Source organism: Hibiscus syriacus, unplaced genomic scaffold, assembly GCF_006381635.1.
Source record: "Hibiscus syriacus cultivar Baekdansim isolate YM2019G1 unplaced genomic scaffold, ASM638163v2 tig00110610_pilon, whole genome shotgun sequence".
NCBI classification, from domain to species: Eukaryota; Viridiplantae; Streptophyta; class Magnoliopsida; order Malvales; family Malvaceae; genus Hibiscus; species Hibiscus syriacus.
Genome location: NW_024062800.1, coordinates 485049 through 556644, shown reverse-complemented (window position 1 = coordinate 556644; position 71596 = coordinate 485049). Strand labels below are relative to the sequence as shown.

The following is a 71596-nucleotide window of genomic DNA, read 5'->3' as shown; positions in this document are numbered from 1 at the left end:
TTAAAGGTGAAGCCGAAGAAGGTCCTGTTGTTGCGGACCTTTGGCTTAATGATGTAAAAATTATGTTAGATGGTCTCCACTGTTCTAATGTAGAGAAGTTAGATGGAGTGATCTCCTTGCTTCTTGGGCAAGCGAGAATCTGGTGGACAAACGTCACTCTGAGAATGACAAGTGACCAAGTTACCTGATCGTTATTCTTAGAAGAGTTTAAACAAAAGTATATAGGAGACCAGTTTATTAGGAAAATGAAGCAAGAATTCTTGAACCTGAAGCAATTGGACCGCACTGTATATGAATATGAGTGTGAATTCAACAAGTTAAGTTGTTTTGCAGTCGAGTTAATTCCGACAGAAAAAGATTCGTATGAGTGGTTTGTTGAGGGTTTGCATCCAAGGTTAAAGGAGATGCTGATAGTATTGAACTTGTCATCGTTTTAAGAGGTAGTAAATCGTGCTAAAGCCTTAGAGAGAGATCAGAATGAAAGGCTTTGGAATCAAAGAACCCAACCATCTAAAAGAACTGGGGCTTCATCAAGTTTTGCACCACCTAAGAGAAGCAGAGTTGTTAGGTTCCGACCTCAAGCACAAACAGAGTCGATGGCATCCGTTGCAAGAGATTCAAATCAGATGAGAGCTAGACAGACTCAATCTGTAGGGTCTGGTGATGGGCGCGCACAGTAGAGTCAAATTAGACAATGTGATTTGTGGAAGAAGTCATAGCGGAATGTATAGGGTAATTACTGGAGCTTGTTTTCGATGTGGTGAAGTGGGACATTTCATGAGAGATTGTCCATTGGGAACAGGAGAACCAGAACAGTTGGAGCGATCTGCTTCGATGTCTCAAAGAGGAAGAGGTAGAAGAAGAAGTAGAAGTCAACCTGAATCCTCTACTCAACAGGAAATATACTCCACTGCTCGAGTGTATAATATTAATACTAATGAAGATTTTGATGATCCAGAGATGATAACAGGTACCTTTTTATTATGTAATAGATACGTTATGATCTGGATTGATCTGGACTTGCATATTCTTATATTAGTAGTAAATTGATGTGAGAATTGAGAACTCAATTAGAAGTTATTTATTGTGATGTGGAAGTGGCAAATTTATTAGGGTACAGTGTTTGGATAAAAATGTGTTGAGAATGTTCCATTAGAATTTGGAGAATTGAATTCTCTGTTAATTTGATGGAATTTCTATTAAAATGATTTGAAGTAAGATTGGAAACTATAGAGTTAGAGGATCTCTATCGTTCTGAAATAAAGTAGTTTCTTTACTTCAGTGACAAGATAAAGTAGAAGGAATTGGTGTTATTAGGGGAATATTAAAAGAACAAGTGATGGATACCATTATTTTGGAGGAATGGGAAAATATGTACATCAGTAATTAGTTTATAAGACAAAGGTAAATGGAATGTTTGAATGCAAACCAAGGAAATTGTATTATGGATAAGTGAGAATGAAGGTTTTATAAGTTAAGGAAATGGAGAACGAACTATTCTTGATTGGGGAGAACGAACTATTCTTGATTGGGAAGAATGTATAATATATGAATACTTTGATGGTGGGGTATGTTTTTATTGAAAGAAATGAGTTGAATAATAAAGTAGTATGATAGAGAGTGTAATATAGATAAAGGATTGATATGTTTGGAGGAAGTAAGAATTGACAAAAAAGTTTAAAATAATTAGAAGGGATAAGTATAAGGGATATGAAAGGAATGTGATAGCATCAAGGAAAAAGGTAATGGAAGAATTAAAGTAATGAAGTAAATCTATTAATAGCACCAAAGATCTATTGAAGAGGAGAGATGTGAAAATGAATAGTAGATGTGTAGACAATATCTTATCTCCTTGTGCAATGAAAATTCGAGGACGAATTTTCTTAAAGGGGGGATTTGTAACATCCCAAAATATGGGTTAGTGATTAAATTGTAATACTTCAGAATTTGGTGACTAAAGCAAAATTATTGAATAGTATTGTAATTGGTATATGGTTAAATTGCAAGGAAGAAGTAATAGAAGGATAAAATGGTTATTTGCATGGGAAATAATTAAAGAATAGATATATATATTAGTTCTACGTGGAAGAGAAGAAAGAAAAACAAGGTTCCAGAGTTCTCTTCTTCTCTTCTTTTCTATCAAACGTGAAGACTCATAGCAAATGTGAGATTTTTCATAAGCTGATTGTTAGTTAAAATTTAAGTTAGGGTTTGATCATTAAATGATAACTAAGTTTAAGGAAAACTTAGATTATCTTAAAACAATAAGATGAGGGGTACATAAAGAATTAAAGAAAGGAAGTGGAAAAGTGAAATCTTTGATTAGAGTTCATAATAAGAATTAGAAGTGGGATTTGACTTGTCATTAAGCTAATTAAGGAATATGAAGTGTTAGAATCAAATTTAGAACATGTGGGAATTTGAGTGAGATTCCTAAAGTCTAGGTGGAAGAATGAATTTTGAAGTTTAAGAGATATTGAATATGTATTAATTAGTTTAAATAGGTGTATAAGAGTTAAGGATATAAAAAGAGGGGAAATATAAAGTGTTGAGAAGATTATGAAGAGATTTTCGTGCTAAAATAACATTTCTGGGCTATGTCAATGTGTATCGATGCACATAGCCCAGAAATGTTATTTTAGCACGAAAATCTCTTCATAATCTTCTCAACACTTTATATTTCCCATATCCCAGGGTACTGTCAATTTCTCATATCTTCTCAACACTTGTCATTCGGCTGGACCTGGTTCATCAGGGATGACTGGTGTCCCTCATATCTTAGGGTACTATCAATTTCCCATATCTTCTTGACAGACAGTATTCGCTCTTACAGCGTTCAACTCTTCTATTTCTGCTAATTCAGTTCGTTCATCAGTACCTTCTGAGACTGACTGGTATCCTGATACAGGTGCTACGCATCACGTCTCGAATGATCTACAAGTTTTTGACTCAGGTATAGTTTACACTGGTGTAAATGCCTTACTCATGGGCAACGGTGAGGGGGGTCAAAATTGATCATATTGGTCGAGGTTTTTTGCCTACGAAACAGAAGTCTTTAATTTTACGAAACATGTTGCATGTTCCTAATATTAAGAAGAAGCTATTATCTGTCTCACAATTTACACATGATAATAACGTTTTCCTTGAGTTTCATGCTTCTGAGTGCTTTGTGAAGGATGCCCAGACCATAATGTTTCTTCTTTGAGGGAAGCTCACGGATGAGGGACTATATCAGTTGTTGCCATGTGATGATCAGTAGTCATATGATAAGCAAAAGGCAGGTTTTCAAGCTTACAATGTTTCTGGTTCACAAGATGTTTTGGAGCTGTGGCATAGGAGGCTAGGTCACCCTTCTATGGATGTGGTCTTGTCAGTTATGAAAACTTGTAATATCTCTTCAAATAAATCTAAAGTCAATCATGTTTGCACTGCGTGCATGCAAGGCAAAGCACACAAATTGTCTTTTTGTAAGTCTTTGACTGAATACAATGAGCCTTTTAAATTGATTGTGTCTGATGTTTGGAGACCTGCACCAGTTGTTTATGCAGATAGTTTTGCTTATTATGTCTCGTTCATTGATGTTTTTAGTCGACACACGTGGGTTTATTTGCTCAAACGTAAATATGAAGTTATGCAGTGTTTTCTTGACTTTGTTAAAATGGTTGAAGTTCAATTTGGTCGTAAAATCAAGATGTTGCAATCTGATGGAGGTGGAGAGTATCAGGCTTTGCGATCTTGGTTTAAAACGAATAGGGTGATGCACTGCATATCTTGTCCTGGAACTTCTGAACATAATGGTAAGGCTGAGAAGAAGCATAGGCATATTTTTGAGATAGGTTTTGCCATATTGTCTCAAGCCTCATTGCCACTTAAATTCTGGAACTATGCATTTGTTTCAGTAGTATACATGATAAACTGACTTCCTACCAGTGTTCTAAATGATCGATCTCCATTTGAAGTCCTTTATGGACAATCTCCAGATTATTCTTCTGTTCGTGTGTTTGGCAATGCGTGCTTTCCTTGTTTACGCGTCTTTAATCATCACAAATTACAAGCACGCTCTCAAAAATGTGTGTTTCTCGATTACAGTCCTTCTTATAAAGGTTATAGATGCTTGAATGAGTCGGGCAAGGTCATACTCTCTCGCCATGTTGTTTTTGACGAGGAGGATTTCCCTTATAAGAAAATAAGTTGTGTGGATTGTTCATATAGTCAAGATAAGACTGTTGTAACTGATGGTGTGCTTCCAATTGTTGTTCCCAGTATTACTAATAACTCTACCCCCGATACTGGTCACATTCAGCAAGCAGTTGCTCCATCAAATAATAACTCTTCCTCCGATACTGGTCACAGTCAGCAAGTTGTTGCTTCATCAAATAATACAAGAGTGCTACCTTGTAATGGCGATAGTTCACCTACTACAAGGTCTCCTACACTCTCTGTGATTCCAGAATGTGTGGAACCTGCTACTGAAATTCCTCTTGCAGGTACTATAGTTTCTGATCATGTGGAACATTCGTCTGCTGTGCAGGAGCCTATTCTTTCAACTGCTCATCCAGCCATTGAGCCGGTTCATCCAGCTGTGGAGTCTGTTTCAAGATCAGTACCTGCTTCAGAGGATAACTTATATGTCTTAGGTAATTCTCATCCCATGCTTACAAGAGCGAAAAATGGCATTAGAAAACCGAAGGAACTCCAAGTCGCCTGCATAGAGAAGAAACATTACTCCATCAAGTAAGCCATGTGTAGTCCTCACTGGGCTAAAGCCGTGCAAGAGGAATATGAGGCTTTAATGAAGAATGGGACTTGGTGGTTAGTTCCTCTTCCCAAGGGTCGACAGGCTGTTCACTGCAAATGGATCTTCAAGGTAAAAAGAAATCCTGATGGGACTGTGTCTCGCTACAAGGCTCGTCTCATAGCCAAAGGGTTTTTTCACCAGGCTGGAGTTTATTTCCATGAGGTATTCAGCCCAGTGGTAAAGCCAACCACTTTTCGTGTTACTATCTCACTTGCCTTGTCCAAAGAATGGCAGCTCCGCCAAGTTGACATCAATAATGCTTTTCTGAATTGTGTGTTGACTGAGGAAGTTTACATGAAGTAGCCGCCTGGATACAAACAAGGAAATGAAAGGTTAGTGTGAAAACTCAACAAAGCTATCTATGGCCTGAAACAAACTCCTCGTGCATGGTTTGATAGTCTTCGAATGTACTTGATTTCGGTGGGATTTGTTTTGGCATGATCAGACTCCTCACTATTTGTTCAAAAATCAGCTATTAGTATAGTGTATGTGTTAGTTTATATCGATGACATAATTCTAACAGGAAGTAGTGCAGATGAAGTTCAAGAGGTGATTAATGACTTGAACAAGCAGTTTTCCTTGAAAGACTTTGGCTCTCTTAATTATTTTTTGGGGATTGAAGTATGCTATGATGTTGATGGGTTAGTTTTAAGTCAGAAGAAATACATCTGTGAGTTGTTAGAATGGTATGGCTTCAGTGATGCTAAAGAACTTCCTACTCCTATGGTTTATACAAACAAACTTTTTGCAAATTGTGATGAGCTCATTACGAATGGCGCTGATTATCGAAGCATAGTAGGTGCCCTTCAATATGTCGTAGTAACTCGTCCTGATATCGCTTACTCAGTAAACCGGTTATGTCAATTCATGCAGGCACCATGTAATATACACTTTCAAATAGTCAAGAGGATCATGCGGTATCTTCGAGGTACTGTTGACTATGGGCTACGGTTCACTTCATCACGACGATTATCTTTAACCAGGTTTTCTGATGCTACGTGGGCCTCTGATATTGATGATAGGAGGTCCATCTCAGGGCTTTGTATCTATTTTGGAGGGAATCTCGTTGCATGGAGCTCTCGTAAGAATCAAGTCGTTGCACGATCTACTGCTGAGGCTGAATATAGGAGCGTTGCCTCTGCTGCTGCTGATCTAGTGTGGATTAGGGCTTTACTCGAGGAACTTCACGTTGATGTGCATGGTCGAGCAACCTTGTGGTGTGATAATAGGAGTGTCGTGGCTGTTTGTGCTAATCATGTTTTTCATTCAAAATTCAAGCATGTTGAGTTTGATTTGTTTTTTGTGCGTGAAATGGTAGCCGCTGGAAAATTGTAGGTGCATGAGGTTCCGGGTTATGAACAAGTTGATGATGTACTGACAAATCCCTTCTCAGCACCTATGTTTGTAAAGCATCGACAAAAACTCTTGATCACTCGATTGTTTAGAAGATTGGAAGAGCATGGGAAATGTTAAATCGCAGTTTGTTGTCTCGAATGTTGGCAAGCATGAGGAATATTGATCATTGATCCCCACTTTACTGTTTAGGAGGTTAGAGAGCATTGGGAATGATTGGCGTTATAGAAGTGCAGAAGATGGGTGAATGTAATAGGTTCCTATGAGCTTACAAGTTGTTATTAGTTAGTTAGTGTTAGGCAGTTGAGCTTTCTGTTATAAGCTGTTATGCTTCTATTTCAGTTTAGTTGAGTAAGCTCATAAAGCTATAAATAAGTTGTTTTGTAACGTGAGATGTATCTTCTTGATTTTCCTTCTTTAACAAGGTTTTGAGAGCCTCTTCTCTCTTTTCTCATTTTCTGTTCATTAAGCTGTGTTATTGAACCTTGACAATCTCTTCTTACGTGATTTCTGGCACTTTTACCTCATGTGATTCATGGCTGGAAGCTCTCTTGGCATTGTTAGATTCTCATTTATTTAAGGCTCTTCTGGTGCTTTTTGTAAATCTGGTACCGTCAATATTCATGTGCATGAAGATCGTCTTCTGTCGGGGTGACAGTTGGTCTCGTCTTGCAAAGCTCTGCAAGTCCCTTATGATCGAGCCCTCGATGCCACTAGGGTTGTACCGTCAATTTCTACTATAGTTGACCATTCAGTACACTAGTGTAAGCCTTCATCAGATTTTGTCAAATTAAATGTTGATGGTGCTTGTTCATTGGAGGATAGTGCTAAAGTCGTTGGGGTGGTTCTACATGATTATGATGGATTTGTATTGACTGATCGAGCTATTTGTCTTGACTGTCCTCGCGACGCTAGGTATGTTGAAGCTTGAGCTATTTCTTTTGGTCTTCGCATTATGGTCGAGTTGGGTTATTCCCATGTTCTGATCGAAAGCGACGTTTTCACTGTAGTCTAGCAAATTCGTCAACCTCATACAGATCCGTCAACTCTACGGTTCATATTGGATGAAGCCTGACAAATTTTACTCTCTAGTCCTTGTTACAACATTCGCTAAGTTTATCGCACTACAAATGGGGTGGCTCATACGTTATCTCATCTCGTCTCTTCGACCACATCAATAGTGTCTACTTATGAATATCATTTGTGTTTATCTGCCCTTGTTGTAAATGACACTATTCTTGGTTAATGCAGATTGTGTACTTTTTCTCATTTTAAGTTTAGAAGGAATTTTTAACGATGCCCGTTTTCATTTAAAAAAAAAATTTCCCGATTGGATATGATATCTTCTCTCTGTAGACTTATTTTTAGAGTGATTTGGTTTGTATCTTTGTTGTTTTAGGGTATGAGTTTCTTACACGTTCGAATTTTTATTTGATTTGAATCACGTAGAGATTTTGAGTTAATTCGAGATTCATTCTAATATTTTTTATACGAATAAAAATTATTAGTTTTATTGGAAAAACTCAAAATTATAATGAAGGTTTATAATAATAAGCGTAAACTAAACATATAATTAGGATATTTCCTATAACTATTGACATAAGAAACTAGTCATATAAACTATACAATGGCCACATAAACAAAAGGATAAAAATTCATCTAGAAAAACTTGAACAAAATATAGATACAAAGAGATGATTGTATCGAAAACGAACTACAATGGAGATCAAATTATTGAAAGATCACCGATAATTGTAAATAAGAGTCGAGTATCGTGGAAAACTATCTCCTAACGTAAACAAAAATCTAAATTCAATCTGAGAGACCAAAGTAGGACAGATCAACAAGATAAAAAATAAACGTCGTTTAGATCGGTCGAGACGACATCAAATCCAACTCTAAGAAAATTAAATGATGAGAATAGTCAAACGACCGATAAAAAAAGATTAAAGGCACGTCAAAAGATAGACTGATACGTATCATAAAATATAAATGAAAACCTATCTTTATAGAGTTATCAGAAATTAAAAAAAATGAGATATAAAAAAATAAAGGAAAACAATAAATATTAGTTGTGGACGACCAAACACCAAGATATACAATGTGTTATGTTATCCTATCATAAACTTCGTTTCTAATAAAAATAACATGATTAAATCCGCACATACAATGACAACCATGTTCATAAACGATGATACACACTTTGGGATAACAACACATAAAAGGGTTCTTCAAGTCTTGTCATGAAGAAAGCGGTGCAAGAACAAAGTTATTTTTAACTAAATGACCCCAATAAGTTGTGAGCATATATACCCTCTGCCGGATGAAGTTGATTTTCTTCCCTCCCTGCCATACGATCGTCCAACTTTATAATTAATTAATTAAACATTAATAAACCCCATCAAGTACATTTGTAATTAAAATGAATGTTATTCTTTCTAAAAGTCTAAAATCAAACAATTACACCTGTGTACGAACTAAATTACCCTAGTGAAGCAGAGACTCCAGCTGAAGAGTAGTCCATACAAAGGTGTGGCGGATTGTATGCGGAGGGTCGTGACAGAAGAGGGGATTGGAGCCTTCTACGCTTCGTATAGAACTACTGCCATTATGAACGCACCGTTCACTGCGGTTCACTTTGCCACGTACGAGGCAGCAAAGAGGGAGTTGATGGACATGCCGCCCAATACGGTCAACAATGAGAGGTTGATAGTTCATGCCACTGCCGGTGCTGGTGCCGGAGCCCTAGCTACTGCCGTTACAACCCCACTTGATGTTGTTAAAACCCAATTGCAGTGTCAGGCAAACACTTGTTTAATGATAATTATTACTTTTTCCACACTGTTTTCCTAGCCTGGAAATATTGATATACTGATTTTGTCTCTGGGTTGATGTTGAACAAACAGAGAGTTTGCGGTTGCGATAAATTTTCGAGCGGTTCGATCAGGAATGTTATCGAAACGATAATGAAGAAAGACGGATACAGGGGGCTAATGAGGGGAGGGATTCCGAGGACGCTCTTTCATGCTCCAGCTGCTGCAATCTGTTGGCCTACTTACGAAACATCGAAGTCCTTTTTCCAAAGGGTAAACATCGGCTAATAATACTAAGTTGGCTAAAGAAACCAAGTGTAGAGATTCCTCACAAATCAAACCAATAGCATTTCACGAGTGGAAAATTCAGTGGATTTGTCTCTAAGAATATGCACAATTTGAACACTTTCCCTAAATAAATCTTTCAGTTTCTCAAGCTGTGAATTCATTTATACTAACCATATGAAAGATCTTCATACGCCAGGTTCACGGCATTGCCGACAGAATAAAGCCTTACACCAATAACAATCATAAAGACAACCAGTCTTTGCACTTGAATACTAGAGCTTATTATAGATACAAGCGTATGAAGATTCTAATCACTTTAAAACTTATCTACACTTACTCCATCCCTTGAAACGTCGTACGCCTCTCTACTCCGGCTTTTCTTCATTCCAGCTGTGACATAGAGCTTTGATCCTTCACATGTGATGCTGGTTACTTTTACCCATACAATCACTTTAGTCTTCATTCCCTCTATATCAGCCAGTTTTCCTTTCTCCAGATACCCGGTCACAGTGGTGAAGAAGCGTAGAACAGATGAGTCCTTATATCCCACTTCGCATATAGCTGGAATAAAAACAGTAAGCTTCCCAGTCTCTTCATTGAATTCATAGTTTGTGGCATCACGAGGGAAGATTCCTATCGGCAGGTTATACTCTTTTAACAGCTCAGGCAACGGCTTTTGCATTTTTCCTGTAAAAAGCCAAATATCGATACCAATGATGAATTTTTTTTTGGGTGGGGGTGGGGGAATCACTAGGAACTACAGTATAGTATCAAATAAAGTGTCAAGAAGAAGTCCACATACACCAAGTTAACACCATTAATACCCCAACCAACATACATAAGTCTTCATAGGAATGTTTGAAATCGAATGGTAGGTAGTGCTGTTAAAAGTTAATATAAGGACCAATGTGTGCATTTTATACAATCAATATCAATTGAAAATAGTTAGCCATAGAAAAATGCTATAAGCTTTGATTTTTGCTTTGTAATGGACGGAAAATTTGTTAATCAAAAGGTTAAGATTCATAACCACTTTCATAATTTGTAACATAACCATTAGATTAAAAAAATTTCCATCCTCGTTCATTTCCATCCATCGTCTCAAGCAGGGCTTAGGTATTATCAGAATGGTATGATGTCAAAAATAAAACTCATAACATTCGACTAAATAGTTATTTTGGCTCTTTTATTGGAGCATTTTGTAACTAAGGTTTCATCTTAGGACAAAAATGCCACAGTTTTTGGAGAATTAATCATTTGTTAACCAACGGTTTCCGTCCACAGAGGGCCTTTTTGCCATCAAAATGTAACGTTGGGAACCAAAATGCTCCAGAAAAAAGAATATAAACCAAAATGATTATTTAATCAAACGTTAAAGGGACTTTTTTTTGGCATTATGCCTATCATAATTTAAGTGGCCACTTTGTATCACAAAACAGCTTACTTTAGAGACTCATGGTTACCATATTTTTCTTACAGGTTTACGTACAGTAGCCAATAATATATATCAGTTATACAAAGCAGAAGCAATGAACTGCAAACACATTTTCTCTTTCTGAATAGCATATCTAATTTATACCGCGTATAACACTAAAAAAAAGGAAAATAGAAGAAAACGGCTTTGCAATAGAATACCAAACCTTTGATTTTATTAACCAACCATTTGGCTCCTCCTTCAATACTGGTGGATAATGACTGATTAAAACAGAGGGAACTGATGTTAGATTGAAGAATGTGAATAGGTAAAGATAGACATGCAGAAGTCAAGGGAATTCATCAACATAAACATAAAAAGAGTCTATAACATTCTTCTTCATAATGACCTAAGAATTCTCAGATGAACAATATTGTTTTTAACATTACAAAAGACTGCGTTTCTCCCAATATTCTAATAAATCGCGTTAAATATATGAAAATTTAGCACAGAGTTGGATGCCAAACAGACAAAAAAAAATGGTTTCCAATCAGTCGTATGTTAAAATTTCAGGTAATAAAGCGGAAGAAACTGTGTAATAATCAAGTAATCCGCATAGATCAAAATTGAAACAGATCCTAAAGAAATACATGACGAACTAACAAATTCACAAAATTCTAGAGCATACAAGATTCAAAATCGAATTTCAACCGAGAAATTGAAGAGGAAGTGAAGGAAAAGAATACGTTGAGGTCATCGCCGACAGAATCGATCTCCTTGTTGGCCTTCTGGCCCAGCCAATAGGAGCCCACCTTGTTCAAAATCTGATCCATTTCTGAAAGATTTTGGCTGTGGAATCTCAAATCTCGATTATCCCTATTTTTGGTTTTGTGAATTTATCCCCTCCTCTGTTTCTCTCTGCTACTTATTCTACATTTCTACTTGCGTTTTCAATTATTTTTTAGGGTAAATTATGCACATAGTACCTAAATGATTAGGTTTAGTCTGTTGTAAACTTACACTTTCAATATTTTCAAAACTATACTTAATGTTTAATTTTTAGTTCATTTTAGTACCCGTTAAAAACTTAATGTTAAGTTTTGAAAAAATTGAAACTTTAGGTACTAAAAAGGACCAAAACTTATAGTTTAGTCACTAAGCACGTTAAGTTTTTAACAACGAGATACTAAACGAAACAAAAACTAAATCAGCTTATATTTTATTTCTTGAAATCAAAAGTATATCTTCTTAAATAAATATAAAAGTCCTAAATTTCATTTCATTTATATTTTTATATTTTTTCTTTGATCTCTGGATAATCTTCTCTCCACATATTTTTATATAAAATTGAAATATTGATAGATTAAATTATTGGGTTATCATGAAATCTGGTATACATACATACATACATGCATATATAACAAATGCCTCTAAATTTTAAGCAATGGTCTGTACCTATTCTTTCACATGTTTAAGACTCAATTCTTAAAAGAAACTCAGCTGAATGATGTGCATTATTTACATGAACCATATTATGAGTTTAGTCAAACACAAGTACATTGAGCACAAAGAATTACTGAAACAAGTTCAAGTTCCAATTACCAATTAGATATAATCTTAATACTTGACCTAGTTCCGAGCACAAGCAAGCATTACTCCAACTAGATCTATTCAACATGTGTAAATACAAGCATAACCAGGGAACACATAAAATGATTAATCATTTAATGTTTATTTTTATCTATGATAGGAACACGTAAAATGGTTTAGTTGTTAGTGTGGCACTGGGCAAGTGAGCTCAACATTCGAAATTTGTTTATGTGCGCAAGTATCTAGGAGGAGCGTTCAAGGACCGTATAGCATAGCAGACATTCTAGACCGATCGAGCAACTGAGTATGTCTCGAGCCATATTTCTTAGAGGGTATGTATTATTTATAGACCTTCATGTATTCGAGTTGTAACTTTATTTTGTATACTCAGATGTATTATTATTATTATTTTGATATATTTATTTTGGGAGCCCCGATGTAAAGTTTATATATATTTATGTTTTAATTACTTTATTTTAAATGATTCTATGACCTAATATTTGAATAGTTCGGTATTCTTTTTGAATAGGAAGAAATTTTCCTTTTGTTTTATAATGTAATTACAGAAAGCATTTAGGCTCTCAAAAGTAGTTTTCTTATAAATTTGATTTATAGGGACAATAGGAATGTTTCAATTGTCGAATGTTTTGGGACTATTTCCGTAATGTTCTTCTTGTTCGTTAACAATTTGAGAGGTTTGGTCAGATTCTTGGGATTGATTGGAAACAAGGGTTGCAAAAGAATTGGTTCTCCTAAGAAATGGAAACATTTTTCAATCTTTTATTAAATCTTTTTAAAAATTATAACTAACGTTTAGTTTTTGTTTTATTTTATTACCCTGCTAAAAACTTAATTTTAATTTTTTAAAAAAAATTGGAAGTTTAGGAATTAAAACGGACAAAACCTAATAATTTAGGTAATAAACACGTTAAGCTTTTAACGACATGATACTAAAATAAAATAAAAAGTAAAATTTAGGTATGATTTTAAAAAAAAATTTGAAAATCTGAGTACTAAAATATACCAAACTGATAGTTTAAATATTAAACGCATAATTTACTTTTTTTTTGTTCCAAGGGGTTCTATAATGGGAACTATAAAAGGGAGATAATTTTTTAAATTGAGTTGATCCAAGTTCAATTTAGAGTTTTATGGTTTTAGCCTCCTTCTTATGCTTTTTTTCCCTACGAATATCAATTTTATCTGATTTTGATAAGTCGTGTTTTGGCCAGAGTTGAGCTTTTTAAATCGCAGGTTAGGACATTGTCGGGTGAGTATTTTATTAAAATTTTCGAGTTCGAATTGAAATTTTTAAGTTTCGAGTTAGGACGACCAAAAACTTGTCTTATTGTCATTCCTATATAGAAATGACAATTTAACTCGAATTTGATAGCTTTTGACATGATCTGATTTGATAGGGTCGGATTTTTTTAAAAGAAAATCAAGTTTGGGTCGGGTCAAGTTGAAATTTTTTAAAGGGTGAGGTCGGGTCGTATAACACTCTTAACCTATATACGTGTACTGATACGAGTTAAAGATGTCACACTAATTATTCGAAATATTTCATAAACCAAAATAGGTAAAATTTTGTTTCTTTCAAATATTGCCAATTCATAACCTTTATTATAAAATAAGTCAAGAAAATCAAGATAAAATTTTGATTTCTATTTCAAATCCGATTGCATGCAATAACAAACGGTTATGCTATATTTTATATAATGAATAAAAATATCTATAATTGTCTGATTAAAATCCAATCAATTAATATTTAAAACATAGTTTAATATCAAAATATTTATTCATACTATTAATTATATTAATTACTAACTATATTTATAAATTTTCAAATATTTCTTACTCGCATACATGTCAGCTAGAAAATTTGGAACACAATAAGATGTCAACAGTGTTACCTGTAAATATCCCTTGGTGATTGATATCAAGCTCAACTCCTTACTCCTTTCACTTTCTTTTTACCTATGCGTGAAAATCATCACACGCTAAGTATATACTTAGTGAGGCAATCATAGAAATATTCAAAGTAATGCAATACATAAATGTAACAATAATAATATTCAATACATCATGATCACTTTACATGTATTTTCAATCATGCTACTAATATTAACATGATATGAATATCATATAAATTTCTTACCAATGTACTTGTCATTCATTCCATAAGCTCATCGGCTTATTCATCAGTTAATCATTTATTAATCAATAAACCATAGCCCAAACGTAAACCTATGAAGACCCTGGGTATTCGAGTCATATATGCACCAAAGTGCTTGCATATAAGGTCATGCACGCCACTGTACTAAGTGTCCTTGCACATTGTAGTATTGAATTAAACCTGTGTTGCACTAAGTGTTCTTGCACACTATAGTATTGAATTAAACCTGCAACTATTGGACTCTATAGCATGTCAACTACACCCTGTCCTTCAATGACTTATTTGGGCATACAGTGTATTTTGTTTCATCCATGGCAATGTATATTCATATAATTTGGCATTGGGCAGTTCATACCCAAAATAACATCATGTAAATTAGTGATCAATGCATCATATTTTTCAACCTTCACATATTATGGACTTGTTAATAATATGATAAATGACATAAATATCTTGCCAACATAAATAAGGTAGACTTATCGCAAGTATTCCTAATAATGTATAAAATATCCATCTATAATGTCATGCATGTGTTGCACTCACTTTGACATTATAAACAAGTCAAAATATAAGTTTCACTAAGCTTCAAATTAATCATTTACTTTTGATTTGGTTAAATTCCAAAATTTATCACAATTTCATATCCTGGCAGTTTGTACTACCTTCAAATAAATATTATTATGTATTAATATACAAACTTAAAATGATTACAATTATGCCACTGGAAATTAGACTCAAATACAAATCTAACCATATAAATCACTTCTTCTAGTTTAATTTGGGCAATTTATAATGAATTTTCAAAGTTGAGTTACAGTTTTGAACATAATTTGTTGCCCCATTTTCTTACTTATCCTCGATTAAAAATTCATATATTTCTGTATACACCTTGAAATCAGAAATCGTTTGTTTTAAACAAAACTAGACTGATATAAAAATCTAAATATATAAATATTATTATATACTCGTTTCTGTAGAATATATGGTGATTTTCTAAATGTATTGTTTAGAACACAACTCTAGGCATATTTCACCAAATTACAATTTCAGTTTATTCACTAATTCTATTACCTCGCCAAATGAACATATATGCATGAACCATAAAACACATAACATTTAGAAGTCACTCCTTTCCATAGTAACTATGTCACTGGCTCATCACAAACCAATGCTCGTTCGATAACACAAGTACAAATTAAATTTGCACTCACCTGGTGTCCTTAGCTTGTAAACCTTCCTTGGATATTCAAATTCCATCCTTAAGCTTCTCCTTATATTAAATCATGTTTGATCTTGATTTCAAGCAAACAATATAAATGAGCATCATTTACAAAACATATGCAATTCAAACCACATATTAGAATCGTATTAACATAGACACACATTAGAAAATAAATTCCTAAAAATCTTCCGATGCTCATTCGATACACTTTTCATGTCACAACATACTTGTTGACCTTAACAATTCTAATTGACCATTCAAGTTCCTTTTAATACAAATTTCATATAATATTTTCACTTAAGTTCTCAAATTTTCCATATTTGTGATTTGAACCTCAACTTTTACCAACTTTCCAAAATAATCCGATTTCACATTCTAACATCAATTACAACCCTCTAACATTAATTTCCAACATAGTACATCAACTATTGAACAATTATACATTTTCCCATAATTTTCCATAATTAATGAATAGGTCCCCACACTCTTTCAAGATTACATAAGGGTCCCTATAACTTTCTAAGGTTTGTAGAATCCTTCCCTCATCATTTCCAACCCTTACATAATTTTTCCACAATTTATTTCACTAATTCAAGCCATAGTCAAATACTTTAGTGATAGGGTTCCATGATTTTCACTTGATTTTGATTCATTCGAGTATGAAATCAACCTCGATAGTCAAACCCCTAACTCAATTTCACAAAATCACAATCTTTCCTTAGTTTTAGGGTTAGGCCTAAAATATCATTTGCATTTCTAGGAGGTTTGATCATGATTTGATCATCAAATAAGATTGTAAATGATTTTATAACCTCAATAACCTCAAAATCCATCATTAATTCATGAAACCCTAACATGAACAAAAACCCTAGAATTTGGGATCTTTGAACTCAAGCAAGATTAACATGCAATGTTGGTACCAAATGATAGAGCTTATCGAATATAATAATTTTCTATTTCACGTCTTAATCCAGAAACCTAATAAATTAGCTTAAAATGAAAAATAAAAATTATCTTACCTAGGGTATAAAGGACACGAAATGGAGGAGGAAGATAAGTTTTCATGAAATTTTAGTTAATTTCATGTTAATTTGTCATTTATTTAAGCTTAAATGAATTTTAAATTCATTTAATGGGAAGTAATTTTACCATTAATGAAACTTGATAATTACATCCATATTAAGCCACATGTTGGTTATCATCTTCCAAAGTCAAAGATAAACAAAATATTATACCATTGACAACTTTATCCATGCGACTTTCCAAAAAAATTCAAACTTGTCATTTTCATCCAACGGTCCAAATTAAATAAATCTTCAAATCCAATGATCAATATTATTTTTCATCATTTTAAAATTTGAAAGTAATATTTATAAGCTTAATTTAATATCCTTAAAAGTTTCTCAAATTTCTATTTGATCCGATTTACCAAATTTTTACCGGACTTTAACACTTTCTAGTTTTTAACACAAATTTCGGATCAAAAATTTGTTTCCCACCAAAACATCATTCTTGGGGTGAACTATTCATTTGTGGGGTCAAAACACCTATGTTCTGAAAATTACATTTTTAGTCCCTAAACTTTCAAATTTTATATTTTGGTCACTAAACAAAATTTTGGGGTGTTACAGGTCGGGTTCTGGTGTTGGGTGAAAAAAACTCCGATCCGACATGAGAATAATAATGTAATTTCCTTTTTAAAAAATATTATTTTTTAATAAGTCCTTATTTTATACCAGGTCGAATCAAACTTATACTCTAAAAATTTGGGTCGGATTGGAGTTGGGTGGAGGATATATCTTTTTTTAGGTTGGGTCGAGTCAAGCCGGATTTGCGTGGATGATACATATTTTTGGATCGGGTCGAATTCCTAACCCGACCCATTACCATCCCTATCCCTATCCCTATCCTTAGGGATATCAACCGGTTAGGTTAGGTCATGTTTTTAGTTAACTCAACCTTATTCGAAATAAGTATCCTCCACCCGAACTCGATCTGATATAAAAATTATGTATCCTCTACCCGATTCAATATGATCCAAAAAATATATATCCTTCAACTGGCTCCGACTCGACCCTGATTTTTATAGTATAAATCTGATCTGATATAAAATAATGACATAATTAAAATAATAATAAATTTTTAATGAAATATATTATTATCCCCGGATCAGATCGGGTCGACGTTTTTTCATTCTCCACTAGAACCTGACCCGATCCGATCTCACTCCCTTAAAAAATCTAACCCCATTTACACCTAAACCCGATTTTTTATATTAAAAAAAATCGAGCCTATCAGATTATTCTGTCGAAGCTCGTCCATTTCATGTGAAATTATCATCCCTACCTATCCTTCCCTTTTATTGCTTGTAGTCGATGCACTCTGTTTTTATTTGATTATGAGTAGATTTGATTTTTTAATGTCATTAATCTCTAATTCGTATGATTAAAATTTAAAAACTCTCAATTAACACACTTTTCTTTTAAGTTAAGGATTTAATATCTATGAGAAGTAAAATTGTCGTTACATCACCTCCTAAATAAAAATTGTTAAAAAGAACTACTTTCTCATCGTTTTGAACTTTTAAGTCACAAGAATAAGATTTTTTTACTAAGACGTTTACAATCGAAGAATATGGAGTTTAAGAGTTGTTTTTAGCGATCTAATGTCATAATTATAAGTTTCTAATAATTTTAGAATTTATTTATTTTCTTAATATCATATGAATATCATGTGTAATTTAGAAGTTATTACTATAAAAATTTCAAGTCAACTTGTTAACATTCAAGGTGTGTTTGGTTCGCGGAATCTTACATTATCAAGGGAAATGTTTTTTTTTCCAAAATTGTATTCCAACGTTTGGTTCACGGAATCTTACATTACTGTAAATACTATTTTCCTAATAGTAGCATTTTTTGGTTAAAATGGTGGTAATGTCATTACCTCTAAATTCTTAGGTAATCTTACATTCCTACCACTTTGGACAAAAATACCCTTGGACTAATTAATTATTTTTATAATGATCCTTCTAAATTCTTATTTTTTATACTTTACTCAAATTTATAAAAATAATAATAATATACAAAGAGTTTGATTTACTAAAATATTAATAATTCTGAGAATTTAAAATATTTTATATTTTTAATATTCAATATTTTACTATTTATAATTTTATGGGATGTAAAAAATAGTATTATTGTAAAAATGTAATTATTTAAAATAATATTTTATTGTCATAATATTATTTTTATATTATATTATATTTTATATAAATAAATATGATACTTATGAATATTATTTAAAAATATAAATATAATATACTAATTATATTAATTATATATTAAATGTAATTTCTCCTCAAAAGTTAGATAATATAGCGATTAAAATATTTTTTATGAATTTTCATTCAAATATTTATAAATTAATATTAAAGTTTAACTTTAAAAAAATATATCACAAGGATAATTTGGTAAAATATGCATCCAAGTAATCTTATATTCCTCCAACCAAACACTGTAATCTTATATTCCTACTAAACAAATCAAACAAGATAATACAATATTCTCATAGTAATATTACATTCTAGTAATGTTACTCCTAAGGTAATCTTACATTCCGTGAACCAAACGCCCCCTCCAGACACATTTCTATTACTAAGGAATCATTTTATGACCTTGGATTAGTCGATGATTATTTCATATTATTTTATGATCAAGTGATTAATCATTAATATATTATAATTGAGAGATTATCTGAACAATTTATGCTTATATTTTTCAGATAAATGAATTATTATTATTATATTTTTATTTGCAGTTATTTTTTTGGGTAAATTACACAGGTGAACACTGAACTATGGTAATAAACCATTTTGACCACTAACTTTTGAAAACGATCAATCAAACTATTCAGGTTCAATCAAGTTGGAGATGGTGACATGACAGTTAATAAAATTGGCATAATTCTATATTTGGTCCTTAATATTTACACATTTGTATCAATTTAGTCACTATTTGCACATTGGAAAGTGAATTTAATTAATTTTAATATTTTAATTAAATAATTGTTACACCAATCTGGTGGTTAAAAGTAAATCATTTTAGAACCATAAGAGGGGGATTTGAACAAGAGGTTCCATGGTGTCCATTGGCAAGCCATTACCACCAAGTCAAACTGTTTGATTGGATAAAAATTGCACAACTTTTATATATTATGTTTGAAGTTATTTCACACAAATCTAATAAATTATATATATATATATATATATATATTAAATTATAGTTAATTTAAGACTTAAAAATGAAAATGAGTTTAATATTTTTTTAAAATAAATTATTTTTATTTTTGATTTGGATTTTCTAAATAATTTTATTTTTAATATAATTTATATATTATTATTTTAAAAAATTGTAGGAAATAATTTAAACAAAAATATTAAAATCATTTTTATATTTTTATTTGAATTCTCCAAATAATTTTAAAATAATTTTATTTTTAATATAATTTATATATTATTATTTAAAAATAATTATGGAACTCATTTTTTTAAGTCTTATAATTTAATGTGTGTGTATATATATATATATATATATATATGAAATATAATTTACTTATTAGATTTGTTTTAATAATTATATATATATATATATATGCGCGCGCGCGTGTATGTGAAATAACTTCAAACATAATATATAATTTGTTGTGTGATTTTGGACCAATCAAACAGAATGGCTTGGTGGCAAAGGCTTGCCCATGGATACCATGGGATCTCTCGTTCTAATCCCTCTAGGTCTTCTTATAGTTTTAAAATGTTTTCCAAAAGTGGTGATGTGGGAAAAGTTATTTAATTAAAATATTAGAATTAATTAAATTCACCTTTCACTAATATAGTGACACGTAGCACCTCCGGATTGGATAACTAAATTTATTTAATTAAATTAAAATAGTGATTAAATAATATAATGTGTAAATATTAAGGACTAAATATAAAATTATGTTAATTTATTAACTTTCACCACCTAGTTAAAAATTAATTGTCAGTGACTTAATTAAATCATTTAAATAATTGAGTAGTCTAATTAATCGTTTCCAAACGTTGGTGGTCAAAATGGTTTACGACCACAGTTAGATGGTCATACGTGTAGTTTACCCTTTTTTATGAAATATACAACCCTCCAGCAACTTGATCGTCTATTTGACCACTCTCTAGTCTCTTTCTATTTTTTTCCTTGTTTTTGAAATGACATAATAGCTTTGACCCTCTCTCCCCTACACATTTACGAAATTTGACACCCCTGGAATTGACATTCATGCCCTTCTGCCGTTGAACCACCTTTTTCTTGTAGTTCACTCAAAATATTTTGGGATATACGGATCAAGGTTTCAGAATCAATTGGTTCAGCTGTCCATTTTCGATTCAGTTTATCTAGTTTTTACTTCCATCCATTCATAATACTTTAGTGTTATAATAATATGAGAATATAATTTATATTAATTTATTTGATTTTATTTAGTGATTAATTCATGAACTTACTTTTATTTAATACAAATTTGGTGTACTTTGGCGGCTGGCACGCTTATTGGCCATCAACAAAGCTTACATTCAAATCTATATATATATATACACGAACCAACTTATCTTAGTGGTTAAAGAAATCGTTGTTATTCTTAGAATTCACGAGTTTTAACACCAGCGACTGTAGCAGAACAATTGAGCTTTCATTGTTAAATAGTTGAGAGTATTTAAAATAGATATATATTACTTTATAATCATCTTAGCTTAATCAAATATATATATATTTTTCTAAGAGCGTAATATACAATATTAACATTATAAAGAAATTTTCACTCTAGTTTGTTTTATATGTATATAAAGGTGCATGGATGGCTTAGGACCACTTATCAATTTGCATGATGCCATGTTATGGCTGAGGAAGCTTGAGACAGCTTCCCATCTTTTTAGCCTACCTTGGACATTCATTGTCTATGAGAAATGGATTAATTTCATCTTTATTATCTTTATTTACCTAATTAACGGGTTAAATTAAAATCACGTTCATTTTTTAAACGACAATTCTAGCAGTAATTAAGCAGTAGGAGGTAAACAAACACTTAGATATATTTTTACAAAATGTTAAGTGTATATTATAGGGTGCTTATTGAGCGAGTCAATCGTGAGTTGAGCAATGCTCGACTTGTGCTCGTTAAAAATTTTTGTTGCTCGTTAAGCTTATTAAAATTTTGCTCGATTTGTGCTCATTAAGAAAATTTGTTGCTCAACCCATCGCTCGTTAAAATCATTAAGTTTGTTGTTCGCCTCGTTGCTCGCTAAGCTCACCAAAAATTTTATTTTGTTTTTTAACTATAAGTAAAATATATTAATAGTATATATAACTTAATATAAACATAAATTAATAAATTTAACTAAAAATTTATCAAGCGTGTATAAAATAAATTTAAAGTCTAAACACTAAAATAAAAAATCATAAATACATTAAAATAATAATTAGGGTTTAATATTTGTGTATAGTAAAATAATAATTATTAATTAATAATTTAATATTTTTAATTATTTATAGAAAATTAATAAATTAATAAATTAATAATTTATCATTTTTATTATTATTAATTAGTAAATTAATAATTTGTTGAATGAAATAATTTTTTAAGATAACTACTAAAGAGTTATAAAAACATTAACGAGTTGCTCGCAAACTTATTGAGTCGAGTTAGACTTTGCTCGACTCAATTTGTTAAGATTTCAAGTCGAACTCGAGTTCGAGTCAACCCGAGTCGAATTTTTATCGAGTTTTGACCGAGTTAAGTTATATTTATTGAAGACAAAAGAAAAAAAAAAGAAAATACAGGGTGATTTTGGTAATTTGGAAACATTGAAAGACCGGGAGAAGTTGGTAAATTGGAAAGATAGAACAAGTAGGCATAGTTTATTAATTCTGAGTGGCTGACCGCATGAACTTTTTCTCTATATTAAAACCCTAAACTCCTTGTAGTATCGGTTAAACAAAAACAAATCTAATTACCCACCACCCATCCACCTCTCTCTCCCTCATTTAACATCGTCATCCTCTGCAAAAACCACCTCTTCCCAGTTGGAAAGCGACTAACCCATCACCTTCCCCATTTCTCCATATATATCTTTCTTCTCCTTGTGCCAGCCAAATAGAAGAATTAAAATGCCTGCGGATCCTTCAAATTCATCTCTCTTGCTCCACAGAATCACTAGTAACACGGCGGCGGCGACATATAACTCCACCGCCCCGGCAATACCTTCTGCCAATGATCATTCCTTCATGCTTTGCCAAAAACGGTATCCTTTAGCCTGCACTATGCCCGTCCCCGACATCGTCGCTCGCCACCACACCCATCTCATCGGTCCCAATCAGTGCTGCTCCGCCGTCGTTCAGCAGATCGCCGCTCCGGTCTCCACCGTATGGTCTGTTGTCCGCCGCTTCGATAATCCCCAGGCTTACAAGCACTTCGTCAAGAGCTGTCACGTCATCGACGGGGACGGTGAAGTTGGTACCCTTCGTGAAGTCAACGTCATCTCGGGACTCCCCGCGGCGAGAAGTACCGAGCGCCTCGAGATCCTCGACGACGAGCGTCACGTTCTCAGCTTCAGCGTCGTGGGTGGAGACCATAGGCTGGCTAACTACAGGTCGGTGACGACCCTCCACGCTTCGGCTACGGAGAACGGAACGGTGGTCGTGGAATCGTACGTGGTGGACGTACCGCCGGGGAACACCAAAGAGGACACGTGTGGGTTCGTCGACACTATCGTTCGGTGCAACCTGCAGTCACTGGCTCAGATCGCCGAGAATCTAGCCAGGCGCAAATAGCAAATCAACGTAGAACAATTCATTTTCGTGAGTAGATTCACAAGCCTCCATCAAGATAGATTAAATCTCTACCTCTTTCTCTAATGCATGTTCTTTTTTTCCCCCAAAACGGATAATCTTTAGTGATACGCCGTCGATTTTGTGAGTATCCGATTGGGTTGCCGATGGAACATCTCATCACTGCCAAAGTTCACGTTTATCGTTTCACCTGTGTATGTGTACAACTTTTGTCTTTTTACTATCTCTTTTGTTTAGTCTGTGAAATACACACTCCATTGTTGAAGTATATATCTTTTAGCCTCCACTATTGTCTTTCGTCGTCATTGCTGCCAATTGTTAATATATATATATATATATATATATATATATATAATAAAATAAGATAGAGATGTATTATTGAAAGTGATGAATGGAGTCATGGATCAACTTTGGAGAGAGCAGTATCATAAAATAGCAACTAGTTAACTCGACTCGAAAGCAGCCGGGTTTCAACTTTCAAGTGCTTCATAAGTTTCCATGTTATTGAGGTAGTCATTAATTCCATCATCTTCATGGCGAATCACCCAGTTTTGATACAATAAAAGTAAATAAATTTTGGGTAAAGTACACATGTTTTCTCAAATATAAGATGGTATTTTGTTTATCAATGAGAAAACATAAGATGGTATTTTGTTTATCAATGATCGTGTTGTTTTGATGAGTCTTTTGACGAACTTATAAAAATGATCATTTCGTTATTTATATATTTTTGAATTTATCATTTTTGTTAAAAAATTGATAGTTGTTTGAGTTTACATTAACATGTTAATTGAAATATAAATATAATAAAATATACTTTCAAAACAATTTGAGATATATATTGTGAATTGACTCTATGTTTATATTATATCATCAAATCAATGTTTATATTATATCATCGAGTCACTAATTAAAATATTACGTCTTCGAATTAGTGTTTGAAAATAATAGTGGTGTCGATAGATATCATTAAAATATAATTTTATCTTATTTTAATCATTTGATGAATATTTAACTCAGATGACCATCAATTTTCAACATAAAAAGAATAGTTTAAAATATATGAATGGTCGAATAATTATTTTATAATTTTTAATTGTAAAAAAAATTAACACCTTAACATCCTACCTTAGAAGACTATTTTTATACTTTACACATAAATTTTCTAGGTTTCAACTTCAACTATTTTTATACTTTACCCATAAATTTTCTAGGTTTCAACTCGTAGAAGTGTATCTGAAATGCAAATTGAGGAAAGATTATTACATGCACAAGGCTGTGAGATTGAGAAGAAAAGGAAAGGAAGAAGGGGATAAAAGGAGAAAAGGGTTGGGTGTGGAGTAACCTAGAAGTTGCCGGTTGGGGAAATGCAAGTTGAACTCAAATAAGTAAACACGTGAAAAGGAATCCTTTTATTTCTGCCGCAACTATCAACACGAGGGAATGCAACTTGCGAATTGTTTATCTGTCTTTCCCTTCTTTTTTTTTATGTAAAAAGGGAGTGCAAGTTGAGAGATGTTGAATGGCAAGTTGGGCAAGTGGGAATACTTTGTAATATATTTTGCATTATCTTGGTGTACTATTGTCTGCTTTTGAATGCTTTCACGCCCCTCTGCATCACCCATCCATCACATTACAACATGAGGAATCGTTAACATGTGACAATTTTAATATACGATAAAAAAATTATTATCGGTTTTATTATTTTTTAAATAATAAAATCGATAAAAATGATCGAAAACATTGTTATTTTAAATTTTTTTGTTATTATTGGACGCTTTACTGGTTTTAGTAACATATCTGGTAAAATGCTTCTTAAAATATTATTTTTTTACCGGGTTTTTCTACCACGTTTACCTACATAGGTAATTAATAATAATAACAAAACCGGTAGAAATAATAATATTTTCGATCATTTTTACCGGTTTTGTTATTTAAAATAATAACAAAACCGGTAACACTTTTTTTTAGCCTTATATTAAGGCTACTGTACCGTAGAACTTCCTCATTACATGACTTCCCATTTCTCTGCGATTTTTCATTCACTCCCATCTAGGGATGAGCATGGGTCGAGCTTGGGTTTGGGTTGGGTTAATTCAATCTGATCCAAAAATTTTATATTATTCACTCGATCCGAAAAATATAAATCTTTCACATGACCTGAACATGACTCGACTTTTTGAGATAAAATCCAAATTCGATCAGACCGAAAATAATAAAAAAATATTATTTTTATTCAATAAAAACAATAATTTAATTGAAAAAATAATATATAGAGAGATATTATTGTAATTATTCGTAAATATATAACGTAAAATTATATTTTTTTCGAGTCGGGTCAAGTCGGATATTTTTTACCCAAAACCCGAATCTGAACTGACCCAAACATCACATTTAAAAAAAACCTAATCTGAATCCTAAATTAAAAAAAAATCGACCCAATCGAGTAGGGTTCGTATCCCATGCCCATCTCTACTCCCATCACCCCTTACCTTCCATAATTTCCATGCCCATTCTTCTTTTATTTTCTTCGATGTATCCACGTTTATGTAACTAGTTATAAAAGTGTAAATTTCACGGATATATATATATATAACTATAGACGTTAGTTGAAGGGTAAACATTAAATCTCAAACATAAATTGTAAAATATATGAAATATGCATCGCAAAATTTAATCAATCACATGAACAACTTAATTTGATGAGTGGAAAAAAAATGGACAATAGCCCTAAGGGTGTGTTTGGTTCACGGAATGTAAGATTACCAGTGGGAATAAAAGATTATCAGGGAATAGGATTACTGAAAATGTTGTATTTTGTGTTTGGTTGGTTTAGCAGGAATGTAAGATTACATTATTTGGTTAAAGGAATAAAAGATTATTGGAATATATATTTGACCAAATTGTCCTTATTATATATTTGTTTTTTAACAAGTTGGAAAATATTTATATATTTTCTTTAAAAAAAATTTAAATTCATAAAATTTATATAATTTTTTTACAAAATTGAAAATATAAAAAGGTTTAATGAAAGGGTAAAATTTTATATTTTAACCCCTGAACTTTATATAAAATTTTAATTATAGATTTTTTTATATAAATCTAAAATAGTTTAAGGATACATTTATAATTTAACGTTCGTAGAATTTTTATTATTCAATGACAGAATAAGTATATTTTTTAAAGAAAAAATTTTTTAAGGGCATTTTAGTCCAAAATGCCGGTAATCCAACAATACCTAAGGAAGGGGAGGTAATGACATTCCCGGTAATGACATTCCCGGTATTATACCCTAAAAAAATTCACCATTGATAATATAAGATTACTGGGAATGACATTCCCAATCAACCAAAAGGGGGAATATGGATTCCATTCCCATGCGAATCTCACATTCTCTCAACCAAACACACCTACAAGTTTTGATAATAGTTTTAGTTTTTTTGACGCATCACAACCGAACTATTCATGTGCGGCATCCATATCTTTTTAGTATAAACGTTGGCATTCAATGCATTGATTAATTAATTTTGATCGGTTATTGTATTGTCTTTTTTATTAGTTTAGGTTGATTATAAAATAATATGTGTTTAGAATATTTTTAGTTGATTGAAAATGAACATATATTCTATAAACATGATTGTTTGAATCTAAGTACTCGGAAGAATAACATATTTTTATCGGGTAACATTATAGAGGTTATACTCATCGGTTTGCGATTATCACGATTATGGTAATAACAGATGCTACTGCGATCATTGCAGGTATTGCGATTGTGAAGTAATAGTTTCAAATAATACCTTTACCATTATATAACAACAATTATTCCGATACGGGACTGCTATTTAAATCCCTGCTCATAATTTAACTTACTCCATTCACAATGTTAATATTCAGATTATGAACGTAATTTAAGAGATTTAATACTTTATCCCACTAAAATAATTGATAATTAGTAAGAAACATATACATTTTTTAAAAAAATTTAATTTACGTGTTTAAAATATACTTAATGTTAGATATAGGTTGACATTTATTATCTAAGATGATGTTTGGTTGAAGGAAAGACTTAATTGATATTTGATATATATATTTTTATGCGGTGATTATTAAGTAGTATTTGTTTATAATATTTTTAACTAGTTGATAACAAATGTATACCTACAAACGTAGCTGTTCGAACTCAGAACTTTAGGGATAAAAACATTCCCTCTTATCATTGAGATCACTTGACATATTCAATAGATATTTAAAGCTATAATTCAATTACAATAACATAAAATAGTTTTGATTTTAATTAAAAGTTCAATTAATATTTTGCAAACATATTATGCTATTATCCCAATCACAAATATATTTCAATCAGAGACAGATGCAGAATTAATGTTAGGATGAAGAATTTATAAAATTTTAAGAGTAAATATAGTTATAAAATTTTAGGAGGGTTGAAAAATAATGATAGAGTGATCAAAAGAGTAAAAGTTGAATGATTAAATTAAAAACTTTTAAATTTCAATATCCAACATAAAATAAGAAATTAGTTAACTCATGATTAATATAATTTATCCTATTTTTTAAAGACATAAATTTCAAATTTGAAACCCTTCGAAAAGCAACTGAGAACTGTTTTTCCTGCAAATTGTTCTCCCCCCCCCCCCAAACAATCCAAGTTAAGGCACTAAAAGATCCCATATGGGGTCAATGATGAATGCATTAAGTTCGAACCAATCTTTGGTAATGATTTTTGACTTATCTGATAATCCATCAATACACTACTATGGTTGGTTAGATTAAAGTGTATAAATTTACTAGGTGATTTGATGAACATCAACAAAATACATATGTGAGTCAAACGGTTGATCTATGTGGCTGTCATGCATGACCAAACCACATCACATTAATTGATTTAACGTGCCACTTTAATATTCCGTTATCATATTAACGATTATTAAGACCGAGCTATTGATATGTTATAAATTGATAACATTAATGACCAACTCGATACTTTTAAAATTTTATTGAGTAAAAGATAAACTTATTCAAACATCAGTGACTATTTATGTAGTTTATCGTATAATTTAATTTAATTTTGTTTGTGGAGATAAACTACCTATTTGATCACCCATCTATTACTTATTTTATGTTTTTGTCATATAACTATTTTTTTAAAATCATACCTACAGTTTGGTTACTGATTGTTAAAAATTAACGGTGATACTAACATGATATTTTTCAAAATTATTTTTAATACTAATATATCATTATCTTATGGTGACACATTTGCATCACTATTAATTTGTAACGATGTGTTATCAAAACAAAACAAAAACGTAAAGTTAGTTATGTTTTGAAAAAAAAATAGTTGAGTGGAAAACAGAAACTATTTTTTAAAAGTGAAAAAAGAAATTAAGTATAGGTGGATGACCAAATTAGTAGTTTACCCTTTCTTTATGTTGAAAGATCTAAACACGATGTCGTTTCTTTCTAGGGTTTCAGAATTGGGAAAGTATGTCTGAACTCTGAAATGAATTGAACTTTCTTTTCCTCCTTATTTCCCATATTCTTCTTCTCTGTGTTTTCTTTTTCTAGGGTTCTAATCGGCGGCACACCAAGAAGCTAGGTTGGTTTCTTCTGTTGGAATACAAGTGTTTCTCTTTGGTATAGAGCATAGTTTCTCTTCACAGCAGGTGACTCCATCCTCTCATTCACTATTCTCACTATAATTTTCATTTTCCCCATGTTGAGTTTCCTCTCTAAAAGAATCCTCCATGGTAGGAGACCCATCAAGGTCAAACCTTTCAAATGCCACAATCTTCTATACATTCTTCAAAACAACCCATCACTTCCATTCTCAACCTCTTCAAATCAACAATTATTTACAGTCTCTTACCTCGTGAAAACCTGTGGGTTGTCCCCAGAATCTGCTTCATCAGTCTCCAAACGTGTCAGCTTTGAAACCCCAAATCAACCCGACTCTGTCATCGCCTTCTTAAAGAACAATGGATTCTCGAAAACCCAAATCGCAACCATCATCGGGAAGATGCCAGGTATACTTTCGTCTAGTGTTGAGAAAACCCTTTTTCCCAAAATCACCTTTTTTAAGTCTAAAGGCATTTCAAGCTCTGGTCTGACCAACCTCTTTGTTAAAAATCCACATATTCTTAGAATCAGCTTAGATAAGAAAATTGTCCCTTCTTTTAACTTCCTTAGCAATCTGTTTCAATCGGATAATGCTGTCTTTGGTGCTCTAAATCTACATCCCCGTATGTTTTTATATGATTTTGATTCTTACGTTTTGCCTAATCACAATATTCTGAGGCGAAATGGCGTGCCTGAAGTTAACATAGTTAAGGGACTTCGTCGGGTCCCTAAGACATTCTTCTCTGCTCCAGCTGAGTTTAAAGATGATGTTGAGAAAATAAAGAAAATGGGGTTCAATCCTGCGAGGTTTACTTTTGTTATAGCTCTATTTGTATTGGGTTCAATGAGCAAATCCACCTGGGAGAGAAAGTTTGATGTTTATAAGAAGTGTGGTTGGTCCGAGAAAGAGATTTTAGAAGCTTTTAAGGGTTTTCCCTTGTTAATGGCATTTTCTGAGGATAAAATTAAAGCGGTGATGAATTTCCTTGTGAATGTCATGGGGTTCCAGGCTTTACTTATTGTTAAACGTCCCAATTTGATAGGAATGAGCATGGAGAAGAGAATTGTTCCAAGGGGTTTTTTCCTTAAAGATCTTATGTCGAGGGGTTTACTAGAAAAGAAATTGGGGTTGAGGATGTTTCTGATTTCAGAAGAGTTGTTCCTTGAGAGCTTCGTGTATTGTTATGAAGAAGAAAAAGCTTCTGAGCTGCTAAAACTCTATAATGAAAAACTGAACCTTGCTGCAGGGGGAAAGCTTATGACAGACAAATCATAGAAGATATGTCGAAATATTTTCTTTATCAGTATTCTTTTCTTTCATAATTAACATTCTTGTTTATTGACAAGAGAGGTTGATCAAATTCAGAGCTTAGATTAGTTGGTTTGTCCGAAGGAATAATTACAGACTCCAGATTGTCTTTACGCCTTTGATTGATGATAATCTCATATCGACAGGAGGAGATGGGTGTTTTTCAGTGAAATATTGCCTTAAAAATTTTTTTGGTAGCGTTGTCGATTGTTTTCCGTGGGAAAGAAACGTGTGGGCTGGTGTGGCTCCTCCTTGAGTTGAATCTTTTGTTTGGTAGGTAGTGCACAAGAAGATTGCTATTAAAGCAGAGTTAATAAAACGTGGGGTGCAAGTTATAGAAGATCTATTGTATCCGTTTTGTGGGTTGGTTCAAGAAACGGTTTCCCACCTTTTCTTTTCTTGCAATGTGTCTTGGGGGTTATGGGTTACCTTTTTGCGTCGTTTAGAGGCTTCCTTTGCAATTCCGGAGTGTCCTTTAGCTTTATTTTCAGTTTGGGCAGATCTTGTACCTAGATCAAGTGTTTGGGGTTTATTCCAGGAGTCGTTTTGTGGTAGATTTGGAAAATGAGAAACGATATTGTTTTTAATAATGGAAAATTGTATTGTGTTCTATTATCTTTTCTCTCGAAGTATAGAGTGGCAGTTTGGTTTTCTTCGAAATTTCCAAAACTGATGGTCTCTTTTGATTGCCTTGTGGGGATCTTGCGTTAGCTGATCGTGTGATGTGCTCTGTAAAGTAGCCTTCAAAGGTAGCTAGTTGGTCTCCTTCTCCTTCCAGTTTTGTTAAAGCGAATGTAGATGGTGCTATGCACAAGTGGTGGTCGAAGGGTGGCATTGTTGGGATGATTCGAGATGAGAAAGGAGTGTTGCTGGGTTCGTTCTCTGAAAGTATTGGATTTGGACCTCCTATTATGGAAGAATCGATGGCTATTAAGAGATGATTGAATTTGTTTGTGGATTTGGGGATGTCAGCAAACCGAAGGCTTATTTTGGAATCCGATAGTGCGGTGACAGTAGATTAGATAAAAAATCCAACTAGTTCCACCCCGATGTTCCTATCCTTAGTCATAGATATTGCAAAGATTGTGGTTGATAAATGTGTCATTGTACGTCATGTGGTGAGAGCAGCTAATTGGGAAGAGGATAAATTCACCAAACTAGGGATTGGTTAAGTGGAGGGGATTTATTCTTGTTGTTGTTTTGTTTTTAGGGAATAGTTGATAGCTTAGGTCATTGTATAAGTTTGTTCCTGGCTGAGTCATTTAGGAGGTAGTTTTATGTAGGGTAATTACATATGCTTAATTGTAGTGCATCTTTGCACAGTGTTGAGTGCTGTCAAGGGTTCTTGGCGATAGTGTGTTCTTATTGTACCTGGGTCTTATGCAATAAAATTTCTAAGTCACTTTTTTCCTCCTTCCAATGTTCGTTAAGTCTTTGTTGCTTGACGGATATGAAGGGAGTTTTTAATGAGGCCTTCCTTATTATAAAAAAAGAAGAAAGATTGTCTTTACTATTTGGCACTCGATAGAAGCTGTTGCTTAAGAGGTCTGTTTACCATTAAGCGTAGGTGCTGAAGTTTTCGAAAGAATAATTGAATCTTACATGTTAGTCTTGCTATATTTTAAGTGCAACAATGAAATGTGTGTTCACTTGAACACCTTATTTTCCTTATGTTTTATGCTATTCTGATGAGCAATATAGATCCCTCTTATATTCTAATCATCTCCTGCTAGTTCATGGTCATATTTAAGATCTGGCATAACCATTTTCTACGTCTTTTGTTGGTTTGGTTTCTCTGTCACTTAAAAAGTGTACAATTTTCCCCGAATTTGCTTTGATCTAATTCGATTTTTTCAGAATCAGGGGTTGGCTTTGTTGGTGAAAATGGACATGTGAGAGAAGCACAAATAGAATACTCCCCTTCCCACTCTTCAATCACCAATCAAACTCATAAACACGGCTATAAGCAGCTGGCTCAATCTGCTCATTAAATATTTAATGACCTTTGCTCCTACTTTCATTAATTCAAGTACAAGGCATTCATTAGTCAACCAACGTTCTATCATTAAAAATCTTTTCATTGTTAGCAATGCTAGATGCCTTTTACAATTAGCATCCATTTCAGAAAGTTCAAGGTTCCTGCTTTCTGCAAAACCCTTTGGCTTCTCTGAACACCACATTATTCACCATTTCCCTGACGCCTAGATGGAGCATAAAGAAACCCCGTTTCCCTTTGATCATGGTTCTTCTCATCGTTTCCATAACTTGTTTGATTCTCTACAATGAATTCAACTTTCAGCAAAATCGTCACAATGGAGCTTACAAAGAATTCTACTTTCAAAAAAATCGTCCCAATGCAGCTTCAGGTGTGGTTATCCATCTTCAATCTGCACTGTTTTTCTTTGAATTTCAGCCCAAAAGTTCTTTTCCCTTTTCAGAAAGATTTTTGCTATGTTTGAATAACTGAGGATTTGGATATCTCTTATTGTGTGGGGTTTTATAGGTTTTGGATAGATTCAATATCTGCAACTCCACGAAGAGCTACAGTGAGAAGAAAATCCGGTGGGCGGATCTGGATGCAGAATCGGGTTGGTGGCGGAGTACAAGGCAAGAGAGCTGTGATATGTTCTCCGGCAAGTGGGTATTTGATAACCAATCACACCTGCTTTACCAAGAGTCGGACCAGTTGGCTTGCCATAAGCATGGACAGTCTGATCTGCAATATCAGTATTTGAGATGGCAGCCTCCAAACTGCAGTTTGAAGGGGTAAATTTACCATTTCATTTAACCGTTTTCTCACAAGTTAAGAACCATGTCTCGGATTTGCTTATATGTAGCATAGTAGATAGATTTGAATACGAGATGTAGCTAATTCAAGAGTACTATGGTATGAATTAGATGCACTGGCATTGCAACTATTACTGTGTGATCAATGGAATGTGATTCTTCCGAGTAGTGAAACTGTGGGTTTATGTTTTGACTTAGATAATGGAACTTTCTGTCGATCTTTTTCTCAGATTTGCTTACTATATAGGCTTCAAGCTTTTATTCGCATAGTATATAGATTCGAATACATGGAGCTGTAGTAATTCAAGAACACTAATTGATGTGATATGAATCCGATGTATTAGCATCGCAACTAACCATGTGAAGCATGGAATGTGATTCTTACGAGTAGTGAAACCGTGTGTTAATGTTTTGGCCTTAGATAATGGAACTTCCCGTCAGTTTTCCTCTATTTTTTCCGGTGTGTAGGCGGAATGTGTATGAAATGTGGGAGAAGTTGAGAGGTAAGAATTACTAATATTTGCTAACATATTGCCATTAACCAAGAGGAGTGAGAACCCGGAAGCGAAGGAAATTGCTATAACCAAATGCGGGCTATCACTACAGAGGGCTACTAGGGAAGTGGTTCCGACTTGCCGACCATGACATGGTGGATAAAGTGTTTTCCGGTTTGGGTTCAAAGGTATCTGTTATCAATATTACTCATCTCTCGGAATATCGAAAAGACGAACACCTTTCTATTTATAGAAAATTTTTGGAGACACTGAGCCCCCAGCGATTGGCCAACCCTGCAGGCTACTCGGATTGCATACATTGGTGCTTACCTGATGTGCGGAATGAATTGATATTCCATTTTCTGTAAAAGTGAGTGAACAATTGAAATTCTTTGTGTCCTTGCATATAGCAACCCCCGCGGGGGGGGGGGGATAGTCGAGAAAAATGATTGCTTATAACAATCAACTTCTTCCTTGTTTGTGTAGAATTTGAGGACTATAGAGGAGACTAGTAATAATGATCAGCCCTAAAAAAAAAACCTGTTGTACCCATTCTAACCATCTTCCTGAGGAAGATCTCAAGAGTTGACACTCTTCAAAAGTCGTGATTTATTGATATGATATTTGATAGGTTCACGTGAATCGTTAAATTTACTATCAACTAATCATATTCACTTAATTTATTAACCTACGAGTAGAGTAGTCATAATGAATCTCTCGACTAAGACTGAGAGAAATGATGGAACCCCTCTTCAACTCTCCTTATTCTACCTTATGGAGACAAAAAACCTTGACATCGGCCAACGATAGCTTCACCACTGTTTGCTGTTCTCTATTCAAATAAGAAGGGATAATCAACACATCCAAATTGTCCCATCAACGGGCCCAAAACTAACAGCCAAAAAGATTCGGCAAAAGCATGCTGGATCTGCTTCATTTCGTACAGTAACAATTTATCAAAAAAATGATATTGTGTCCAGCAAACACCAAACTATTAGGTAATAGTCTTTTTAGTGATAAAAATGGAAAGTGGAGTAGACATATGCCCGCACCATAATATTGCATTACAGTAACAATTATTTTTCTCTAATATTATAAATAGTATATATAACTATGGACCGAAAACCAAACATAAAAATATCAAGAAAAAATATAGAAATTATGGCAAAAATGGGGTCCATTTATTTGTGAGAGGCAAGAATCATGGTTTACGATTTCCACTAGGGAGCATAAGAAGAATAGATAGCAACAAAAACAAATTACATATTTACATGAATACATTATCAAATCCGTGAAGATTTAAGTCGGTGAAGCTGTGCTCTCCTCAGCTGCTATAAATACATTAGCTTCTCTTCTTTTAAATCATGCCAACATTCTCAGAGGGTTTTCCTTTTCCTTTCCAGTTGGTTTATTTAGCAGCCCTGCTTAGTGGTGCTCGTTTCGTTTCAGAAATTTAAGTATAGAAGAATCTGTTAAGCTCAGGAGGGATAGCGCCACACGTGATCTTCAAGTTTTTCTTATATTTAAATCCGATCACGTTGGTGCTATCCATCCTGAGCTCCATGGGTTCTTCTTGCTCTCGCGTTTCATGCAAGTACGTGGTGCTGCATTGTCCTCTGTTCTACAGGCTTGACCAATCTTTAGGAGGAAAAAAATTACCAAGTTTTTGTTGCTTTCCATGTTTAAACATGTATGCGAATCCATGGAACTGATTCCTGTTATCGATCTCATTTGATTTCCAGGTGATTAGATCATTCAAGCCGAACTGAAGACATCAGCAGCAGCGTAGGGCTTACAGGTCAAGTAAATTGTTTCCAGGTCCAGAAGATACTATTATTGTTGTTATTCTTCTTCTTCTTGTTTCCGACATGTGCATCAATAGTTGGAAGCAATCATGCATGGTTATGCCTCTCTGTTAGGATGGTCCGTGTTTATTGTTTGTATCTGGAATTGAGCCAAGTATCAAAGGGTATAGGGCCTAAGTTTGTCCCTGATTTCTTGCAAAGGCTGGACCTATACCTTGGGATTGGCAGTGGTACCTTGCTATATTTATTTTGGCTAATTGCTTATCCACATTAGTAAATATGACTCGTTTCGGTTTGAATGTAGAGTCGAAATCGATGATCGAACGACCATTAATTAGTGTTTGGGCTTTCTATCCCCATGAGGGGGTAAAAGAAGGAGAACTGAAGGAGGTTCTAGCTCTTTACTCAGTCTTGGTTGAGACTTCTATAATGACTCTTAGTATCAGAGTAAGATTATAATAATTACTTATAAATTAATAAATTAAGTGAATATAGTCGGTTGAAATTTAATTCTTTCATGTTAAGCTTGTTAAAAATTATGTCGAAGAATTGTAATTTCTCAAGGTATAAGTCTCTAAAGGTTTTATGTCCATAGATAATCTTCTTCACAGATATTATGAGGTGCAGAAGAGTGGAGATTTAAAGAAATTTCTGGGTCCTCCAGAGATTTTGAAGTGCAAAGGAGGTACAACAAAATTATAAACTTATAATTCTATTTACAACAGTCAGATCCAAAACTGAATTCAAGAATGAGTAATGAAAATACTGGAAAAAGTTGGATTAGATTGTCAACTGCTCGTATCGAAAATAGACGTATACACAAGGTTCCGAGAAACCGATATTCTTAAAAATAATGGATTAATCAAAACTATAAACCAGTGAATTTCATGGCTTCTAGGAAGTCCAAATCAGCCTCAGGTGCCAAAAAGTCCATAGTGTAATCTAAATCAAAGCCTATCTCATCATCATGGTTGAAGGCTAAGCCACTTCCACCTCTTTGAATGTAGCTCGTAGAAGGAGAATCAAGTCGATCAGAATTGTAATCTTTTTCTTTCTTAATTAAGTCAAAAGGCTTCGCATCGGCTGACAAACTATCCATACACTCCAATTTGTTCTTGAAGTCGTTAAAGAGATCACCAACAGATGATGGAGTATGAAGTTGTTGCTGGCAGCTCAAATCTTGGGGCTCATCATAAAGACTATCCAAACTGTTGTAGTTATAAAAATCAGATTCAACCTCCACTTCTGCTTTCATTTCACTCGAAGTCTTACAATAAATATCTAAACCTGTATGCTCAGTTTTCAAGTTACCATCTTCACCAAAGAAACGATTATAACTGATATCGCATTCGATGCTTACCGGCATCTCAGCTTTAACATCCTTCCAAGGCTCTAACTCCGAAATCGAAATGCCGGAATCTCGGTCTTCATTATATAGGTAATTACAATTGTGTTTCTCTGACGAATTACCCTGTAGGATTATCTTTGATTCTTCAACAGGTTGTACTGCAGGGGACTCATAAGTAGTACTTGATTCCTTTTTGGCTCTTTCATCATCGAAATGGGATGTCGAACCAGACTCGATTGAACATATCTCAATGGTGGATGAAGCAGACGCTCTGTTGCCGAAATTATCGACTGATTCCTTGGAATGGTGCTGGGGGAAATTGAGGCGAGCGTAAGGACCGTACATAGCCTTTGCTGCCTCATCATAAGCAAGAGCTGCATCAATGGCATTAGAGAAGGTTCCAAGCCAAAGCCTGTTGTTCCCTTTACTCACTAGATGATGACCACCGTTGATGGGTTGTCGGATCTCCGCCACCCACCTCCCCCATATCCTTTGCCGTACACCTCTGTACTTGCACCCGGAATTCTCAGGCCCTCCTTTCCCTCTCATACACCCTTTTTTAGAACCTTTGGCAGGAGCCTTAGAAACCCTTTGGAGGCCTTTATTTTCTTCACTGAACCGAACTTGGCTGCTGTTGTTGTTGTACCTTCTCCACTTCTCAATGGCGTCCTCTACTGATTCGCCTCCATTCCTTCTTGCTCTTGCCTTCTTATTCCTACCTCTACAACTATCCTCCATATCAGAAGAACTGCGCTTTACTTTCATTGGGAACCTCAATAACAATTGAACAAACAGAGGAAATCAGAAATATGTATGTATATATATAACTTTGTCTTTGGGAAAATAATGATAAATGGAGATGTAGACGATGTAATCTATATTTGGTAAGGATTAGCTGAGGGTTCCTTGGGAACCAAGGAAAAAAACATCAGTAAGCTGCATCAGTAAACATTTGTTTGTTTTTATATTCCCAAAATGGATAAGAGGGCGACGTGGCGTATTCTGAATGGATTAACAGTAGGGAATATAAGTCGTGGCTGAACCCCATACAACGTAGTTGAGTTCCCATCGTTAACTTGGCGTGGAAGACTTGTCTTTTGTTTAGCATCTTTCAGCGTGCACATTGCGGCGGCCACCTTTTTATGCTATGTATTTATTTATAACAGGGTAAAATATACATATGGTCCTTAGTCATAACATATTGTTTGACGATTATATGAGCTGGATGCTAACATGTTAATTAAAATATGATAAAATTTAATTTTAGAATTTTAAATAATTATACAGGTCAAGCAATTTTGAGATTATATTTTATCATATCTCAGTTAACATGTTAACTTTCAGCTCAGACGATCATTTTTTAACAAAAAATAATAAATTTAAAATATATAAATAGTCAGATATTTTTTTTCAATTTTTAATAATAAGGAGATTCAACAAAACAATAGTATACAATCAAATAATCATTTTATTACTTTTATATAGTTGAAAGATTGGACAAGATAATATACTATAATTGGGTACCATTTATGTATTTTACCCTTCATAATATTACACACGATATTACGTCTGTAGTTTCTCTTTAATCCGGTTGGCGTTGGCTCATCTTTATCCTCTATTTTCTGGAATGAGAGAGCTTAAGGGAGTTCTTCAATTCCCCACGTACTGGCAGCAACTCTAAGATGCACAATTATATATCCAAATAACAATAATAAAAACCCATCCTATGTCAGCTCTCCAACATCAAGAATTTTGTCTTCAAAGACTCACCAAGGCTATTTGCTTTGCTTTTGAATGCTGAAATTCGAGAAACAAACATAAGAGGAAGGCGATAGTTTCTCCACGAAATATGATGCACTCACACAAATAGCAAGGATCAAAATTAGAGACGCAGGGAATTGATTGCTAGCGTTTCGGAGCCGGAGCCGGAGATCGCAGACCAGGGTTCTCGCATGGAATGGCGGAGAGGGGTTTTCCGGCGGAAGGAGAGGGTTTCTGGTTAAGGTTAGTTAGAGTGAGGCGGGACGTGTCAACTCGGCCAAGTGAGTCGTAGAAACAGTCAAACAGAGGACAAGGCCTTGGTGAGTGTAGGCTTTTGATGTACAATCATCCTTAATGTATAATTGAAGTCTATCGTCTCTCGTCGTCGTCGTGTACAAGTAAAACCTGACAATTGGTTCTGAATATATAGGAAAATAATGCAATTTGAATATGGAAATAAACACCATTCTTAATTATTAACTATTTTTTTTACATCTACAAAAGGCCGGACATAAAAGACTACAAATGGCAATTAAGAATAAAAGAATATGTTTTACATTGATAAGTGCTTAATCTAGTTAATATTTTATTTTTAAATTATTTTTTAATCATTGATTTTTATGGTTTATTTGTTTATTTTAATTTATTTTCTGTGCATGAAGTACGATTCTGGAAATTGCATAAAAATGACAAAATTATGTAGTTTTTTTAATTTTTGGAATCAAAACTGGTTGGAATTCAGATTTGAATTAAACTCAAGTTTAGGATAATATTTTAAACATTATATTTTATCTTTGTATTTTAGTTTAAATATGTTTTAGTATTTTAATTAAGTTTTAGGATATTATTTTTATATTTTATATTTGTTTTAGGTATTTTAGTTTAAATAGGTTTTAGTATTTTAATTAGGATTTAGAATATTATATTATTTTTTAGATATTTTAGTTTAAATAATTTCAAGTGTTTTAATTAGGATTTAAGATGTATTAGCTTGTTTTTAGGAATTGAAGGCTATAAATACCCTCTAAGGATGAGAGCCTAGAAACATATATCTCTCATATGAGAATAAAATCTTCTTTTTTCTCTCTAGTTTTCTCTCTATTTTTCGAATACTTTTCTATTATGCTAAGTATGATTTTGGTCATGCTTAGCTAATTTTCTTTCAAGCGAAGGCTCAATTCCAAACGTGAGAATTGTAAGGTACTTAAAATCGCTTCGAATTTTCTCTCTGTTTTCTGAGTTTACTTTTCAAATCAAAACGATTTCAACATTGGTCCGTATATTGTTCTGGTAACGTTTGAAGAAGGATTTGCTTATCGAAGCATATTCAACTTCCCGAGAACAAACTTAACAAAATTGTTTGCTAAGAGGAAACTGAGATCGAAATCATTTGTTATTTAAACGACACAATCCGAGTTGGCAGCGAAGAATTGTCCTTGTAAGCTGACGTGAATCTTGAAGTAAAAATATGTTTCGATGATCCGAGAAATTTGAGACAAAGCTGAAGTCTGAGGCTGCTTTCACAATAAGTTTCTCTTTATCTCAATCTCTTTAATTTGTTTATTTAATTATTCTTAGTTTATTTAATTCTTATACATTTTCAACTTCATCTGTAACTCTATCTTCCTCTAAATCAAAAGAGTTTTACTAAATCACAAAAACCATAGTCCCCGTGGATCGACCCTTCTTCTCTATACTACATTTTCCTTTCTATTTAAGAAGCCGAAATTATTTTGATAGCAATACGACGGTTATCAAATTGGCGCCGTTGTCGGGGACTAACGGCAAGTACTGATTTATTTTTCTAGTTTTTTATTTATGACTAGAAGAAACCCATGTGAATTAGTAGATCTAGATCCGGATATCGAAACAGACACATACAACATTCTGATGGCAGAAAAACAAACGATTCGAGAACTAGTCACAACACCTGTCACTCAGACGCCATTATGCATTAATTTTCCTAGTGGCGGGACTCCGTTTCAATTAAAGACGAGACTCATTCATCTTCTTTCCACCTTCCACGGCTTTCCCACTGAAGATCCGCACAAACACTTGTTGGAATTCAACATGGTTTGCACTAGCATGAAACCACATGGAGTTATCGATGATCAAATTAAATTAAGAGTTTTCCTTTTCTCTTTAGCTGACTTGGCTAAATATTGATTATTTTATTTACCTCCAAATTTAGTTAATTCATGGGTTGACTTGAATCAAATTTTTCTTGACAGGTTCTTTCCAACGGCTAAAGCAAGCGAGTTGCGAAGGAGCATTCTTTCCATTCAGAAAAAGAACGAAGAAAGTCTTTATGACTATTTGGAGCGATTTAAAAAGCTTTGTGTACATTGTCCGCAACACGGATTAAGTGAGCAAACGTTACTTCAATCCTTTTATGAATACGTTTTACCAATGGAGATGGAAAATGGTGGATGTCGCCAGTGGAGGAGCTGTAACATCCTCAGACCCGTACCCGACCCGAATACGAGTCTGAGGTGTCACATTGACTTTTCAAACTTTGACTCTTGACAAAATTCAAAGAAAATTTAAAACTTTTATTAAAGTAAAAGCGGTTTATTTACATAAATTGACCACAATAACCAAAATCGATCAGAGCATATTTAACTCAATCAATTAGTACATGCCAACTAAATTCAAAATAACCAAACACATTTAAATCATCTATGTTCTAATCTGAAATTTTGTAAGGGAGATGTTGACCTGTCTTGCTCTTCTTCGCTTCTCTTCTCGCTTTTGTACCTACGTGTGAAACAATCACACTCTAAGTCTATGACTTAGTGAGGCATTAAATTATAAAAGAACTCTAACTATTTACACATGCATGAACATATCATCTTATAATACCACATCAAAACAATATAACATTATATATAACATATACATATCACACATTATTTTAAATCTCTAACCTTAGTTCACTATCAATATTCTTATCATTTATATCTTATAATTATATCCTCTTATATCTATTTTTTTTCTTACTCAAAATATTATTCAATTAATCAAGCAATACAAACATCATCATATAAATCATATCAGATTATCTAATAAGAAGTACATGCATGCATATAAATCATCATTAGTCACTTATCATTTAATCACATAGCACAAATACCTAACCTTCTTAATCATATACTATACCTATACCTCATCATGTCCTTGATATAAAATTTATCATATCACAAATATATATTTGTTATCATTTCTTGATTAGCCCATGTACATATGTGAGAACTATTGATATGTGAGTCTTTAGAGGTTGTGCACTAATGCTGTCATTACAGCTTGTATAAATGCACCGAAGTGCCACGTATAACTGCACCAAAGTGCCACATAGAATTGCACCAAAGTGCCACATAGAATTGCACCGAAGTGCCATATAAAATGTCCCTAAAGACCACGTAGAAATTTCCTTAAGAATCATCTATACAAAGGATCAAGTATGTGTCTCAAAAGACATCACACATGTTCCAAGGAATACATATATGTCCCGAAAGACCGCGTAGACCCTCGACTCTTGTCATGCCAACTATACCTCTAGCTCTCAAGACACAAAACATGAGCATTAATATTTATGTTTGTCACATATTCACACATTCGTATCAAATAGGCATATAGATCCATTTCACATAACTTATATCATACCTTCATGTAATCACACATCTCTTGTCACATGTCTTATTATTACATTTTTATAAGATCACACGTAGTCAAGTAGTTCATTTCCATATAAATCACACATACACGTAGATCACTTGCACGTAGAACATCTTCATAATACTCACATATCACATAGCTTATACTTGTTCTTATATCTTCTCATAACATATTCTCTTATAACTTTCTGTCATATCATTCTCACCATTTAATTTCACCTAATTCATAGTCATGTGACTTATCTTATATACCTATATTCACATACCTTATAATTACCTAGTGTACTCCATTTCACACATAGTCACATAATTACGTAATTTACTTACACATAGATCATTTCCATACCTAAATCATATAACACCTGATTCTTCCTCATAAAGTTATACTATATATTCTTATAATCTCATATTATCCTATAAGTAAATACTTATCTTGTCTGATTTTTCCATTTATTCTCATAATTATTTATACCATAACATATAATTTATATCACATATCTAATATTATTTGTATAATAAGTTAATTTATTTATTTAGTTAAATTTTACATAACTCCTATACCATAATTCTCTTTAAGTATACTTTTTCTCTATAACACTTATCTTATAGTTTGGCATCATCATTTATACTCAATTCCCTTCACTAATATATTATTCTCATATTACTCTATAGTCTAATCTTATTTAACTCATCACCCTTCTCATGTAGTCATATGATCACATTTACTATGTAACATGTATGGTCACCTATCATATAACCTATTTCACATTCCCATGTAATCATATAGATCATTCATATTAATTCCTATAACTTATCACACTACATGTATTCACACAAATCATTTAATACATACTATAATATATATCACATATACCCAAATCACACATGTGCATATGATCATAAATTTATGCATTCTAATATAAGAAATAGACTCGTTGCAAGTCTTATTTCCATTAAACATCATAAACTAACTTGTATGCACTCACCTTGGCCTCACTAAGTTCCAATCCCCTTTTATGATTTTCCTCTCTTTCGATCGAATCTTAACTTGATAATCGTTCCGGAACTTGTTCGTGCTCGATATCTATATAATCATACATTGATACATATCAGTATCCAATTGATGTATTCTAATCTATCATTTCTTAGGCTAAAAGAAAGTTATTTTCATCTTTTAATAAATGTATGCATCGATGCACTCTACAGTGTATCGATGCATTCCTTAACGTGTGCATCGATGCACTACCTGTGCATCGGTACACAATTCACCTTCGATGTTTTATTCTTAAGATGATGCATAGATGCACTCCTTATGCATCGATGCACTAATTGCATTCGATGTTCATTTATTTGAAAGTGCATCGATACACATTGAATGTGCATCGATACACTTTACCCAGAATTGTATTTTACACCCGAAAATCCTTAACTCTTCCTTCAATTCTTCTATTTTAAGCCTCTATCATGTCATTAAACTCAAATACCATTACTTAAACCAACTTGTATTAATATAAACCATCTCTATCTTCCATATCTCATCATGATTCTTAAAATTAAAAATCTTACTAAACTTTCAACTATGTTATTAATCCTTTCTAACTTCATAAATCTCTTATTCTTAGTGATGACAAGTCAAATTCCTTCTCAAATTTCACTTATTAACTCTTTTCCAGAAATTCATCTAAAAACTCATTTTCTTTAATCTCTTCTATATCTTTCATCTTGTTGTTTCAGAACAAATTAAGCTTTCCTTAAGCTTAATTATCATATAATGATCATAACTCAACCTTAAAATCAATAATTAATCAACAAGCAAAGAAACTCACCTTTGAGCTTGGAGATACGGGAGGAGGAAGAAGAAGAAAGAAAACTCTGGAGAATTCTCTCCTTTCCCACGTGGTTCCCTTATCTTATAAAAGGAATATAAAAATTTCCCTTGTCAAATGACCATTTTACCCTTTAATTCCTTTAATAATTACTAAAAACTTTTAGGAAATATTTCCAGATAAATCATTGAACTATTCAATTATTCTAATTTAATCACCAAATTCTGAAATATTTCAATTTGGTCACTAACCCGATATTGAGGATGTTACAGGAGCATTAATCACCATTACCCCAAAAACAACAAGGGAATTGATTTAAACCATGGCAATAAACTCTCAACAGTTTTCAAGTGAACCCATCCGATGGGTCCACGAGATAAGTATATTTTCCCTTGAAAATAAGTTAGATAAATTAAATGAAGTAGTTAATTCACTTGTTGCAGGAAAATCTGGAGCAACAAGAGCATGTGGGATATACACAAAGCTAGACCAACCGACAGATTATTTCCCGCTGATACAAGAAGGAGGATGGCGAGACCACCCAAACTTCAACTATGCGACAAATCAAATATCAACTTATCCTCCTCAACAACAAACGCAAAAGCCATCATTGGAGGAACTCATAGGGAAGTTAGCAAATTCACAAGAAAAGTTCATTGCATCCTAGGAAAAATCCCAAAGCCAAACCGAAACACATCTTCAAGAGTTAGATAACCAAGTCAGCCGACTAGCTCAAACTATGGGAAAATTGGAATTAAAAGGAAGACTACCTTCTCAAACAGAGTTAAATCCGAGAAAAAATATTAGTGTCATCACACTCCGAAGTGGAAAAGTTATATCACCCGAAGTTCTAGCAGAAAAAGTCGCACATCAGGAAGAACAAGAGGACACGCCACCTTTAGAAATACAAGGTACATCTGACTCACATCCTTCTCTTTCTTCTCATGAAATCAAGCCACTACCATTCCCATCAAGGTTGATGAAGCGTGATAAAAGAGTTGAAGAAAATAAGATCATAGAGGTGTTCCAAAAAGTTCAAATCAACATACCTCTTCTTGAAGTAATTCGACAAGTACCAGGGTATGCTCGATTCTTAAAATAACTTTGCACTACAAAGAGGAAATTAAGAGGGCACGAAAAGGTAAATTTGGGAGAACATGTCTCTGCAATTTTTCAACGAAAGCTCCCACCAAAGATGAAGGATCAAGGTATGTTCGCTATACCTTGCAAAATAGGTGATTTTAAAATTAAACATGCAATGTGTGACATAGGAGCTTCAATTAATGTTATGCCATTTTCTATATATAAAATGATTACTAACGAGCCTTTGAAAGAAACAGGAATAATCATACAGTTAGCTGATCGATCTGTGATCTATCTAGTGGGAGTAATGGAAAACGTCTTGGTAAAGGTCGATGTATTATTCTTTCCTGCAGATTTCTATGTCATTGATATGGAACATGATAGGTCGGATTTTTATTCCGAGGTACTCTTAGGCCGACCCTTCCTAAACACAGCACATACAAAGATCGATGTTAGAAGTGGTATACTAACAATAGAATTTGATGGTGAGATCGTTGAATTTGATGTTTACAAATCAATGAAATACCCTGATCATGTTGAAAGAATTAATTATATTGATGTTATAGATCCTTTAATTAATGAATATATTGAATCTAATTTTTCTTATGATCTTTTTAAGGATCCTGAACTTTGCCACGAAGAGGAAGAAAGGGTGTTTGAAAATATTATTTCAATCAATTCTGATTTATCTTTATCTTCCTCTAAAATTAAAATTTTACCTTCTGTTTTACAGGCACCTGAGATAGAATTAAAGCAATTACCAGAGCATTTGAAATATGTCTTTTTGGGCGAAAATGAAACTTTTCCAGTGACCATCTCAAGTAAATTATCCGAAGGAGAAGAGGAAGCTTTGGTAGCGGTATTGTGCTCTCACAAAGAAGCCATAGGATAGACCATTGTCGACATTAAAGGATTAAGTCCCTCGACTTACATGCATAAGATCAAAGTCGAAGAAGAAGCAAAGCCATCACGTGAAGGACAACGTCGATTAAATCCACCGATGATGGAAGTAGTAAAAAAAGAAATTCAAAAACTCCTTGATGCTGACGTAATCTATCCAATTTCGGATAGTAATTGGGTAAGTCCGATTCATGTGGTTCCCAAGAAAACGAGAGTCACAGTGTTCAAAAATCAAGAAGGGGAGTTAGTGCCAACAAAAGTTCAAAATGGATGGCGAGTTTGTATTAATTACATGAAGTTGAACTCTCTTACTCGAAAAGATCATTTTCCTCTTCCTTTTATAGATCAAATAATTGAAAGATTAGTTGGTAAAACTCATTATTGTTGCCTTGATGGTTTTTCAAGTTTTTTTCCAAATCTAGTGGCGCCAAAGGATAAAAAAACAACTTTTACTTGTCCCTTCGGTACATTTTCATATAGACGAATGCCCTTTGGTCTTTGTAACGCACCGACCACCTTCCAAAGATACATGTTAAGTATATTTTCCGACTATGTGGAGAAGGGCATTAAAATCTTTATGGATGACTTCACGGTTTATGGTAATTCTTTTAATGAATGTCTTGATAATTTAACTAATGTGCTTAAAAGATGCTTAGAATATATCCTTGTTTTGAACTATGAAAAATGTCATTTTATGGTTGATAAAGGGTTAATTTTAGGTCATATTGTTTCCTCAAAAGGGATTGCGATTGATAAAGCTAAAACAAATGTTATACGCTCATTTCCTTACCCCACAACTGTGAGAAAAATTCGTTCTTTTCTTGGTCATGCAGGATTTTACTGCAGGTTTATTAAAGACTTTTTGGAGATAGCACAACATTTATGCAATCAACTTCAAAAGGATCAATACTTTGACTTTAATTTAAAATGCAAGGAGTCTTTCGATTCATTCAAGGAAAAGCTTATTTCAGCTCCAATTGTTCAGCTGCCAGATTGGAATCATCCTTTTAAACTTACATGTGAATCATCGGACACTAGCGTTGGAGCCGTTCTCGGCCAAAAAATAGGGAAAAAGCCACATGTCATAGCCTATGCATCCCAAACTTTGGACTCGGCTCAGAAAAATTATTCGACTACGGAAAAAGAACTTTTTGCTATAATTTTTGCTTTAGAAAAATTTAGATCATATTTGCTTGGTACTAAAATTACTGTTTTTTCTGATCATCCAGCTATAAGGTATTTAATAAGCAAAAAGGAAGAAAAACTGAGGCTTATCCGGTAGATCCTGCTTTTACAGGAATTTAACTTGGAAATCAAAGACAAAAAGAAATGCGAAAATATGGTAGCAGATCACTTGAGTCGAATTCTCTTTTCCACATCCGAACCACCATTTAGAGAAGAATTTCCTGAAGAAAAACTGATGGTGGCACAAAGCATAACTCCATGGTTTGCAGACATGGTTAATTATTTGGCCACATGTAAGTTACCATTAGATTTGCCGAGAGCTGAAATCAATCGAATTAAGTGAGAATCCCGATACTATATTTGGGACGATCCTTATTTATGGAAGCATTGCTCGGATCAGGTAATTCGACGATGTATTGTCGAAAGTGAGGTAAACTCAATTTTACAATTTTGTCATTCTTACTCTTGCGGTGGTCATTTTGGGCCAAAACGTACAGCTCATAAACTTCTTGAATGCGGTTTCTATTGGCCTAACATCTTTCGGGATTCTTTTCTATTTTGTAAAACTTGTGAAAGATGTCAACGTACAAGTAATTTAAGCCGTAGGAATGAAATACCGCTTAATTCTATACAAGTTTGTGAAATTTTTATGTTTGAGGAATTGACTATATGAGTCCTTTTACTTCGTCATTTGGAAATACTTAAATTATTTTAGCTGTGGATTATGTTTCTAAATGGGTAGAAGGTAAATCCACTCGGAATAATGATGCTAAAACTACAGTTAAGTTTTTGAAAAATATTTTTTCCATGTTTGGCATGCCACAGGCTATAATAAGCGACAGAGGAACACATTTCATCAATCGAGTAATCGAGTCGCTAATGAAGAAATTTGGAGTAACTCAAAGAATTGCTACTGCTTACCATTCACAAACAAATGGATAGACAGAAGTATCAAATCGAGAAATTAAAACAATTCTTAAGAAAATTGTTAAACTGGATCGAAAGGATTGGAGTTTAAAATTAACCGATGCACTTTGGGCATATCAAACTACTTATAAAGGTCCCATTGGGATGCCACCATACCGGCTTATTTTCGGTAAACCATGTCATTTACCGGTCGAGTTAGAACATCGGGCTTATTAGGTCGTTAAACAATGTAACATGGACATGGATGTAATTGGTGAAGCTCGGAAATTACACATTCAAGAACTTGAGAAAATCCGAAGAAATGCCTATGATAATGCTCGAATATTTAAAGAAAAAACAAAAGAATTTCACGATAGTAAAATTTCTTTTAAAACTTTTTCTGTCGTTCAAAAGATTTTATTATTTAACTCCAAATTTAAACTTTTTGTAGGAAAACTCATCAAAATGGCTCAGACCGTTTACAGTTACTCAAGTATTTCCTCACGGTGCTGTTGAAATTGAAGATAACTCAGGAATATGATTTAAAGTTAATGGTCAAAGATTGAAGCCATATTATGAAAATGCTCAGGGTTGGTCTAATCAAATAAATCAATTTAGAGGAACTCACGCTTTGAAAAATCAGGTCGTGGAGCTAACGACGTTAAACAAAAGCGCTTTATGGGAGACAACCCATTTCGTTATATTTTTGTTTTTTTTTTGTTTTTTTTCGTTTTATTTTCAACGAACTTTATTTCATTCTATTTTTTTATTTTGAGTAATTTTATTTTATTTTGAGTAATTTTATTTTATTTTTCTCTGAACAGATATGATTTCTGATCGAATGTTTCTTACCTTCGCCCGGGCTCGTCTCGACATGACCATGGTCGCGGTCGCCACTAGATTGAGGAGTATTCCTTTTCCCTATCTTTGATTTTAAATTTGATATACGTTTTGGGACAAAACGAAATAAGTGAGGGGGAGGATAAACATATGTCAAATTTTTCCTTGACTTATTTAATTGTTTGAAATTGAGTTATTCTGATGTTGATATGTTGGGATCGTTGGTTGCTAGTCTTGAATTTCGCTTTATACACTTTCTTCTTTTTGGATAATGACCATGATTTTGATCGAATTTAATTTGCATGATTGGTGATTGATATAGCTAGTGAATTTTTGTTGAGTATTGATATCTCATGCTTTTGTCGATATAGATGAACTTGACTCAATGCATATAAACTTTTCTTGTGAGATTTGAGCCTAACGAGCATACATTTTCTTTCTTGCTCATTGTTTAACTTGTGTGTGCCAAACTAATTAGGATATTCTAGAACTTGTAATCACAATGCATATCAAGACTACATGTTGAACGTAATGTTTTAATGTGATAGGGGCACCTAGGATAAACCCATTTTTCCCAAAAAGCCTACCCGTTTATATATCCACTAGTGAACCACGTTTGATCCTATTTCCCTTTTTTTGTTTTACACCTCATAATTAAACCCAAAGATTTTGTTTTTATTTTTTTCTCTCTTCTCACACCCTTATTGAGACTTGAGATCTTGTATCATTGTTGTTCCACGAAAAAAATTCAATGTTTAAAAAAAATCGAAAAAAACAAGTTGTTAACTGTTTCGAACAAAAAAAAGAAGAAGAAGAAGAAAATGACCCTTTGTTAAAAAAAGGAAGGAAAAATTGATCGCTTCAATTGTCTTTCATCTATTCTTTTTCCTTGTTTTGTTCTTCATTGCGCTCCATGTTAATTCGTGGACTGTTCTTAATTATTTTGATCTCTTGTTTTGGTATTTTAAACCCTTCTTTTTAGCCTTTCTCTACCCTAACCTAAGCCCCGTTACACCTTGTTTAAAGACCCCTTGATTATTGCATTATGTTCATTTTTCGTAGTAGAGACCTGATTGGATTCCAAACCTATGGGTAATATTTTGGTTAGTTTTGGTTTGAGCAATTTCATTTACCCTAAATACTTTGAGTGGATATATGTGTGAATCTTTATGAGGTATTGAGTCATGTTTCATTGAAATAGGCAATTAATTGGGATATCTTGCTTATTTTAAATTTTCTTGGTTATGTTTTTGCTTGATTATAACTTGAATTCGACAAATGTCATGGAATTAATTCGATTGGAAGTTTAAGGAATAAATTAAAATTTGAAGATGACAACTTATGATTTTGATATGTTAATTGAGGAATGCTTGAGGACAAGCATTGAATAAGTGAGGGGGAATTTGATAAGTGCTTAATTTAGTTAATATTTTACTTTTAAATTACTCCTTAATCATTGATTTTTGTGGCTTATTTGTTCATTTTAATTCATTTTCTGTACAGGACTTAAGATTCTGGAAATTGCACAAAAATGACACAATTCTGCAGTTTTTTTCATTTTCAGAATCAAAGCTGGCTGTAATTCGGATTTGAATTAAACTCAAGTTTAGGATAATATTTTAAACATTATATTTTATCTTTGTATTTTAGTTTAAATATGTTTTAGTATTTTAATTAAGTTTTAGGATATTATTTTTATATTTTATCTTTGTTTTAGGTATTTTAGTTTAAATAGTTTTAGCATTTTAATTAAGATTTAGAATATTATATTATTTTTTAGGTATTTTAGTTTAAAAAATTTTAAGTATTTTAATTAGGATTTAAAATGTTTTAGCTTGTTTTTAGGAATTTGAAGGCTATAAATACCCTCTAAGGATGAGCCTATAAACATCTCTCTCATTTGAGAATAAAATCATCTCTTTTTTTTTCTTTCTACTTTTCTCTCTATTTTTCGCATATTTTTCTATTATGCTAAGTATGATTTTGGTCATACTTAATTAATTTTCTTTCAAGCGAAGACTAAAGCGAAGACTCAATTCCAAACGTGAGAATTGTAAGGTACTTAAATCGCTTCGAATTTTCTCTCTATTTTCTGAGCCTACTTTTCAAATCAAAACGATTTCGACATTGGTCTGGATATTGTTCTGGTTAACCTTTGAAGAAGGATTTACTTATTGAATCATATTCAACTTCCCGAGAACACACTTAGCAAAATTGTTTGCTAAGAGGAAACTGGGTCAGAATCAGTTGTTATTGAAACAACACAATCCGAGTTGACAGCGAAGAATTGTCCTTGTAAGCTGTCGTGAATCTTGAAGTAAAAATCTGTTTCGATGATCCGAAGAATTTGAGACAAAGGTGAAGTCTGAGGCTGCTTTCACAATAAGTTTCTCTTTATCTCAATCTCTTTAATTTGTTTATTTAATTATTCTTATTCTTATTTTATTTTATTTTTATATTTAATTTTAAAAAAACAACTTTTAAAAATCCCCTTTTATATTTATTACTATTACTATTTATTATTTTATTATTTTTTTCTTTTTTTATAATTATTTATTTTATTATACTTTTTCAACTTCATTTGAACTCTATCTTCCTCTAAATCAAAAGAGTTTTAATAAATCACAAAAATCATAGTCCCTGTGGATTGATTCTGCTTCTTTATACTACATTTTCCTTTCTATTTAAGAAGTCGAAATTATTTTTGATAGCAATACTACGATTATAGTAATATATACAATTTGAAGTTTATAATTATGTATCTGCACCCCAAAATGCTGTAAAATGAATGAAGAAACTCTATTGACTTGCTGTTGCTGCAATTTTAGCACCATCATCACCAGCAGCGACGGCCGTCTCGGGCTTAATCTCCTCTAATTGCTGCAGAACCTGTTGAGCTTCGGGACGTGCTGCAGGTGAGGGATCAACACAATGAAGAGCCAGTTTCAATGTGTTAAGCAACTCATCATTTATGGTTTGTGTATTTCTCATCAGCTCCAAATTACTTCATTAGTCCATTCCTCTTTTACGATCGAAGCCACCCACTGCAGCAAGTCCATTCCGTTCATCGGCTCGCCCGGGGATTTCCCCGTAAGAAGCTCCAGTATGATCACTCCCAGACTGTACACGTCGGTCTTCGTGCTGGCATTCTTTAGCTTTGAGAGTTCTGGTGCTCTGTAGCCTAGTGTTCCCGCTGTGGCGATCACGTTTGTGCTGGCAGCGCGGTCATTAGCCTTGAAAGTCCGAAATCTACAATGTGGGCGTTGCTTTGCTCGTCAAGTAGTATATTGCTTGATGTGAGGTTTCCATGGATCATATTCTCTTATGTAGGTGGTTCAATCCTCTTGTAACACCGATTGCTATTTTCATCCTCGTCGGCCAATCGATGACAATTTCCGGCCCTCAAGCTGCGGACGAAATTTGACATTGTTAGCCATGGCAAAAGAAATGTGTAGTGAGAATATAAATGTTCAAGGTAGTTGAATCTACTTACCATGGAGGAAAGATGCAAAACTCCCTTTAGGCATGTAATCAAATACAAGAAGCTTCTCTCCCTTAGGTCCCAAGTAATAAGCCCTAAGAGCAAGAATATTGGGATGCCGGATCTTCCCGAGTGCCGCCACCTCGGCCTCGAACTCCCGCAGTCCCTTCATAGTCTTCTCCCTCAATCTCTTCATAGAAACTTGATTTCCATCTTCTAAAGTTGCCTTATACGCCGTACCTTAAGTGTTCTTCCCCATAATCTCAGCCGTGGCACACAATAGATCATCAGCTGTAAACACAAACGGACCATTAAAGTGGACTAATTTCCCACCCATTTTGCCGCCTGCTTCGACCTCAGTGCCGATTACCGAAACCCCCTTCTCAGTTTTCCCCATGACGGCGCCCATATTACCACACTCTTGCTTCAAACTAGCCTTTTTCTTCAACAAGCACCAGAGTAAGATTAAGCACAATATCAATAGAATTACTAGAAGGCCACCGACTGCTATGAGAATGATCTCCTTGATACTAAGTTTCCTGTGATAACGACAACGATGCTTCGGTACCTCTGTCGGTGCCGGAGAAAGATTTAACGGGGCAGGAGAATGACATATAGTCGATGTGCTGTAGCCGCATAGCTCAAGATTACCCACAAAAGAGCTTGAATTGAATTTTTTTGGCTAGGACAGTGTTGGATCATAAACTTGATCCATTATGGGAGCCTAAACCCAAACCTAAACTAAATTGATGTCATTACTTACATCATTTAATTAAAGATGTCATTGCTTACATCATTTAAGTAATGATGTCATTGCTTACATCAATTTAGTTAGGTGAGAGTTAGATATTTGTTGAATTTGTAATGGTTTAAATTAGTTTATTTGTGTGGTGTAGGATTGTTCTTGAGTAGTATAAATACCCCTTCACATTTTAGTTTTAAGCATCAAGAAAAATTAAGAGCTTCTAAGTGAGTGAAGAAAGTCTTATAAGAGTGAGTTGTAGTTCTTGTTTTTGAGTGAGAGTGCTCTTGTAATATTTGTTTGAGTTTCAATAAAAGTTGTTTGTGTGAATGTTTTATTTCCAACAAAGTGGCATCAGAGAGAGTTGGAAAGATCGAAGGTCTCGACGAGAGGAATCCGCCGCCGCCAGAATTTTCTCAATCTGAGTTCTGACGCACCGCCACGCACCGCCGGAAGACTGCTGTCAGAAAATCGAGTTGACTCACCGAGTTGGAGCCCTTGACCGAGTTGTTCAAGTTCCTCCCAAGGTTTTTTCGGCGTTCTGGATTCATTCGTGCAATCGGATTTTACAAAATCTCATTATATTGAGAGATATGGCAAATGGTATGGCACCATTCCAAGTTCCGACACTCAACTACGACAATTGGAGTATCAAAATGAAGGCACTTCTTGGATCACAAGATGTGTGGGATATCATAGAGAAAGGCTATAATGAGCCTGCGGATGATGATGCTTTTGCTACTCTTACACCAGATCAAAAGACAACTTTTGGCATATTCCGAGCTACTGCAAATGTAAGTTGGAGTATCAACATAATCTTAAAAACAAGGGCTGAAGCTTTTCCAATTTTTTCAGCCGGTTCACCGCATATTAGGGAAATTTGGGATTTGGTTCGATTCAAAGGGCAAAATGTTTCATGGCATAAACTTATTTGGTTTCCATTGCATATTCCAAAGTTTAGCTTGATAACTTGGATGGCATTACTGAACAAATTGCCTACTAGAGATCGCCTACTTCGAATGGGAATTACCACAGACAGTCTTTGTGTTAATTGTTGCAACTCTTACGAGACAAGGGACCATCTCTTTTCGCAATGTTCTCTAGCAGTGGAACTATGGTATTCAATTTTGAATCTTAATGGGATGAAGATCACTTACTTATCATGGGATGAAATGGTTTTAAAGGCATGTTCATCATGGAAAGGGAAGTCTCTTCTTACTTCCATCTTGAAAATTTCCTGGACTGCTTTTATTTACTCTCTGTGACAAGAAAGAAACCAGAGAATATTCCAAGGACGTCGTAGAACGATTGATTGCTTGCTCAAAGATGTTAAAGACGTTGTTGGAATCCGCCTTAGGGGAACAAATATTAATAGACTAGATAGTACTAACCTAATACTTTGTAATGCTTGGGGTATAGTCTAACCAATCATTTTGTAGGCTGTAATTTTGATTCTTTCATTGTTGATTGGTTGATGGTTGTAACTAAACCTTGATTTGGGTAATAAAATCAGAATTATCCACACACAAAAAAAGACAACTTTGAAGGATTCAAGAAAGAGAGACAAGAAGGCTCTCTACCTCATCTATCAAGCATTAGATGATGATGGTTTTGAAAAGATTTCAAGTGCAAGCTCTAGCAAGGAAGCGTGGGAGAAGCTACAAGCCTCTTACAAAGGATCCGAGCAAGTGAAGAAGGTTCGTGTCCAAACATTAAGAGGTGAATTCGAATCCTTAAACATGAAAGCATCTGAGTATATTTCAGATTATTTCTCAAGAGTAGTAGCTGTTTCTAATCAATTAAAAAGAAATGGTGAAAAGTTAGACGATGTGAGGATAATAGAGAAGATACTCCGTTCGTTGGATCCCAAATTTGAGCACATCGTCGTGACGATTGAAGAAACTAAAGACTTGGAAGAAATGACGATCGAGCAACTCCAAGGATCATTGCAAGCATACGAAGAGAAGCATAAGAAGAAGCATGAGTTTACTGAGCAACTCCTCAAGCTGCAACTCAAAGATATGCATGAAAGCCAACGCAATGATAGAAACCAACGTGGCTAAGGCAGAGGTAGAGGCCATGGACGAGGTGGAAGTCGAGGTCGTGGACGAGGTTGGAATTACAACAACAATGATTCCAACAACAACTATGAGAAAGGAGAAAGCTCAACACGAGGCCGTGGAAGAATCAATCCGAACTCAAGGCGTGATAAATCTCAAGTTCGATGTTATAATTGTCAAAAGTTTGGGCATTATGCTTCAGAATGTAGAGCTCCCAACAACAAAATTGAGGAGAAGGCTAACTACGTGGAGGAAAAGACAGATGGCAAAGAAACTCTTCTTCTAGCACGAAAGGAAACTGATGGTGGCCAAGCAAATTCCTGGTATCTTGACAGTGGTGCAAGCAATCACATGTGTGGAAGGAAAGACATGTTCGTGGAGCTAGACGAGTCAGTAAGCGGAAATGTTTCGTTTGGAGATGATTCCACAATTGCAGTGAAAGGGAGAGGTAACATTCTTATCCGTTTGAAAGATGGGAGACATCAATTTATTTCAAATGTCTACTATGTGCCCAATATGAAAAGTAACATCTTAAGTTTAGGGCAACTGGTAGAGAAAGGTTATGATATTCATATGAATAATTATAATCTTTCTATAAAAGATGATAAGAATAACTTCATTGTTAAAGTGCCGATGTCAAAGAATAGAATGTTCTTGATTAACATACAAAATGATGTTGCAAAGTGCCTGAAAGCTTGCTATAAAGATGCATCATGGCTTTGGCATCTTCGATTTGAGCATCTCAATTTTGGAGGTCTAGAGCTGCTATCTAAGAAGGAGATGGTGAAGGGACTACCTCGCATCAACCATCCTGATCAGCTTTGTGAAGGATGTCTAGCTGGGAAACAATTCAGGAAAAGATTTCCAAAGGAGTCAGAGACAAGAGCCAAGAAGCCACTTGAGCTCATCCATACCGATGTGTGTGGACCGATCAAGCCGAGCTCTCTCGGTAACAGTAACTATTTTCTTCTCTTCATTGATGATTTTTCAAGAAAAACCTGGGTATATTTCTTGAAACAGAAGTCAGAAGTTTTCGAAGTCTTCAAGAAGTTCAAAGCAGCAGTGGAAAGATAAAGCGGTAGAAAGATCAAAGCCATGAGATCCGACCGAGGTGGAGAATTTACTTCCAAGGAGTTTCAAGAGTTTTGTGAAGCAAATGGAATTCGTCGACCAATGACAGTTCCTAGATCCCCCCAGCAAAATGGTGTGGTAGAAAGAAAGAATAGAACAATCCTCGACATGGCACGAAGCATGCTCAAAAGCAAGAAACTACCCAAAGAATTTTGGGCGGAAGCAGTATCATGTGCAGTCTACTTGTCAAATCGATCTCCAACAACAAGAAGTGTATGGGGAAAGACACCGCAAGAGGCATGGAGTGGAAGAAAGCCTGGCATTTCCCACTTGAGAACCTTTGGAAGTATAGCCCATGTTCACGTACCAGACGAGAGAAGAACGAAGCTTGATGATAAAAGCGAGAGTTTTATCTTCATCGGCTATGATGCTAATTCGAAGGGCTACAAGTTGTACAATCCAGACAATAAAAAGTTTGTGATTAGTCTAGATGTAGTCTTCAACGAAGAAGGAGAATGGGATTTTAACTCTCATACAGATGACTTCAATTTCTTTCCTCAGTTTGAAGAAAGATGAGCAGACAATGAGGGAGCAACTAGATGAATCTCAATAAGAGCTTGCAACTCCACCCACTTCACCAACATCAACCACTCAAGGAGACTCATCACCTTCATCATCGTCAAGTGGGAGTTAAAGTGAAAGAGTTATGCAACGCATAAGAAGCCTTAGAGATCTCTATGAGGTAACTGAACGACAAGATAATCTTACATTATTTTGTCTGTTTGCCGATTGTGAATCAGTGAGCTTTCAAGAAGAGGTACAAGAAAAGAAATTGAGAGATGCGATGGACGAAGAAATCAAGGCCCGAGAAGAATGACACATGGGAACTTACCTCACTTCCCAAGGGACATAAGGCGATAGGTGTCAAATGGGTGTACAAAACAAAGCAAAACGCCAAAGGAGAGATTGAAAGGCACAAGGCGAGGCTAGTTGCTAAAGGCTATAGTCAAAAGGCTGGAATTGACTATGATGAGGTATTTGCTCCTGTTGCTCGATTGGAGACTATCAGACTAATCATTTCTTTGGCAGCTCAAAACAAGTGGAAGATACCACTATATAAGGGAGTATGTTGCAAGAAAAGATGTGGAAGTTGAATACGTGAAGTCACAAGATCAAGTTGCTGATATTTTTACCAAGCCACTGACCAGCGAAGACTTCTTAAGATTAAGGAACCTACTACGGGTCACGAGATCAAGTTTAAGGGGGGGTGTTGGATCATAAACTTGATCCATTATGGGAGCCTAAACCCAAACCCAAACTAAATTGATGTCATTACTTACATCATTTAATTAAAGATGTCATTGCTTACATCAATTTAGTTAGGTGAGAGTTAGATATTTGTTGAATTTGTAATGGTTTAAATTAGTTTATTTGTGTGGTGTAGGATTGTTCTTGAGTAGTATAAATACCCCTTCCCATTTTAGTTTTAAGCATCAAGAAAAATTAAGAGCTTCTAAGTGAGTGAAGAAAGTCTTATAAGAGTGAGTTTTAGTTCTTGTTTTTGAGTAAGAGTGCTCTTGTAATATTTGTTTGAGTTTCAATAAAAGTTGTTTGTGTGAGTGTTTTATTTCCAACAGCCAGATGGGACAACACCAGATAGATTGTTGTAAGAAACATTGAAATCACTAAGATTGGTTAGTCCGGCAAGCGAATCCAGTATTTCACCGGAAAACTTATTCCGGGATAAATCCAAAGAGACAAGAGAGGATATATTGGAAAAGTTAAAAGGAAAGCTCCCATTGATGGAATTGTTTGATAAATCTAGTAATTAGAGCTTTGACAGTGTCCCTATTTGATCAGGAATGGTCCCTGAAATCTGGTTATGGCTCAAAGAACCTGTTGTAATAAACTCAACTCGCTCAAAGAAACTGGAATTGTCCCAGTAAGGAAATTATAATCAAGCGACAAGACTTGAAGTTGGTAAGGTTTGGTTCCTGTTCCAACCCAGGTATCAGGGACAGAACCAGAAAGATTGTTGTGTTGCAAAGCAAGAATGGTGAGTGAAGGCAAACGAGTCAGACCAACAGGGATGGAACCGAACAAAGAATTATAGCTCAAATTAAGTCTAAACAACCTAGTTGAGTTCACAAGACTCGGAGGAATGTTACCAGTGAGTGAGTTGTTGCTAAGATCAAGAGTTTGAAGAGAGTGACAGTTACCGATCGTCGGAGGGATCGAACCGGAAAGCAGGTTGTTGAAGAGGTAAACCCCTCGGAGATAAGGCCGAAACCCGAGCGACCGAGGGAGTGGACCGGCGAGAACATTTTCATGGAGGCTAAGCTTTTTGAGTGCTTTAAGCTGACCGTCTTTTTCTGAAATGCGACCGCCTAGGCGACGCCATGGAAGCTGGATATAGATGACTCGTCCATTGACGCACTTGATTCCTGCCCAAGCACCGGAGCAAACTCCATAGCCGCCGGTGTCGTTCCAGGTGCGTAGGAAGCCTCTGGAGTCGACTAGTTCGTGCTTGAAGGCTCGAAGAGCTCGATAATCAGCTGGGTTTACAATGACACCATCTGAGGCCGAAAGAGATGAAAAGGGCAGCAGAAAGAGGAACAAGCAGGCCAATAGAAAAGAAGTATTTGCATGGAAGAGATGAGAAGAATAAGTATTTTCCATGAAAAGGTTCACTTTTCCCTCGAAGAATAGAGAGAGAAAAAGAAGCAGAGGGAGGGAGAAGGTAGAGAAATAAGAGAGAACTAAGAGAGAAATGAAAAAAAGGGAAATCTCTTTAATAGTTGTGGTATTGGAGTGACCGAACAAACAAAGTGGGGATGGGGTCTTGTTCTTTGGTAATAGTAATAGTTTTAGACATAAAACCGTTGCGAATTGGGCAGTAAACATGTCTTTGTTTTCAACTGAAAAAAAAAATCAACAAGAACAACGTTCGTGACGTAGTAGCTAAACGGCTATATTTCATGGCTTGGAGTTGGGACCACCCCTCGTTCATGCAGGATTGAATCTACGTTATTATCTTACTCGAAAAAAAAATAATCTAGGTTATTATCAATCCTTCTGATGTGAACAAAATTTCTACAAATATTTATTTATTTTTTACTTTTACATTAGAGTTGTCCCTAGGGATGGGCATGAACCCGAATCCGACGGGTTCCGACCCGATCGGGTCGGATTTTTTTTTTAAAAATCGGATTTGGGTCGGGTCGGATTTTTTTAAGGTGATATTCGGATCGGGTCTGATTCGGGATTAGAGTGAAAAATATCCGACCCGACCCGAAAAAATATATTTTTCTTATATATTTAAGAATAATTACTTAATACCCCTCTATATATTATTTTTTTCAATTATATCATTGTTTTTACTGAATACAAATATTATTATTATTATTTCGGGTCGGGTCGGGTGAAATGTAAAATTTTTTGGTCGGGTCGGGTTGGCCGAAATCCGACCCAAACCCAACCCATGCCCATCCCTAGTTGTCCCAGACATTTTCGAGGCTCTGTGCGAAAATTAAAAAATATGACTTTATAAAATGAAGGTATATTTCATTACTTTGAATAATTAATTCAATATTACATAAATAATTTATAGAAAAATAATTAAATTTTGTGAAAATTCATTATTATTTTTATTATTTTATTAAGAAAAAACCTTAAATACAACTAAAAAAGAATAAATATAAAAAAATTGAATGTAGTTGGATTTTGAATAATAGATAAAAAAAAGAATTGTATATTATTTTATTGTTAGATTGAGAATGAAAAAGAAGACTAAAGATTAAATAATATTTGATAAATTAAAGAGTAAGATTTAAAAAAAGAGAGAAGAAAAATATGATTAGATTTAGTTCAGAATCGAAAGAATAAATAAGAGAAATGACAAAAGAAAATCAAAAACTAAACATTTTATAAAACTATAAAAATTATAAATATAAAAAATTAGTTAAATCTATTTCAAAATTGGACGAATTAATAAGAGAAATGGAAAAAGAGGATCAAAAACTAAAAAATTATGAAATTATTAAAATTAGGGGCTCTAATTATAAATATAAAAAATTAGAGACCCTAATTATAAAAAAAATTAGGGGCCTAGAGCGGTTGCTCAGGATGCTCCCCGTAGAGTCAGCCCTATTCCAGATATATCATTAGGATATTTATGTATATTTGTAAAAAAAATGTTTTATATTTAAAAAAGATCAAATATTTGTATTCGAATTATCATAACTAGTGATAGATTTATAAATATTTTTTAAGATAAACACATATATTAACATATAAAATTTTTATAATACAAAGTAAACACAATTAGTAAAATGAATAACTAGCAAAAAAATTAATTTTCAAGATAAACACTTACCTATTCTAAATGTCATGTGCATATGCTGCTGTTGACTATAATAAAATAAAATAAATTTGATCCAATAATTTATGTTAAAATAAAGTTTTACTTAACATTAAATCTCAAATCAATGAAATATTATCGTAATTTTTACGAAAACGTTGTCGTTCATCATTTATTTAAAGGTTTGAAATAATTTCCATATTGATTAGTAAAGTCGTTTGCAAATAAGAGTAGTTTTAATAAAATCATCGATAAATAAAAACAATTTTAATAAAATGTACGAATTAAAAAAGAAATTTTTAAAAACCAACTCTTTTAATGAAAATGATAAATTTTAAATAATTAATTTTTTGGCTTTAACAGTAGTTAAATATTTTTGATATAATCACACATTTGGTCCATGTTATTTAGATATTCTCTCAATTTAATCATATTTTTAAATCTATTATGTTAGTTTGTTAACTATAATATTTATTCGACTGATGTATATGATAAAGTAAGTCTAATTATATTGTTTATCAGCTATCATTTTATCACATTCTCTTATATCTTTGGTCATCTAGACACTTATAAATTTGTTTTATTATCGTTTATCAATTTAATTTTGTCAAAATATTTATAAAATTCACAAAACTTTAACACTTATCTCTTTCTTCCTTAGAAGGGTAAAAACTTTTTCGGATTTAATGGTTTTGTACGTGGCCAACCAAAAGTTTAAATAGTAAGAAATATGCTTTCAATAATAAAAATAATATATTATGAAATTAACTTCATCTAACCATTATCGACAGAGATTTGAGCATTAGAAGATTAAAATTCTAACTTGATTTTGAATGAATTTTGAGAAACACAAAATTATTGAGAAGAAAATGGAATAAAAGGTAAACATTGTTGTACCATCTATGCCACGTATGTTGGTAGATGATAATTGAAAGGATTTAAGATCTTTTTACAAAAGAAAAAAAAATCACACCATAAACCGCTTTAAAATATTAACAATTTTATAACTAAAAAATGAATTAGAAAACTTTAGTACTATAATTTTAATTTTTATAGCTCAATGATAAAAAAATATGGTCAAAGTATAATATTTAAGAATATATTTTACCCTTTAAAAAACAACAATCACAAAATTAAGCACAATAAAGAGACTGAAATGAGAATTAAACTTTTAAGAGTTATATCGGATTAGGATTAAATTGAGAGAATATGTAAATAATATGGACCAAATATGTGATTATATCAAAATATTTAACTGTTGTTAACGACAGTTAACTCGAGGTGGCCACATCTTAATTAAATAAAAACGAAGATAAATATATTACAACAAACGAAAAATTATAAAACTAGAAAAAGCTCAAACAAAAGACAACGAATTTAAATACAAACTACAAATTAATAATCATGGTGAAAAAGAATTTAAATTAAAGATACTCAAGTCAAGCATCTACTATATGATTTCCTCCTACTTCCTTCATATTCGAATAGACAACTTAAGGGATGAGGTTCTTACAATCATCTTTTCTATCGTGCTCTTTATCGTGTTTGGGGCTGTAATTACATTTAAGTGTGCAGGTAAGAAAGGCGATCAACTGGAGGAAGAGGGTGTCATAAAAATAGAAGGAAGATGGGGTTGAAGTTTTGGAAGCAGCCAAAGATAAGGTCGAAGCCATTGCTGAAGTCGATGGTGACCAAGTAGAAGTTGGCATGGAGGTCCGTTGGATCGTTATTTCATGATACTTGGCTATGTGCTGTGTGCATGTTTTATGTAGAAGGAAATGAAGGTATGATACATTTAGCTCCCGTGTTCTGTATTTCTTTTTGTTGTTTTATGTACATAAACACAAATACACGCAATCAATGGCGAGTGTTGAGGGAGCTGACTGTTGGTATTCACGTTGGCAATGTTTCTATTACTCGATGTTAACAAAGAAGAGGAATCACTCGAAAGCGAAAGAAACGGAGGTAGAGGTTTCCGGTACCCAAATGGCAAATGAACTTGAGGTGACGGAGGTGAAGGTTTCCGTCGGAAAAAAAGGTTGGTGGTTGCTTTGGCGATTGAGAAAACAAAACAAAAGATGATGAAAAAAAGGGGGGAAAAAAAAGAAGAGTCATAAATCGATAATGTTATTATAGTAACGGCCGTCGTTAATGGTCATAAATCGATAGCATTATTGATTAATTTGCTATTTTTAAAACTTCGGTTTGTAGTATTGAACATCTCAGACCCTATAACGATTTACATTCAATGATTAAAGATAAAGCATTGATCCATTAAGATGCTATAGCATCTTGCACTGGAATTTACATCAAGTAAATGGATTCACCAGTATAGAGTAGATCCATGTACATTTCATTGATTTTAATACAAAAGTTAGTAAGTAAATGGAGGGGGAAAGGAATAAAATTGGGTAAATTTATTGTCTACAAGAAAAGAAAAAATTGAATAGTGAATCAATCACAAATGAAGCGATATTGAATTACCCTCGGGAACGAGATTCAGAAAGACCGATCCAAGGATAAGGTTCAGAGGCGAGTAGCAACGCCAGGGGCGGCGGCGGATGCGGCGACATTGGAGGCACCACCACCGAGGAATGACAAGAAACCGGGGGAGGCTGGTTCTTGCTCGTCCAAGAAGAGATCCTCAGGGACCCTGAAGGCACTGTGAGCGCAGACGAGACCGCAGCCAACCATGATAGCGGAAATGATGAGAGATCCAACGGAGGTGAGGAAGATAAGGAAGACGCTAAAGATGATGAGGCCTCCGAGGGTCTCGCGATCGGAGTATGTGCGGCCGAAGATCACGAGAGGCTCGTCGACGGGGCGGAAGAGGTAGAGGAAGATCCACGAGAAGAGGAGGGCGAGGAGGAGGAGGAGCGAAAATGGATGGGAGAGAAGCGACAAAGCGAGAATGAGACCGACGACGAAGAGATAATTGATTCGGAAGTAGGAGTAATTCTTGCGGAGACGGAGGGTGGCTTCGGAGAAAGACTCGGGCTTGGTGAAGGCGGAACGGTCGGCGAGTTCAGCCCAGGGACGGTTCTGGGAGAGGCCATTGCGAAGGTAATCGTTGATGTGGGTGAAGAAGGTACGGAATGCGGAGACGGGGACGACTTGGGGTTGGTCGGCGGATTGGACGTTGGAGACGGAGAGGACGGGAGGAGCGGAGGAGGACATGGCGGTTGAATTGGAGGTAAATGCTTTTTTTTGGGAGAAGTTGTGGGGGATATTAGATACTATTAGAGAACACAGAATATTAACTCTGTTTGGCGTGGAGAAAATGGAGGAAATACAAGGACGTACGTTTTCACGCTGTTTCCCTTGCGTTTCCTAATTATTTTCCAAACAAAATTCTAATTACTGGACTTCAGTTAAATCAAAATTAATATTCTGCAAACTCTAATCTTAGCCACCCGTCTTTCAAAACTCGGATCCAGCGTTGAATTGGTCAAATCTCTATATCAATTTAATTATTTTCATTAAATTGTAATGTATTATAAGAACACATATATTAATAAAATAATTAAACTAATTTATATACTGATAAAACAATATTAACTCGAAAATGTGTTAAATAATTTGTAAATTAGTTTTAAAATATTAATGAATGTGTTAATTGAATTAATAAAATATAAAATTTAGATATAATTTAATGGATAGATCTTTATAAACTTTTACATTAATATTTTTTAACTTAAAATTAAATATTAACTTTATTTTTTTGACTAAAAATATTAACTTTATTAAAAACATTTACAAGTTATCTTAAATTGTGACAATATCCTACTAATAAAATAATAGTAATTTTACATTCTATATATATATATATATACAGAAATACTTTGACCACAGGGGCTCAGCCATGGATGTCAATCTCTTCCTTGTATAAGCATTTTATATGTGTATATAAGCATTGTGTAAGTGAAATATACAGGGTAATGAGCAGAAAGAATATCAGCATACCCCAACAGAATGACAATTTTGAGGCACAGAATATACCATCCATCCACAATTTGATCCAAACTTTTTTAACCAAGTAGAGCTCAAGAATCACTCCAACCATCTTCATCGTCGTCTTCGTTGCTTCCGGCCAAAGCCTATTTTAAGAGAGATGATTTATATTAAAAAAGGGAACTGAACACTGCTAACATGGCTGTGACATAACAGGCAGCGAACACGAACCTGGCGAATTGCATTTGCTTTCTCCAAGATCGCTGCGACTCTTATGTTGGTTTTAGGACCCTCAACCCGGGGTCTGGTCACCACCACTGCAGGCTTCAAGTTAAAGGACTGTAGAAAGCGAAACAGATCAATGCATTCCCCAATCCCCGCCAATAAAACAATTTATCTCTTTTAAAAGAAGGGAACAAATGGATCAAACCTTTGTTCGTATCTGTTCCAGCAATGAATCTCTTTCATCTACCTTGGGTATGATTGAAGGTCGATTCTGCTCGGTTACCTTTCTCATCTGCAGAAAATTTAAACTGTCACTTCAAAACAAACAGGCGGACAGGCCTAAGAGAAAAAAACTGTTAAACCGAAAAGCAAGGCCATAACCACCTTGCTTTTGTCATGAGCAGAAACATCATCTATGAGAGGACTGCGAGGACGAGGAAGTTTAACAGGTGAATTCCCATTTGAGTTTTCTTCTTCAGCAACTTGTACTAAAGCATGTGTATTTGAGGGCCATGCTGTCTCTCCCTCTGAAGTTGACAAATCATGCTCTATAAGTGTGGATTCTCCCTCTGGAGCTGCCAAGCCATGCTGAACAATGACATTTGGCGTCTGCACCTTTTCTGCCTCAGAAGCTGCCAAACCATGCCGAGGCTGCTCGTCTACCTTAGTTGTGAACTGCTCTACTTTGGTTGGAATTGGCTCCTCTCTCTTAGTTGGTAGGCACGCAGATACAACAAGAGGATTCCCATGTTCTCTATCAAAACTTTGTTTAGGGTTCTGAAATGCCCCACCTTCTAAACTTGCATCCAGTACAAACTGGTTTGGACGGTGTGATGTTTCCTCATGCAAAGATACAGGAATGTGTCTACAAGTTGCATCAGTAGGTGGTATCGGCAATTGATCAGAATCACCAGACCTCTCTTCACCAGGCACAAGGGGTAGAAATGGATTTCGGTGCTGTTCGAAGCCCTGCTCCGGCGCTGGTAAACCTAACTGAGCTTTCTCACCATATTGAACTCTGCCCGTCCTCCACTGCATTGGAGGAAGAGGTGGCAATGGTGGCATTTCCTCGATGACATATTCAGTTGCTTCAGGGTGCAGGCCAAAGGCATGATGAATGAGATCAGATGGATATCTTTCTTGTTTATCCCGCCTACCTGATTGTTCTGTAAAATCAAATGAAGGATCCGTTGAAGAGCCTTCTTTGGAATGTTCAAAAGAAGACTGCAAGCATATTTCCTGATCCATGGGATCCGGAGATTGTATCTGTCTTGAACCATCTTCAGCTATGTACAGTTTTTCCACATCATGTTGATTATCATGGATGTCTAACGGCAACACTAAACTATTTTCTTTTTCTGATTGGTAATGGGTAGTTGAAGGCACCATGTCTTCCTTACATTCCTTTAGATGACTCGAATGTTCTAATTCTGACTCTTTATCACTGAATTCTGAAGAAGCTGGTGCGGTGGCTAAATCAATGAAATTCAAGCTATCTTTGGTTGGTTCAGCCAGAGTCGCATAGTGGACTGTATCTTCTAAATTGGAATTGGTATAAGAGACCGACTTGCATGAAGTGGAATCTACATCTGCTGGAGTACCTACCACTTGATTTGTTGCTTCTTCCGTCTCCAACTCTGTAAGACATTCTTGAGAAACAACCTCATTGGACTCCAATCCTTCATGACACATATCTCTATCACCAGCAAGAAACACTTCCAAATCCATTTGTTTTCCAGATGGAGGGCAAATCAAATTTGAAGAGTGATATATAGTATCATCAACATCATTTCCGAAGTAGGCAGAATTATAAGCAGCAGCAGATACTGCAATACTTCCAGCATGAACATTTTCAGTTGCCAGATCATCTAAATCCTCAAGGTTCTTGAGGTTCAAATTATCAGAAAAATCATAAGGAAGGTCACAACGAATAACATCTTCCACCTCATTCGCACTGCAAGTAAATCCCATAGTTTCTTCTCCCTCTGTAGCGTCAGAAATTTCAACAACATTTTGTTTCTGTTCAGAATATGAAGCCTCTCTCTCTGTTAGGCTAGCCTCAACTTCTGGACCATGATGTAATATGTCCGAAAATTGATGTTCATTAAAGCCACAAATCTGTGAAGCATCCACCACTGGAGTTATACACTCTTCTCCTTCAGTGAAGGTTGAACAAAGGCCCTGCTCCTCCGTCGATGAAATAATGCAGTTTGGTGAACCAATTGTTTGGTTGACTGAATTCCCAGCACAAATTTCCCCAGCAAAATCTGTTTCAAGAACTTCATCTAAATGATCATTGTCGCTTCCTTTCAAAGGAGAAACCTGTAAAACATTCAATAAATGTGACAAAGCATCAGAAGAGACATTTAAGTCTCCACAGCCCAACTCATATACTGAATGACTTCCAGAAGAAAGAGTGATCAAGTTAACCTGTTTCTCAGAAGAATAAGAAAAAATGACTTCTGAAGAATCATTCAAACATTGTCCGCAATCACTGTCTGACAAATTAGAATTTGATTTACCATCAGAGGCTACTTCTTCGTGTTGTGGTTCCAACAAAGGAATTGCCAATGGACTTACTTCATCCAACAATATATGTGTAGAGTTCAAATCTTCCAGACATAAACTATAGGATGCCTCTCCAAGATCAGGAAGGCAATGTTCACCAAAAGAACTATCTTTTTGTAACAAAATCTGATCGGAACTGGGACATTGCATCTCCAAACATGTAGGAAGCTGGATGGGAGGTGCCTGAACAATCTCAGTAACAAAGTTTCTATTTGAAGGGACCACTTCTTCTGCTATTTCACCATCTGACGCCATATCTTTAGCCAGATTGTGTATAGTATCAGAATTGGTAAAACCAGATCTTTTCTTAATAGAGCAGTTTCCATCATCAGATGCAGAGGAGATCCAATCTGATTGATAATATGATGAATAGTCTTGGGCTCCAAGCTTTTCCTCTTTTGCATGAGAACCTGTTTGATACTTCCCAATAATCTCGAAGTCAATACCATTCTTCAGTTTATACTCGTTGTCCGTATCCATTTCAGACTCCATGGTAGTAATTGCATCAATGTTGTCAGCCTCACTGGTCACGTCATCGGAATGGTCCGCATATACATTGTAATCTTCCATGCCTTCCCTATCAACTATTATCTCCTCTTCGGTTGTTACTTTGTGAAGGGAAAGGGGGATTCCATCCTTGATATCAACTGTTGTCTCAGGCACCTTCATAACGTCTGTATCAATGACTTCTTCATTCAACTCTTCAATGGATGGTTTCAAGACAATTTCATGTACAGTAGGTTCAGAACTTAAGGTTTCCTTTCCTTGTGAAGACACATTTACAGGACTCGCTGTACTAATATCAAGTGTTTCAGGCCCCGACCCACTAGAATTATCCAATGTCAACCTTAGAGGCAGAGTACCAGAGTTCTCGTAAACAGCAACTTTCTTTTGTGCAGGGGTCTCCAGGAATTTCTCCAGGTAGCTTCTCCCAGATTTTGAGTCAAGTGGAGATTCATTTAATTGCCTTCTTTTCAGTTTTACAAGACGGGCAGGGTCATTGTAAGCATTCTCAATATGCTCCTCCAAAAACAGATTATGAAATCTGCACGATTAGATACCAATTCAATTACCAAGATACCACCATATTAAAACTTTAATACGTGCAGTTAAATAACTAGAAGAAAGATAAAAGGCACAGACGAAGAATTGAAGGACTCACTTGGCATGTGATGTTTGTGGAAATTCTGGAGTCTCCCCATTCTTCCAGCGTGATCCTTTCTTCTTCCAGAAATAAAAGATTAGACAATACGGATATATGCAAAATTACCATATATTACAACTAGCCAAAAGGAAATCTGTGCTAATTTCTAAAACCATGAGGTGCCAAAAAAATTATCATTCAGTGCCAGCCCTTAAACTAATTTTTATTTTATGGTATATAAAAGGAAATAGAATGCTTAATGCAGGTGAGAACTGAGAAGTAACTTAATTAGTACTTTATAATTGGTTTAAATTTAAATCACCCCAAATGCAAAAATGGAACCTCCAGAGAGCAGGGCATAAGATATAAAGCTTGCTGATCACAAGAAAGCACACCTCAACCAGATAATTTAAGTTTGAGAGTGGAGCTAGTGACCAAGCTTGCTATGATCTGCTCACAGAATCTCATGGATGCCCGTCATGAAATGATGATGAAAAAGAGTAATTCAACAATGATGAAACACTTGTCCCCAGTGAAAATTAAATAAATCAGTCCAATAAGACTATTGATAGGCTTTAGGGCCATTTTAAAGACCAAGTTCAAGTTTATTTTGTTAAGAGGTAGAAAATCAGGGTCATTCTAGAGACCTATCTCCTAATCTCTGCCATAAATGAGACAAAACTGCAAATTGCTAAAATAACTTGCAAAAAAATTTTAAGCAGATATTTCCCGTTTTCTTTTATTTATTTTATGGTAGTACCTTCACTTTATGTGCTTTCTTTTCTCTTGGAAATTCTAATGGTGCAATTCCAGTGAAAGCCGGTTCTGCTTTAAAAAACGATGGATCAGTGTAACGCTTTAAACATGCCCCAGCACCCGCAATATCAAATCTGGAACAAGTTAAAAGTTGTTAGAATATTTGCTATCGGTATGAAAAGGACTTGCAACAAAATTATTGAACTTAAGACCAGTATAATCGTCCTACTTGTCCAAAAGGAACAATCGTGGAGGGGCTCTGCATTCCTCATAAGAATCCAGCACACAGCGAGGTAAGTCACCACGAGTGATTAGATTATGTTCAGTGCGCAGATTAGGAAGCCATTCAACACCTGAGAAAGGATAATACATTTGTTGACCAGTTTAGCGGATAATGTCTTTGTGCAAGTAAACTCCAATATTCTGTTTCAAAACCATAAATAAATATAATCAATTAGCTCCATCACTTAAAGCTGACTCATTGTATGCCATGATCTCATTTCCTATCCATTCCATTATTGCATGCCAATGTAAGTGAATCTGTGCATACTGATTCCATGACAATTTCCAGGACAAAGTCATTAAAAGATGTATCTTTTGGTAAACAAACTTTTTTCCCCTGTAGGTGCTGATAGTACATGGGAAATATAATACCCATATTGTAGACACCAGGCACTCAACCCCCGGAATCTAGGATAGTTGTTTCAAAAGAAATACGACATATGAAACCAGCACATACGTTAAAGTGCACCTTTATGAGAAGAAATGATCCAGAAGCAAGAGTAAGAGTCAAATCGTAAACATAAAAATCATAACATGTTTCTGCAAAAAAAGTGTTAGTAAAAGCTTGAACCTAACCTGCATTGGTAAAGAATAATGACTGACTGGTTTTCGATAAAAATGCCTTCTCATCGGAAGGGAACTCAGCCTCAAGTTGTTCAACTCGGGCCATTAGAACATGGCCTCTAGCAGCAGTTGTCGTTACCTCTTCATGCAAGTGGTGGAATATCTCAGCAGCAAACCTTTTGTCAATCACCAAGGAAAAGCAATTTTAAAACCAGAGAGAAGGTAGGAAGCAAAAATAACACATCAAAATTGCCACCAGAGTGCTACAACTCCAACAGGAAATCCCTAGTAAACGTGGCAGTCATACACCATGATTCCAAGTCTATAGAGAAAATTTCCGATATTTAGTTTCAATTAATGCATTTAAGGAAAATATCAAAATTGATATAGATAGGGCTGAGCATTTGATCGAGTCGAGTCGAGTCAAAAAATTTTGAATTATTCGAGTTGACGAGTCCTATTTTACAACTCGGACTTGATTTGAAATTTTTTCGAGTCGAGTCGATTTTTCGAGTTTATGTTTAAATTTAATTATAAATATTTTATAATAATATTTTATTATAATTTAAGTGAGTTTCTATAACCATATATACAATATAAATATATTTCTTCATATTTTTTTCATACATGATATACATATATCATCCAAAGTCCAAGGACTCTTAAACTTAAAAATAAATCCACTAATTACTAAAACATTTCGAGTTATTCGAGTTGCATTTTTAAACTCGATTTGAATTTGAAATTTTTTCGATTCAAGTCGAGTTTATAAAATTGTAACTCCAAGTTAATTCGAGTCGATTTTTTTAGTTGAATCGAGTTAAAAATTTTGGTTTTTCGAGTCGAGTCGAATTTTACTCACCCCTAGATATAGAATAATTTGAATTAACGGATTGTTCCAAAAAAAAACACTCACCCATAGACAAGCGAAATTGATAACAAAGTAACTATGAAAATTCCAACTCTCATATTCAAATGGCAGAAACTAAAATTAAAATTGTTTACACTTTAGAAAATCATTTAAAGATTCTGGTTCGTTTCTATAGCCTCGAGCTTAAAGGAAGGAAACAGCGAATTAAGCAAACTAACAAACAAATAAAATTCCAAAAAATTGTTTTACTCACCCCTAGATATAGAATAATTTGAATTAACGGATTGTTCAAAAAAAAAAACACTCACCCATAGACAAGCGAAATTGATAACAGAGTAACTACGAAAATTCCAACTCTCATATTCAAATGGCAGAAACTAAAATTAAAATTGTTTACACTTTAGAAAATCATTTAAAGATTCTGGTTCGTTTCTATAG

At 34.3% G+C, this 71596-nt stretch overlaps 8 protein-coding genes and 1 long non-coding RNA gene across 10 annotated transcripts in view; 4 read left to right on the top strand and 5 right to left on the bottom strand.

The window, feature by feature from the left end:
• Positions 1-9566: 9566 nt before the first annotated feature.
• On the bottom strand, positions 9567-11577 carry LOC120135461 (uncharacterized protein At5g01610-like). Its single transcript, XM_039151733.1, has 3 exons — positions 11413-11577; positions 10893-10947; positions 9567-9939 (listed from the first exon to the last, which is right to left on the bottom strand). Exons 1-3 carry the CDS (start codon positions 11497-11499, stop codon positions 9569-9571), a joined length of 513 nt encoding a protein of 170 aa, XP_039007664.1. The 5' UTR covers positions 11500-11577; the 3' UTR covers positions 9567-9568.
• Positions 11578-22691: 11114 nt separating this feature from the next.
• Positions 22692-23658, top strand: LOC120135535 (abscisic acid receptor PYL4-like). Its single transcript, XM_039151810.1, has one exon. It carries the CDS (start codon positions 22848-22850, stop codon positions 23508-23510), a length of 663 nt encoding a protein of 220 aa, XP_039007741.1. The 5' UTR covers positions 22692-22847; the 3' UTR covers positions 23511-23658.
• A 5372-nt stretch (positions 23659-29030) lies between these two features.
• On the top strand, positions 29031-33848 carry LOC120135487 (protein trichome birefringence-like 35). The gene is made up of 4 exons (XM_039151763.1): positions 29031-29212; positions 32774-32840; positions 32978-33240; positions 33730-33848. The coding sequence occupies exons 2-4, from the start codon at positions 32787-32789 to the stop codon at positions 33776-33778; spliced, it is 366 nt and encodes a 121-aa protein (XP_039007694.1). The 5' UTR covers positions 29031-29212; positions 32774-32786; the 3' UTR covers positions 33779-33848.
• On the top strand, positions 29263-30441 carry LOC120135593. The gene has a single exon (XM_039151854.1). It carries the CDS (start codon positions 29263-29265, stop codon positions 30439-30441), a length of 1179 nt encoding a protein of 392 aa, XP_039007785.1.
• A 1076-nt stretch (positions 33849-34924) lies between the features above and the next one.
• On the top strand, positions 34925-35861 carry LOC120135565. The gene is made up of 2 exons (XR_005517270.1): positions 34925-35349; positions 35498-35861. It is a non-coding gene; the product is annotated as an uncharacterized LOC120135565 (long non-coding RNA).
• A 544-nt stretch (positions 35862-36405) lies between these two features.
• On the bottom strand, positions 36406-37755 carry LOC120135533 (dehydration-responsive element-binding protein 2E-like). The gene is made up of 2 exons (XM_039151807.1): positions 36921-37755; positions 36406-36809 (listed from the first exon to the last, which is right to left on the bottom strand). The coding sequence occupies exons 1-2, from the start codon at positions 37671-37673 to the stop codon at positions 36429-36431; spliced, it is 1134 nt and encodes a 377-aa protein (XP_039007738.1). The 5' UTR covers positions 37674-37755; the 3' UTR covers positions 36406-36428.
• A 15050-nt stretch (positions 37756-52805) lies between these two features.
• Positions 52806-59116, bottom strand: LOC120135592 (probable leucine-rich repeat receptor-like protein kinase IMK3). The gene is made up of 2 exons (XM_039151853.1): positions 58334-59116; positions 52806-53006 (listed from the first exon to the last, which is right to left on the bottom strand). The coding sequence occupies exons 1-2, from the start codon at positions 59114-59116 to the stop codon at positions 52806-52808; spliced, it is 984 nt and encodes a 327-aa protein (XP_039007784.1).
• Positions 59117-63172: 4056 nt separating this feature from the next.
• LOC120135509 (PRA1 family protein B4-like) lies at positions 63173-64011 on the bottom strand. Its single transcript, XM_039151788.1, has one exon. It carries the CDS (start codon positions 63972-63974, stop codon positions 63324-63326), a length of 651 nt encoding a protein of 216 aa, XP_039007719.1. The 5' UTR covers positions 63975-64011; the 3' UTR covers positions 63173-63323.
• Positions 64012-64630: 619 nt separating this feature from the next.
• The window catches only part of LOC120135669 (protein SCAR2-like), a 7448-nt gene continuing 482 nt past the window's right edge, over positions 64631-71596 (bottom strand). Inside the window, exons 2-10 of one of the 2 annotated variants that reach the window (XM_039151906.1) lie at positions 70300-70463; positions 69671-69794; positions 69446-69575; positions 68704-68765; positions 67404-68586; positions 65358-67295; positions 65179-65265; positions 64980-65087; positions 64631-64894 (exon numbers count right to left, since the gene is read on the bottom strand). In XM_039151906.1, coding sequence (XP_039007837.1) covers positions 64841-64894; positions 64980-65087; positions 65179-65265; positions 65358-67295; positions 67404-68586; positions 68704-68765; positions 69446-69575; positions 69671-69794; positions 70300-70463 — 3850 coding nt within the window. In that variant the 3' untranslated portion in view covers positions 64631-64840. Of the gene's footprint in view, positions 64895-64979; positions 65088-65178; positions 65266-65357; positions 68587-68703; positions 68766-69445; positions 69576-69670; positions 69795-70299; positions 70464-71596 lie in introns of both variants that reach the window. The other variant, XM_039151905.1, reaches the window with a different exon arrangement.

Excerpts from the sequence above, each read along its gene's own strand:
- LOC120135533 (XM_039151807.1), bottom strand. The coding sequence starts at position 37,673 with ATGAAAGTAAAGCGCAGTTCTTCTGATATGGAGGATAGTTGTAGAGGT. Across the intron at positions 36,810-36,920 it reads ATGTTAAAGCTGAGATGCCG|GCAGAAGTGGAGGTTGAATC; the intron begins GTAAGCATCGAA and ends AGTGAAATGAAA.
- LOC120135487 (XM_039151763.1), top strand. The coding sequence starts at position 32,787 with ATGGAGCTTACAAAGAATTCTACTTTCAAAAAAATCGTCCCAATGCAG. Across the intron at positions 32,841-32,977 it reads TCGTCCCAATGCAGCTTCAG|GTTTTGGATAGATTCAATAT; the intron begins GTGTGGTTATCC and ends GGGGTTTTATAG. Across the intron at positions 33,241-33,729 it reads CCAAACTGCAGTTTGAAGGG|GCGGAATGTGTATGAAATGT; the intron begins GTAAATTTACCA and ends TCCGGTGTGTAG.
- LOC120135592 (XM_039151853.1), bottom strand. The coding sequence starts at position 59,116 with ATGGAAAATACTTATTCTTCTCATCTCTTCCATGCAAATACTTCTTTT. Across the intron at positions 53,007-58,333 it reads AGTTGAGTTTATTACAACAG|AAAAAGGCTAGTTTGAAGCA; the intron begins GTTCTTTGAGCC and ends TGCTTGTTGAAG.
- LOC120135509 (XM_039151788.1), bottom strand. The coding sequence starts at position 63,974 with ATGTCCTCCTCCGCTCCTCCCGTCCTCTCCGTCTCCAACGTCCAATCC.
- LOC120135593 (XM_039151854.1), top strand. The coding sequence starts at position 29,263 with ATGTTGAGTTTCCTCTCTAAAAGAATCCTCCATGGTAGGAGACCCATC.
- LOC120135535 (XM_039151810.1), top strand. The coding sequence starts at position 22,848 with ATGCCTGCGGATCCTTCAAATTCATCTCTCTTGCTCCACAGAATCACT.
- LOC120135461 (XM_039151733.1), bottom strand. The coding sequence starts at position 11,499 with ATGGATCAGATTTTGAACAAGGTGGGCTCCTATTGGCTGGGCCAGAAG. Across the intron at positions 10,948-11,412 it reads CTGTCGGCGATGACCTCAAC|TCATTATCCACCAGTATTGA; the intron begins GTATTCTTTTCC and ends TGTTTTAATCAG. Across the intron at positions 9,940-10,892 it reads GTTGGTTAATAAAATCAAAG|GAAAAATGCAAAAGCCGTTG; the intron begins GTTTGGTATTCT and ends GGCTTTTTACAG.